The 72,089-nt window shown below is 41.8% G+C and overlaps 2 protein-coding genes across 2 annotated transcripts; one reads left to right on the top strand and one right to left on the bottom strand.

Annotated features, from left to right (window-relative positions):
- Positions 1 to 30,908: 30,908 nt before the first annotated feature.
- COMTD1 (catechol-O-methyltransferase domain containing 1) lies at positions 30,909 to 38,463 on the top strand. The gene is made up of 7 exons (XM_054832680.1): positions 30,909 to 31,062; positions 32,387 to 32,520; positions 34,010 to 34,115; positions 34,974 to 35,092; positions 35,360 to 35,414; positions 36,872 to 37,005; positions 37,750 to 38,463. The coding sequence occupies exons 1-7, from the start codon at positions 30,981 to 30,983 to the stop codon at positions 37,900 to 37,902; spliced, it is 783 nt and encodes a 260-aa protein (XP_054688655.1). The 5' UTR covers positions 30,909 to 30,980; the 3' UTR covers positions 37,903 to 38,463.
- A 14,652-nt stretch (positions 38,464 to 53,115) lies between these two features.
- Positions 53,116 to 65,383, bottom strand: VDAC2 (voltage dependent anion channel 2). Its single transcript, XM_054831576.1, has 9 exons — positions 65,224 to 65,383; positions 60,986 to 61,057; positions 59,896 to 59,945; positions 57,497 to 57,649; positions 57,356 to 57,408; positions 56,674 to 56,901; positions 55,630 to 55,780; positions 55,020 to 55,077; positions 53,116 to 54,190 (listed from the first exon to the last, which is right to left on the bottom strand). Exons 2-9 carry the CDS (start codon positions 61,050 to 61,052, stop codon positions 54,099 to 54,101), a joined length of 852 nt encoding a protein of 283 aa, XP_054687551.1. The 5' UTR covers positions 61,053 to 61,057; positions 65,224 to 65,383; the 3' UTR covers positions 53,116 to 54,098.
- Positions 65,384 to 72,089: the final 6,706 nt, after the last annotated feature.

Below are 72,089 nucleotides of genomic sequence, written 5' to 3'. Positions count from 1 at the left end.
TCAGAGTACCAGGACAAATCTCCTCCTGCACTGGGAATGCTCCTTGAGAAGGGTTTGTATACTGATATTTTTCTTTGGATCTTAAAGGCAACCAGAATCCTGAACTCCACTCACCAGACACAGAACTGGACATGAGAACTGGGAACAGTTTACCCCAAACTACCTGGCAAACCAGAGAAATTACCATGACGGAATGTGGGTCTTCTCTAATCACTCAACCACAGGACACGTCCCAAACCAGAATCCAAGCTATCTTCCCAGCAGAATGACTTCGCCAGCGATAGAGCCAGCCTCATAGGACCCCTGGAAGTAACTGTCCTTTGTTAGAACACAACCTTGCAAAACTATCACTACAATCAGCTTTAAGAAGTTAATAGTGGCTATTCAGAGTCCAAACCTGATTGCTCACTGTCCTGCACATTCCATCTATTCAGACAACTGGTCCCTTCTTTCATTCCAGTGCAGCAGTGCTGAACATCAACAAGGCAATAGATAAAGCTGCTCAAGACATAAGGAACAAAGTAAGGTTCTCCAGGTTTTGCAGACCATTAAAACCACGCTTTCTGAAGAGGTCTTTTAAGCAATGCTGGATGGACAAATACGATTGTATTAAAACCATACCGGGCTCATAGTTTTGCTATGAAACCATGAGAAAATAGAAGATATATTCAGATCAGAAGTCACTGAAAACAAAACTCAAAGTCAAGAGAGTGCAGATATACAAGATTAAAACTAATGGTTGTTTTCTCTTTTAATGAATCAATTTTCACACAGTTAGAAGAAAAAGAAATCACCCTCTATAGTGAGCCATTCATCAAAAAAACTTCAACATGTCCTATGAACTAAAGTCCCAATTAGTAGGTTCCTCCTAAAATTACTCTACTGTTCAGCCTCAGTGCTCAAATTCAGGTACTGCTACTTATGCACCTCAATACAAACTAAGGAGTTAAATAGCAGTATATGATATTCGTTAGCTCCGTACCCTTGCAGAAGCCACCAGGATTTGCAAACTTGAAACCTATATCACACATGAATTCATTTCAAAATCAAGCATGTTACTTTGTGGAAAAGAACAACATACTTGGATATTTTGTGTAACCATAAGTGTCCAGTTCTCTCAGTAGAATTTTGAATAGATATAGGTTTTAGTACATATGTCAGTTTTTTCATGTTTAGCATACTTTAGGGTTTCTTTGCCTTTTTTTCAATCAATTATTTGCTGGTAACAAGTAGTGATGCCTGGTAGAATTCCTAGGAAAGATAATTTTTTTTTTTAAGTGAGCTAAGTAAATCAAGAATCAATACTTCAAAGACATTTTTCACACTTGAAATCTACAAATTCTCTTCAGCAAAAGCCCTGACATATCAGACAACAGTTTCCTGAACACTGCATCAAGACAAAAACACCACACCATTAGACATACCCCCTTACAAGCTACCTCATTCAAACTCATAAACCAACATTTCATTGCGCCAAAGTGAGAAACTGAAAACATTCTCTCTGTATTTGTCTCCAAACCTCTGCTTTCTACCCGAAAAATTATTTTTTTATTTGAGGGTGAACAACAAAGAACAACAGTTCCATGGCAGCACAGTACTTTTCTGAAGTTGTGATCAAACTACACTTTGAATGACAACAACCTGCAACAGAAAGGTACTTAAAAGCAATAGGCCACATAACAAAATTGTAGTAGCTACCCTGGCTATGTACTGCTTACTGATGACATTCACATTGCCTACCAGAGAGAACACAGATCAGCACCTTTATCAAGTCACTGGGCTGAAAGCAAGCTTATCATAGTGTCTTGGTTTCAGCTGGGATAGAGTTAGTTTTCTTCCCAGTAGCAGATATAGTGCTGTATTTTAGATTCCGGGTAAGAATAACGTTGATAACACACTGATGTTTTGGTTGTTGCTGGGCAATGTTTGCACTAAGTCAAGGACTTTTCAGTTTCTCACACTGCCCCGCCAGCGAGGAGGCTGTGGGTGCACAAGAATCTGGGAGGGGATATGGCCAGGACAGCTGACCCCAACTGGCCAAAATGATATTCCATACCATATGACATCATGCTTCATATATAACTTGGGGGAAGCCATCCAGGGGCTGGGACCATTGCTCAGGAACTATCTGGGTATTGGTGGTCTGCAGGTGGAAAGCAATTGTGCTGTGCATCACTTGTTTTGTATATTCTTCTAATGATTATTATTCTTTTCCTTTTCTGTGACATTAAACTGTCTTTATCTCAACCCACAAGTTTTACCTTCCCCGTCCCCCTGCCTTTTCCCCTGATTATCTCCCCCATTCCAATGGCAGGGAGGGCAGGGAGTGAACAGATGTCTGTGTGGTTGTTTCAGCTGCCTGTCGGGTTAAACCACAACACATAGATAGAATTAAGACATGAACATTACTTTCAGATCCAGACTTCCCAAAGTTGAAAGCAATTTCATCCAGGCTTTGCAATCAGTTCACTTCTTCTTTGAAGAAAGAAAATAAATCATTACTTATTTTCTCCACTTTTTTTTTTATTTTCCTGCCAATTTCTCTGTAATCTCACAAGACTTGCTGCATTACATAACTGTCCAAGCCACTCTTCCTTGTCAGTCTTTCCCCAGCAAATCAGATAAACTGGTAGATCAAACTTCAAAGGTCAGATTTATCTTTGGTACTCAATATTACCCAACTTATTTTCAAAGACTGAAGGTTGAAGCATATGCTTACACACATTCTATATCAAAAACTAACTACAGTTGTCAGGAGGACAAGTTCCATTAAATGCTCTCCTAGTAAGACTGAGGAACAGACTTCAATGTTAGACTTGCTCCACACAACACTTCTTTAAATACAGTTAAATAACAATGCAGAGAGTTCAGTCTCTGTATTGAGCTGTACACGTTTAATCTAAAATCAGGGCTTAGTTAAGCAAGAAAAAAATTCAGCCATTTATTCAACTGTTCTGGAGGGAGAAGCATGGGAGCCTCCTGTGAGCCACAGGAGACAGTATTTACATACAACTGTCTTAACTGCAACATTTTTTAAGTTTTGCTAATGGAGAAAACCATGAAGCCAGACACAGTCAAGGATTCAAAGCTATGACTCACTGTTACCTGATTAACTTCCCAATAAAGACCTTGAGAGACAACAGAATATAACCACTTTAATTAGATATTATGCAAGCAACTAAATGACACTGTAGTGCACAATTAGGAATAGATTCCCCACCTACCTCCTTATTTCATGTTCAGTCAGGGGGTCCCCACGTTACAGAAACAGTCTTGATAATGGCAAAAGATGGAACCAAACAGAACACAAAGAATGTACTCCCAGATGACAGTGGGGAAACCAACAGTGAAGAAATTAAAAGGTCTCAATTTCTTTCAGCTGCTAAGAGGTAGGTGTCACTCCAGACTGGAGGCACACAGCTTTCATCAAGAGAAAAGTTATAAAGCCAGAGTTAGAAGTTAAACGTGTTAGGATCCAATCATCTTGTGACCACACTGACTTCAGTATGGTCCTATCAGACGTGTCAGAGGTAGGTATGGCCCAGTTTAACACCCAGCTATTTCAGAATAAGGCTTCATGAAAGCCAAGCAACGAGATACAGCTCCACTTGTGCAAGCGCTGGTAGTATTCCTCCAGTACTACTGTTCACTACTCTATGACTACTCATAAGAGCCTTCTCCTCCACAAATACTTCCCTTTGTCTAGGCTACCACTCAGTTATTTCAGAAACACAGATCCTATCTAGCATCTGATTAAAAAAAAATCACAATGAAGATGCAAACAGCTGGAAAAGTGTTGTACACAATTGCATTTTACTGTGTATCCACAGTATCCATTGGTCTAATGCCATCTATCCTGTTACCTGACCACAGTGCAAAGTGCTGCTAGAGGGGTGAGGGATTTCACGAGGGGCCCAGGCTCCAGAAAGCTCTGAGATACCCAAAAATATGTACTTTACACAAACACTCTCAGTCTGGCCTCCAGGCAGCTCTAGAAGTACCCAGACCCTAAAAGTGTTCATTAGCCAATTACAGGAAGCTCTGTGAGCTGAGAAGTGGAGAGGACAAGTTTCTCAAGTTCTTCTGCTGTGCTATACATAGAGGTCCTCAGAAAAAGCCAAGAAAACCTTCCCTGCCACAAAGTCCTTAAATGTATTAAGGCAAGACAAACAAAAGGATAGGGGAAACGAATAATACTATTCAGGTCACATTCCTGAGTACAGGAAGTTGGGATGCAAAAGTTCATGGTCACACCAGAATCCTTTGGCAACCTGTCAGGTCTCCCAAGTCCTAGAGCAGTGCTTCTCTTCTGAGAGATAAAGTCAAGCAAGCAACTGAACCCCGCTAAGCTCCAAACTACGCAACTAGTACCATAATCAGAACAATAAAATCTGAACTCAAAGACAAACAGTTTCCTCCCTGTGCATTACTATTAAACGAAGCAGGAAGGACTTGCGTGCACATGTGTATCTGTGTATGTTGCGCACACTCAAGTAGGGTGTGGATTCCTTTCTAGTGACTGTTTGTAGAGTTTTTTTCCTGGAGAGGAAGGAATATTAAAAAAAAAAAAAGGGTCAAAGTTCCAGAAGGAAGACTCTCATGCTGTCAGATGCTAGTCTGGAGAAGCAGAGGAGCCTCTGACAGGCCACTTAATCTAAATGATTCCACGTGGCAACTGACAGTCCTTTCAATGAAGCAGCACCCGAGTACTTAATAACAGAGAATTAACAATCTGACAATGTGCAAGGTACTTGCTCAGGCATTAGTAAGGAAACAGAGTGACACCTTACATGAAAAGCTACTTGAATGTCATTTAAACTTGTCAAATTGCAGAAAATAGAGCTGCAAATTGGTAAAATCAAGGTTATTCATTATGTGAACTAATGTCTAATTTTCTTAAATTGCATCCATTTTACACAAGTTAAAACAAGAGAGGTTCTCTGCCAGAAATATTAATGCATGGGAGCAATCCTGGACAGGGCAAACTACCCAGCACTGCCAAGAACTGCTGTAATGCCTGCAGAAATCCTACAGCTAGAAGACACCAAACCAATCACCCTCTCCTACCTCCTATAAAACACAGATCATACCATTCCCTGCTTCATCTAGAGCACACTGTCAAGACAGGGTGAAATTGCCAGCGAAGAAGAATCCATGACAGCCCTTAGTAAAACACTCCAGTAGTTAATTACCCTCATTCTTTTCAAAAACAGGTCTCTTCTAGCCTAAATTTGTCCAGCTGCAACTTCCAGCCAGCAGCAATCACAATACACTTGTCAGCTAGATGGAAGAACATTTCTGGTCCTTATATAGGTACTTATAGACTGGTCAAGCCACCTTTAAACCTCTGCTCAATAAGCTAAAACAGATTGTGCACTCAAAGCATGTCACTAAAGGACATGTTTTTCAGACCTTTTAATCATTCTGACAGATTGCCTCTGATCCTCATCTAATTTATCAGCATCCTTCCAGCACTGTTGAAACGAGACCCAGGCATACAATCACAAAAGCAATTGCACCAGTGACAAAAGCATTACCGCCTGACTCTCATTTAACAGTCCGTCGTGTTCACATCCAAAGACCTCACTAATCCTTGCAGTAACTTGGGAACTGATTATTCTGCAGGTGCCCCAAGTCCCTCTCAGTCCTCTCCTTCCCTAAAGGGTCTCCCACTCTGCAAGCATGACCCCTTTAGCTCCTAGATGCCAAATCTAACTTTCAGGCCTATTAGAAGGCTCCACATTTGCGTGCTTACATTCCTCTGTATGGTACTACTGGCTTGGAAACCTGGTATCACAGAACACCATCTTCCTTGTTGACACAAGACTGGAGGGAGCATATCTACAGACTTTAATCACTAATGATCTGGGATTTTCTTCCCCATTCACCTATTTAAAAAAATATTAAGCAACATAGAACTAGGAACCAAATGCTGAAGGACCTTACTAGAAACACACCTGCTCAGCAATGATTCCTTGTTAATCATCACATTTAGACCTGTCATAGCTGGCCAGTTGGTAGTGTCATTAGTTTGTGCCATGCTAATTCTGTACCACTTTTTTCCAAAGTGTCCTGTGGTAGGAAGTCAACTGCTTTAGAGATGTCAACAGTATTTTCTTTAGTCAACTAAATTTATCAAAAAAAAAAATCAAGTTAGTTTGACAGGATCTATTTTCCATAAACCCATCTTGACTGACGTTAATTATATTACTATTTTTAACTCTTTGCTACTCAAACCCCTTTATCAGCCATTTCATTATTTTTCCCAGGATCAACATCAAGTTGACAGGGCTATAATTACAGAGTTTTTCTTGTTTACCCTTTTTATACATTGGCACAACATTAGGTTTCTTCCAGGCTTCTGGAACCTCCCCACAGATCCAGGAATGAACATCAGTGACTCAGAGAGACAGACATGCCATAATTTTAAAAACTGCTCAGGGATGCACAGGGCAAGTTGATTCCAGCACCTACTTACCGGGCGCAGGATGTGCATCAAGTATCTCACTAAAGCACAACTAAGCCAAGAGCGAACACTGAGAAGGGACAAGTAAAAATGCTAGATGGTATGTGCCTCAATCTAGCACACTTTCAAGGACTTTAATGATTACAACAGCATTTCAAGACTCTATTTAGAGGGGAGCTCTCTGCAGCTGCCCCCTGACCTGTCCATCCAACAGAAGTAGGGAGAGGACCCCTGAATGCTGCTCTGAGTGGTTTGATCAGAGACTGAAAATCAGAGCAAATGTAAGAACTGAGCACAAGTGAGCACATTTGGGAGGGTGGTAACAACAACTCATTACCATGAGAGGAGACACCTGTTTGCTCAAGCCTTTCAGGCATGGACCCTAATTGAAATCAATGCTGAACTCTCAAAGTCTGGAGATAGGGAAGCTTAGAGATGTCAGTAAAATATAACTCTTAATGAAAAAAAGATTAGACAAGTGGAAACCAGGCTAAGAAGAGGCTAGAGGGCCTAGATGGAAGTGATAGTTGATGTAAGAGATGGGGACATGTCAAACAGTAACAGGCATTGCAGAAGGGCAATAAGGCAGCAGAGGAGAAAGAAGCCGTTAACATGGAAGAGATGGAGAAGGAAGAAATTAAATTGACAGTACCACTGCAAAGGCAGATGTAGTTGCATGAAATCATGTTTCAGCAATCCCCTCTTAGCCTGCTTCAGTCAGTTTTCACAGCCTTTGCTGAGTGCTGTCAAGCTCCATACCACTGAACAGAGAGGAACAAATACTATAAGTAGTGAGAAAACAAAATGGGGAGCTTTCGGGACTGAAACCTGGATCTCCTTACCACTCACTGCAGTCACGCAACTGTAGCTGCTCTGCTCTCTGGGGCTGTAATACAGCTGTGGTGACATTGGGCAGAGCCAGGACATTTGGCTCTGACAAAAGTCTTGTTGGCAGAGGTGTTGCAGAGTTTGTTATTTGCCTCCTGAGACAAGCAGCATGGCATTGTGTTGTTCTGAAGAGGGGAAGTCACAAAAGACAAAACCCTAAGAAACTGTAATTTCGAAGAACCACTCTCACCCTTAAAAGCAACCTCAGGCTTTAAGGGCATAGAAGATACATTGGAGATGGGGGCTGTGTGTTTCCAATCTTACCTCACTACATTACCCAACTTAATTTTGGTAGGAAGAGGAGAAAGGGAGGAATGAGTTTGACTCAGAAAAATAGCAGGTTTCTGAGCAATGAGGTAGTATGGTAAAGAACAGAACAGAGGTGTATTTTGAAAGTACAAGGATAACTGTACTTAATGCCAGTAACTTGACAGCACAAGGACTTCAAGTGCAAGAGTGACAACACTGACAAGGGAACACTAGTTGTGCCTCACTTTCACAGTAACAGACCCAGGCCAAAAAAAAAAGTATCATCAATTTACTAGGTTTAGTAAACCTTTATTGCACTATGTTCAAAGCATATTTCTCTGTACATAAAAGAATATCAAACCCATTGCAGAGCTGGCCAAATTGGCTGGCAACTCAGAAGAGATGGCATAGCTGACAGCAACCAAGTTAAAACATTGGGACTAAATCAAACTGACAATGTCCCTTTAAGGGAACAAGCATAACCAAACAGGTCTATTTTTAAACCACTTTTGCAGAAGGCTGCTGCCATTTCTGACACTGTTACCAGCAGCCAAGACAGCATCTGCAGCAGCAATTTCATGGAGTTAGTATAGTGGGAAGGTGCTCCTCTTCCTCCCTTCCCAGCCTTGTCTCAGGAAGAGCAGTGAAAAGATTTTAATGAATTTTGTTCCCAAAAAACCTCAAAGCAAAGCAACCAGCATATGGTGCATTCATCAAATGGAACAACAATAGCCATAGCTGTGCATGCTCAGCGCTCTGATCTTACATGCAGTGTTGCTGTTGTTAGTCAGGCCACTTGTGGCTCCAGAATATCAAAGAGTGAGAGATACAGCAACTCATCAGTATCCATAAGAAATGGGTATGACGAAATCTACAGCCAGAGCCACAAGATAGCAAACTTCTACTCCAGGACAAATTAGTCTCCAGAGGATGTTTCCACATCTCCTCCACCCAAACAAAATTTATTCCTTTTTCAGAAAGTCTGTTAAGTGTTAGAAAAAAATATATCTTTTCATTGTCATGTGAAGAAACAACACTGTTCTTTGCAGAAAGATTTGAAAGACATCATAATTTTTGTATTTCCTTAAACAGAATTTTCTTAGGACTTCTGTGGGCATTCCTACACAATATGAGGAAAGACAAGTCTGAAGAGGAGACTCATTTAAAAATACTTAAGCCCATATTAGACTTCAAGAAAAAAAACTACAAATCATATAGTAGGAATTATTTTTCACCTCCCACTTCTACCAATTCACTAAAGCAACAACTGTGGTGAATTAATTGACATGATTCATTCAGAAGTAAAATCCAAGAAATGCTCCATGCATCAGGAAGGCTGCAGTTTTAGATTAGTAAGCTCATGTTGACACTGCTCTTAAAACAGGACTTGCTGATTTGCAGTCTATATTCTCACAAAACAGGGAAACAGCTGCTAATTAACGGTAGTGCTTCTGAGAGCTGAGTAGTTGCACCCAATATTGGCAACATTTTAGGTTTTCACATTAGGGAATACAGCATTAACTCAGGCCAAGCTATCTCTGTAATTCTTAAGATGTCCTTCACATTGCAGAACACAATTTAATAGAGACGTAACACCCCCACCCCATCTTCCTTTTCTCCCATTAACAAACCTCTAACATCCCCGTGGCACCTTGAGCAATTGCTTGCACAGCAAAGCACTAGTGGAAAGGCATTTAAACTGTTTCGGCCGTCTTTCATGCAGTTTTCAACACCGTGTGATCAGCAAACACTCTATAGACTACAGCAATCCACAAACTGTAACTTCATTATCTACGGCAAAACTGGATGTTTACATGGATTGTAGCAGTGTACCACAGACTTCATAAAGCATCCTCTTCTAACCTTAAAAAGTGTAATTTCCAGAGCAGAAAGTGCTCCCTTCTTCATTAGCATCAAGATGTCACTAATGGTGCCACTAGACATCAAGCAGCATCCTTTTGAGAATCTGGCATATTCTTCACCCTCCCAGCTTTCAGATGAGTACAGCATTCAGCTGAATAGCTTTTTCAACAAATGACATGTCACAGCCTTGACACAAAAATACTTGCACCTTGTCAATCATTCACTCACCATCAAGTTCAAATGCTCATCTTCCCAGAGATGAATTTGATCTGCACTGCAGTTAAGAATGTTAAATATGGACTCTCAGAAGAGAGGATGAGTGCAAGTAAAAGTACAAAGCAGATGTAGCAAATCAGAGAAAATACCATGCCATTTGTACAGTAAATAGGCAACACAACTTCTGTAGCATGTGGAAATTCAGGCACACAGAACAACAAAAGCCGAGTGTTAGATGACAAGGATGGAAATGTAAGCTGATATGGATGGTCTCCAATTTTAAATTGGTGACCTAAACATCCCAGCCCAAAGGTTAGCTACTGTTTTATCTATCAAGGTTGTTATACTGCAACCATCACTATAACATAACACAGCCAGTCAGGTCCTTTATTGCCAGAGAGAAATCCATGTGTCATTTCCAACACCCCAGTTATTTCTTTGATAGATGTGTAAAACAAAGCACTATTGTGCACAGCAAGTTGCCTGTACTAGCCAAGACATCATTCTTCACTCAAACCAATTTGATTTGAACTGAAGCTAAGGTAAAAATTAAACATAGTCACTTTGGAATTATTCAGGCAAAATAATAGTAATTACTAACTTTTGTACTTAACCTCTCCAGGTCCGTGTCACAGAAGTAACTCAAAGATCTTAAAGATGCCTGCAAGGATAGAGCAGAAGCCAACTAAAGGCCTAGTCTGGGATTTCTGAAAGGTCCAAAGGAATTAAATTCAAAAGAGCTGGATGCTTAATACCTGCAGTTCACTTCAGAAATAACAATCTAAGATGCCTGGAATGACAAAGAAAGGGGTCTCTACAGAATCCACGTGCTAGCAGAATTGATAATAATGCAAGATACAAGCTATAAAAAGGTCTTTAGTATTACACTCTTACTGCTTTTCAGAGTCACTTTAGAGAATCATCTTGGCCTCATTCTACCCTCTTCCCCCACCTCTCCCCCAGAGGGCGATCCACTGAATGGTATGGTATTTCACAATTACATTTTTAATGGAGAACTACATTTAATCAAGAAACCCCTTTTCTGGCATAGCACTACTTTGACATGATGTTTTTAACCAACCTGTTTCCAGACTTTTCGCAGTCCTCCCAAATCACCTAGAGAAGCCACTTTAACCATCTGTGCATGCTATCTTCCATGGATACCCTGCTGGGCCACCTCACGTGGCTGGAACACAATCGAGTTTTTGCCAGTTATGTCTCACTTTACAGTTAAGGATTTAGATACATTATTCCTCTCATTTAACATTCTGTTCACTTCCTTTTATCTTGGTGCCAACCATCTTAGACTATGAAAGATTACACAAACTGGTCAGTCAGTGTACATCATCTAAACTGATATATAACATTTCTGAGGTTATTGATTCTTGTAGATTTTAATATCCCATTGAACTGTCTAATCTGATTAACTCAATTTAATTCAAGGCCACTCATTCACTATTTTGAGCTCTTAACTTCTACATGCTAGGTTAGCTGGGTTTCTGTCTCTTCAGGTTTTTTTTCCAACCCTCTTTCAGGGATCAGGTAACTCTATACTGTATTTGCAGTCAAAGACCTCAGGGAATCAACTGAGGAGCAGCAATCTTCAATAAAGCTGAGTTTCTCCATTAAAGCAGGCTCCACATAATGACCCTTTGAATGAAGGTGCTGCAGCTTCAATGAGAACAGCTCCACTTCAGGACATTCCCAGGGCTCTAGGCAATGGATAACCAGCACACCAGGACACAAAGGCTTGCTTAAATGACACATTGGGAGATTGTCTCCATGTTCAGTGGCAGGAGATACAGATAAGAAGCCAGCTCTTGTGCCCTTCTCTTTTTGGATTTTGATGCTTTTCCAAGGTCCTTTCAGAAGCCTGGAGGCACTATGCATGCTCTTCTCACAGCAGTCTGTACACGCAGGGCTTCTTCCCACTTTACTGTGCCAGTGCAATACAACCATATTTCCCGTTCTAAGCCATTTTATCTAAGGAGGTCTCTTGGAAATGAACACTGGCATGCAGGAGAGAAGGAATGTAATAGCAAGTCCTGAAGCTCCTAAAGCAATGTATTTTTCTCCTGGTTCTAAATGATTTTATTATAATCTCAGATTTTCATCACATTACCTCAAATGGCAGGAACTACCCCACCACTTGCTTTCATAGCATTGCCATTACTGCAAAGCAGCATCTCTTTTAATGGTGCCAGGGATAGTGGCTCCAGACAGAAAAAAGGGATTATGGTAGGGTGCCCATTTTCCCACTGCTACCTCATTTCATCAGCCATTTATCAACACATTCTTCATTTGGAGAAATAAAATCAATGGTAGGTGGAGCTCTTTCAGTGCATTTAACTTCCCTGGCATGATACAGGTAGTAACACAGCTGAGATCAAGCACTTTCATCTTTCCTCCAGAGCCAGCTTGGCTGCAGACTAGCTGCTTCTCAATTAGAAATTGCAATATTTCTGGCAAGGGTTAAACATGCTTTCTACAGCTGGGATTTGCCTGGCTGTTGCTTTCTTAAAGAACATTCACTTTTCTCTTACTGGTTCATTCACCTTTTACTCAAGGTCCATAAGAAGAGAAAGGCCTGGCTCAAGTTACATATGAGCAAGACGTAAATCTATGGAAAGCTTTAAGCAGCTAAGGAGTCCAAGATACTAGAACACAGATGCTGCGTTACAGTTTATAAACCCTGTTACGCACTGCAATAAGCATTTCTCTGTTAGTTTCATACAAGAGAATGGTTATAACTGCATTGTGAACAAAGCCTGAGGAAGCTTCAGAAAACCTCCTGGCTTGTTGCCAAATCACTTCTGCTCCCTGAACATCTTTACTCCAAGTTAGGATAGCAACAACTGCCCAATGAAAATTGCCTTGCACAAGGAATTTTACCAAGTTTAATTTCTTGGGACACACATGAGGACAACAGAAAAGTAGTACCATCATTCCAGTGCTTCACATGGAGAAAGAGGTACTGTAATATCTTGTTCCACTACCAGAAATCTTTATCCTCTCTGGGCTTTATATTTAATATGTAAGGTAAATACAAATTAGCTATCCTATGTCTAGGAGGATTAGAGATCCTGGAATCAAAAAGTTCGTGTGGCACCAAAAAAAAAATGAGATCTCAATTACGACTTGCAAAACTCACCAAGAATGGCAGATACGGAATGAAGTCACACCAGCACAAACCTTTTCCTTCTGACAGGACAGTGTTTTAGAATGTAAACTAAGGAAGCACAATTAGATGTTCCTACCTTTGCCATAAATTCCCCATGATATCTTTAAGGACACTTATTAAATCACATGATGTAATATCATAGTAGAATACTTCAGATCTTTACCTGTCTCCCCTCTACATCCCCTGCAGCGTCCTCAGGATGACAGTATGCCACTTTTAGTTCATTTAAGCTTCTATACATTTCTGTCAAAGTGTTAGTATTTGCTTCAGTTGGTCAGTCTTTGCAATTTCTCAACACTTCACAAGTAATGATTCAAAAGTAACTAGGATGCCTAGTTTTCAAGCTTAAAGCCAAATTATTTGTAGTCTCACTCCTCATACAAAGACCAGAAACATTTGGCTGACAGGTAACATACTGATTTACATATACTTGTATACATATATAAGTGTTTAAAACACTACGTACTGGAGACTTTTTTCCCCGTACTCAGGCGAGCTTCTCATCCAGTAACATACGCATTGTGTTTTGCACTTTATGAATTCCTGGTACACACGTAACTCAATAAATCAGCACTTATATATCAGCCACAGACTCTGTGTTGCATCCATCTTCCCACTCCCTGCCCTGAAATGCTTTGTCAGCAAAGGCTCGAGCTATTGGTTCTGCAGGTGCATGTAGATCAATATTAAACACATGGTAGTTTAGTCTGCAGTGACTAATATTAGCTCTGCTTCACCAGTCATTCTGAGAGTGCCGTTACCTAGGTGAGATTTCCAAAGCACTCAACGCTGACTGAAACCAGCAGTATAACTCTTTTTGAGACCCCGCATATAGGTCCTCCCTTAAGCACTGATTATACTGGCTACAGACCACAACGTTCCTTAAAGTTTAGTAAGTAGGACCACATTAAAAGAGATGCCAGATGGTTCACAAGCTGTTGTGTTATGGCTAACAGCTCTTTCACCTGCTGAAACCCAAAAACCTTGGCTGTCTTGAGAACAGGCACATCTTGCCACATCCATACCATCTAAGACTTATCTGTCAGCTTCATTTCTAATCTTTCCCACGAAAACAATGGTGTCCTTGTTTTCAGCTGGGATAGAGTTAATTTTCACAAAAAGCTAGGAGGGGACACAGCCAGGACAGCTGACCCAAACTAGCCAAAGGGATATTCGATACCATATGGCATCATGCTCAGTATATAAGGGGGAGAACTGGCTAGGGAGTCGTCGCTGCTCAGGGACAGGCTGGGCATCAGGTTTTGGGCAGTGAGCAAATTGCATTGTGCATCACCCACTTTAGTATACTGTTTTATTAATATTGTTATCATTTTCTTCTTCTTTTGTTGTCCTAGTAAACTGTCCTTATCTCGAACCATGCGTTTTACCTTTGAAAGCTGTTGAAAAGCAAAGAGCTAGGATATGATAGAAAAGATGGGTTATTAGTCAGCTTGGAAGGGATGTGGAAAAACATCACCAAGGAGGCAGCAGTGTTTCAGCCACAGGTGTCACAGCTTAGTATAGAGTCCCAGAGCAGACATGGGAGGGCAGCAATTTGATCCAGAGGTGCTACACAATTAGAGATCATAACCAATGCTTCAGATCAAGGAAGCTGACAGCATACACACACAAAAAAACCCACACAAAAAAAGAGGAAAAAAGGAACTGACAAAAAACAGTGTCATTGTACATTACCTGCCCAGCCTGGCTGTGTGGGCAGGCAGTAAAAATCATTCACACTGCAAAGTTAGCACCTCTGTCAAGGAAGACAGTATGCCTATCATGGAGCGTCATGACATACCACAAAGCCCTCACAGCTTTGACCTGACAGACAAATTAAGCACAAGAACTATTTCCTTCACTGCTGGAGTGCAGTCTCCTCTGGAGCAAAACACTGAAGAGATTTAACAGCAAAAATTTGACTCCACACTGCAGCTAGTCCAAAGGCAACTGCAAAGATAGGTGAACTTAAGGAAACAGCCTATAGGTGGAAAATAGCCAGGTACTGGAGATAACCCTGGCTGCACACAACAATGAGAAGTAATACCACTTGTTAACAGCTACATCTGACTGAAGTCCTTGCCTTAGAAACTTACTGTGAGCCGCAGAGCAGTGTCAAGGCACCTGGAACACCACCAGTTTTTTAAAAAAAAAAAAAAAAAAAAAACACAAAGCCAAATCACCTACTAAATCATCACCCCATCTCCTGCTGCAGAACCCAAGGTTTCTGCATCCAAGTGCTCAGCCAAGCATCCTCAAGATCTCATCAGTCACAACCTGAGTGCAGCCTTCAGAGGGGAGTTACAGGGAAGCTCCAGACTGCCATGACAGGAGACAAGACTGTTTTATGCAGTCAGTAGGTGCTGTGAATACTCTGTCAGACTGGATCCTTGCTCTGTACCAAGGGCACCTTTTCACAGTCCCCACCAATATGAAATATGCAGGCTATTACATTTACATACTGCCTTCACATTCCAGCTGCTTTAGGAACAAGACAATAGTCCACAGAGAATGCCTCTCTGCTCTTTCCTCTTGTTCTTTTGCATACCCTTGAGCTGCACTGCTTTCAGCCAAATGCCAAAGAAACCAGGCTTTCATCCTCCATGGCAGCACTCTACCCCACAGGGAAACACATCAAAGCTGTCAGTCCCACACACACATCACCATTTACTGAGAAATCACCCTGTCCTCTCACCCACCCATCCCTCAACAGATGAACAACTTCACCACATGCATGTCAGCCTTCAGTAAGAAATGGAAAAGCCTACAGCCAAAGCAACAGCTGCCACAGCTGATTTAGCCATTGGTAAAAAAGGAAGTGAGGAAAAGAGGAGGAGAAGACTGAAACTCCATAGTGTCTACTGGTACTTGTATTACAGAAGGCCTCAATCAGCGCTGTTACTGTACCTATACACACTAAGACTCTGGCTCAGGGTAAAGTTCCAATGCAGGAGTCAGGCACAAGAATTAGTATTTCTGTTTCTACAACCCATTAATTCAGTGACCACATGACTAAGGTCACAAAAGGAAGACCAGGATTTACACCTCCTCTTCTCTGACACTGATCAGAGCCAGACCAGGGAATAAGGGGCCATTCAAGTGAAAGAGCTCCAGCAGCCCAAAAGGAGCTTTTAAGAAGGCAATCCAATGGGCAAGCCTTGAAACTGCAGTTGTCAAAATAGTAATTCAAACTTCCATGCTAATGCTCCTAAGCTGCTCCCAGGCCCTGAGCTGGCTCCATTATCTGTACAGAATGGTGCAGCATAAGAGAAGACATCAAGGCCAGACCCACAGCACACATCTGGACCAGACAATCCAGCAGCTGATGCCCCTCTCCTGAACTTCACTTCTCCTAAGCCTTCAGCAGAGAGTTCTACACAAGATCTCCAGCCCCAAGTTGTAGTGGGGTTTTTTTGGGGGGGTTGTTTGTTTTCCTCCTGACAAATCTTAATTTCCATCGTCATGGATGATCCAAGGTGGGGACAAAGGAAGAACTAAGGGGAACTATAAGCCTTTTGGCTGCTCCATCAGCAGCAGCTATGCATTCCTACATTCCGAGACACTGCTGAAGCCACGTAACCTCACAGCCCTCTCTGCTTTGAGGGATGCATTTGCCCTTCCCTCCAACCATATCTATGTTCTTACTACTATGGTAACTAATGGCTCCAACCAGAGGAGGATTCCATGATGCCAGATGCAGTAGACCTGCATAATAAAAAACAGCTCCTGCCCCCAATAACAGTCCTGATTTAAAACAGAGTGCAACAAGGGGGATGAACCAAATACAGAGGATAAGGTAAAAGGATGGAGAAGCTATTACATGAACAGATGTTTTCATTGACTGTCTCTACTTCCCTCCTGTTTTTCACAGAGCTTAGCTGCCTATAACCAACACACCATAAAGACTGAAACCATGAATTGAAGCTTTTTTTGTTCAGAAGAGGGCAGAAATATAGCATTGAGTTATCAGAATCCAGGGAAGTTCAGCTGTTCCAACACACTTTCAAGCAAGCAATTACAAGTGATAGGGTGATTCTGTAGAGAAGTGTTAGGGGAGGCAGGTATTTAAATGCAGCTCTGAATTTTACAACAGGTGAAGGTACTTATCTACCCTGACCTGGCCTTGCTTTTTATGACTGGCTTATTCCATTCTCAGATGCCTAAAAAGGACAAGAGAGAAAAAGAGAAAGTGTGGGAGTATCCCTCCTCTTATTCCTGCCTGCAGCAAAGACAATGTTTAATTTATAACATGTCCACTACACACACCCCTCCACAGCTTGTATCACTCAGAATCCACACCAGAAGGGCATGACATTTCCTCCAAATTGCAATATGCCCATTCATTTTCAGATACCAGTGCTGCTGCTTAGGATGACTACTGCACACCAGGAAATTACTAGAAGAAAAAAAACACCCACAAAAAACACCCATGTGCCAAGAGAACAGGAGACGCACGTGCCAAGCTCTTTTCCAAGAAGATTACACTAGAAAACTGGGCAGTGATCTGAAAGGATAACTTCAGATGAATAGACTCATATGCAGCCCATGCACTTAACCTGTATGCCAACAAGCAATATAGCACAGCTCTGCTATTCATCCCATCTGATTGTAGAAGAGTGGGAGTTGGAAGCTTTGTGCTGCCAAAATGCCAGCCACTAGCCAAAAGGTACATTTGGTTGCTTGTCAGCACAGCAGATGTGAAATGGGCATCCTTTCCCTTCTCTGACCTCCTCAAGGACAGCAAAAGCAGCTCCAGAGAAGGAAATAACAGAGGTCAGCAAAGTAACTGATTTTCTGAAAGTTCTGGGGGTTTTGGCACTATTCCCACATCATGATTTTTCACCAGAAATTTGTCAAGAAAACACAATCCCCTTAAATATTTATCTCTTACATGAGAAAATCCAGGGAGCTGAGGACATTCAGATTAAACAAAAAGAGAGACAGTTATCAATAACAGCAAGGACAGTTGGTGCTGACAGGATTAAGAGGAGGGCTGACCAGCATGTAGGAACACCAAACACCTAGGACTGGGACACCACAGAACTGTGAGCCTATATGAAATCTTTCAAATTCCTCTTATAAATACCCTGCTTACTCACTGCCTGTTGAAGCACTAAAATGTGTAATGAGTTATGGCAAACCTGGAGGCATATTCTTTAAATTCAATGGTGTTTTAAATACCGGGGTGGGAAGCTGTTCCACCTGGCCATGCAGCATGGAGAAAAAGTACTGCGACCATAAATACTGAACGAGACTGCGGGAAGGAAGGAGTTTCACTTCATGCCTCTACGTGAATCAGTGCTGGGCAGAAATAGGGTGCAAAGTGGCATGGAGAAATCTGTATGTAACAATTCTACCCTTAAATGAGATTCCTCTTAATAAAGACACAACATAAAATTGATCTTGCTGCTTAACACAACAGTAAAATATCTGCCCAATCCTACTATAGTATAAAATGGTAAAAAGAGGGAGTTAATTGCAGCAGCTATCAGACAGATTCCATGCAAAACAGAGACAGCAAGCATGTGAGCAGATGCACAGATAAGAGGATTCACAGAGTTCCCATCCTGCAAGAGGAAAAGACACTTGCATCTTGGTATGCTCACCACCACCTAGAAACTCCATCAAGAACTGCCAAGCCAAAGATATTCATTTCGGGCCGTAACAAATTATAAAACTTTTATATCTGCCTGCTTCCTGCATTACATATAATTTTAAGCAAGCTAATTATTTTAAAAGCTTATCACTGGTGGATTTATTTAATCAGCTATTGTAATTTCAAATCAGGAACCACATTTAAAGCCGCTGGAACACTGAAGTTATTAAAAGTTGGGCTTATTTACAGAGCTGTCCTTAATGGCATATTTAATAAAATTATGTAAATTGTATGCTATTAATAAGCTCATTAGAACAGTTAACCCAAGAGGATTTCTAACTTAATACAGTAATCCATATCCTTCTTGGAGAACACCTTTTCTTCCCCATTCACAGTAATTTACAGAGACCAGCTTCCTATTCTTAAAGTCAGACTCTAAGAGGGATGTTCAGAAAGGTTAATAGGAACAACCAGTGTTTTAACCTGCTCTATCTAATCAGAATAACAACTTTAACATCATGTTCCACTTAGTCACAACTCCCTTCTTAAAACCAGAAAACCAAACCCAGGGTCAAGTTCTTTTGTTATCCTGGTACATCCAGATGACTTTGTTTATTCCTGAAGTGAATTAACAATAGCCTTACTATATTCCATTTCCCTTTCCAGCCTAGGGAACATGCAAGGTGATAATGTGTTGTAGTTGCACACATGCACATGTACACGCCCACACGTAAAGCAAGAGCTAAAAGATGAGTTTTTACACTGATCCTAAAGGCATGTCTTTTTCCCATAACAGCTGAAGATTCATAGCCTTCCATCTCTTCTGCCAGTAGTTCCTCTACCTGTTGTTCCTGTACAGATGTAGGAGAACTCAACAAACATCCCAATTCCTGAAACTCAGTCTCTTATGATGATACTTTAGTAACTATTGCCTATCCTTTCTCCAAGCTTTCAAAATTCATGAATGCTCCAGTCATTCACTCCATGCAATGGGAGACATTTACAACCCTGACACCTACATCTGATCTAGTAATACTAGTAATACAGAGTCAGAGAGAAACAGGCATTTATAGAACACAATTCACTCAGCTTCGGAGATTTTCGGACATCTACCTTGATATGAGCTGTGCCCCTAGAAATACCTGTTTCTCTCCACTGATCACAAACAGAAGTCTGTCTAGACATCCTGCTCAGATGCAGGTACCTGAAGACATTAAATTGAATCCCCTTAAATTCAGGTTTACAGAGCACTTCAGAGACAAATGGTAGTTGGAGCAAAGTTACAACATTAATAATTTGTTAGCTGGTACCAGAAGTACACCTGCAAATAACATTGAGAAGTCCCACACTAATTTCCCAACTCAATTTACTTGGCACAGTTACAGTCTTTGGGCTCAGCTTAGAGCCAAAGACAAGGATATCTCTTTGCTGTCCTGCACACACAAATTTTCTTGCATTTCCTGTGAACAAGTCAAGTCTCCAGACCTCATTTTCAGTCCTTCCTCTGACTGAGTTTGATCTGAGGATCATACACAGTTCACTGTTTCAGTATCTGTTCTCATAGTGCAGGCTTGAAAAACCAATAGCCTTTTCTTTGCATGAGAGTCTCCCATGACTGATTCATTTCCGGTCATTCTGTTTCAGGTCCATGATTTTCCCCCCCCCCCCCACCACCCACTGTGTTGCATTAGTATAGACAAAAAGGGAACAAAGCTCCATAGTCTAAATGGCTTTCACAGTCTCAGAAGGGAGGGGGGTGATGGGGAAATGAGGGAGGGAAAAGCAACCTCTACAGCCAACAGACCATATGCAGACAGTCAACTAATGATGAAAGTTAATATTTTGCTTTTACAAACATCTAGGAGGAACCAAACAATACTGATGCTGTACACTGACTTAACAGACAATTCAATTCCTTTACAATGGCAGAAAGTGGTAAGAGGATGCAAGATTTTTCACTTCAGTCTTCCTACCATTACCATTTGTATTGCTTAGGTTCTGGTTTGTGCTGGGGATACTGACAATACTTCACTCGGAGAAACTACTGTCCCTTAGAAAAGATCCTCAAAGAGTCACTTTGCTAACTCATGGGTTCAAGGCTCTAAAATGCATTGCCCTGAGGAAAACAGAAGTGAAAGATGATTTGCTGTAGTACTACCAAACACTGGAAAGGAGCAGCTTTGCTCAAGTTTGATGTTCTTTATAGAACGATATATGCCATCATCCTGCAACACCAGCAAGCAGTAATCTTTGCCAGGGACTCAGAAACATCCAACACGCATCAAGTCAAATGTTTTGTGTATTAATGTCTAACAGAAGCTCTTGGCATCCTCAAAGTGGAGCCAAAGCTCTCAAGGCTCCAAAGAATCCCCAGGTACTCCTGGATTCCCACACTCCATCAGAGACCACATGGTGACAAGAGTGGTCCTCCAACACCTGCACACCTTATGGCCTTGTAGCTTTCTCCTTCACCTTATATGCATGGCCTCAGAAGAAAAGATAAAGCTTCTTTTAAAGTATCTAGACTGCTCCTCTTTCCCTTACTTTACTTCATCTGTCCATTAAGACCATACCAGTTGTCAACCTTTGGGCTTTAAGACAGGAAATAGGTCTGATCCAACAGACTAGAACCAGGCTTTCAAGTATGGTGAATATTTGGAGCTGCAAGTTTATTTTAGCACCAGAAGACCTACTACCACTGCTAAGGACATGCCAATACAGAAACCCATGGAAAAAGGTATAGAATTGGGAAGGAGTGGTCAGCCCCATGTTTTCTAGGATTGTTATGGGACATACAACACTCAGTCCATTATGTTGCTTGCCCTTCTCAAGTCCAAGCTGACTGCACAATAAACACCAAGTCCACATTTCATGCCTTATTTTAGGTATACAACAACTCTGCGGGTGCATAAACATCAAGAAGCTAAACAGTCCATGAAAGACACTGCAGCTAGGCTGGAAGAGTTACTGAACCCCATTTGGTCAGAGAAACTGTCTCTGCCTTGGAACCAGACAAACAGCTTTGATTTTCCAAAAGGCATTTCATCAGGAAGGTGTATGGCACACAGTAATTACCTACATTCTCAAAAGCAGCGAGACAGACGACCAGCTGCATACCTATCGTCCTCCTGGCCTAGCTCCCAAGCACTCTGGCATTTTCCACTGTTGCTGACATGAATTAGAAGACAAAGGCAAACTGCATTAAGGTTTCTGCCAGTTGGGTGGCACTTCAGGTTTTAGGGACCACAGCCTAGGATTCAGTTACAACAGTTACTGTTTACAACATGCTACAAATACCCTGTTAGGAAACATAACAGCTCTCTAACTGCAGAGCTGCTCTGTACTGTGAAATATGTCAGCAGGGCTTTGCCAGGGTACAGCAATGTTAAGTATTCTGCATGTCCTTGAAATCCAAATGTTCATGCCACCAAGTCCAACTAGCCTCTCACATACACTCCCTGGATGAGAAATTTAAGGTGATCAGATTAATTTCTAACTTTCTATATTTTTTTCTTTTAAGTTTCATATCAAAATACCATGCTTGCTGTTCTGCATCATTACCTTCTGTCCTTATAACACAGGACATGTGAAAACCCAGATGCAAATAAGGGCAGCTTCTCTTCAGTGCTATGATGGGACCAAAACCTCAGTTTGCCTTCCCCAAGTTACCTGTTACCTCTGAAGCCTCATTCAGAAAAACACTTGCTTCTTTTTGAGGGAAGAACACTTACAACAGCAAGCAGCTGCTGGCTCAATTGCCCCATTACAGCTGCTCCCATTTTCACAAGAGACTGTACTATTTCAAGTATTCCTTTGCCTAGCAGAGTCTTCACTGGCATCATGCAGGTACAGTGTAATTTATTTCAGATCAAGGAGATCAAAAGAGAACAAAAGTAAAGCTCCCAGGAAAGAGCACAGCATAATTGAGTTTCCTCTCTGTGGCAAAATGCAGTAACTTAAGAACAAAATGGTGCCAGAAACCATCTTAAAAAACACAAAGGTATAGAGCAGGAGGGGAAAAAAAAAAAAAGAAAAAAAGACTAAAAGACTAGCAGTTCTACAGCTGTACCTGTTACCCAAACAGGTACAAAGAATAAGGGGCTACCTGCAAAAGAGAAGTACAACAGGGAATGTAAGGTGCAAAGGACTATGGGAAGCATGAGGTGCAAAGGAAAGATTGCAAAGTAAATTTCTCCCAGACATTTCTTCAAAGAGCATGGCAAATTCAGGAACAGATTCCATAGCGATTGCGCAACGTAACCTGAAAGAGCCAACTGTTGTTCAGGGATATTTATGATGCTTTATACAGGGAGGCTATTATCCCTTGGAATGGACTAGAGAAGAATCATTTTGCTACTTCACAGGTCCAAGGCTCTAAAAATCTGTGTTACACTTAGGAGAGTAAAAGTGAAGTATGCAGAAGTGATCAAAGGAGAACAGGCTGGTTTTATAGCCTGCAGGGGAAACAACTGATCATATATTCTTCCTATGACAAACAACTGAGAAAGTAATTGAGAGCCTAGCAGAAACCAATGTTGTTACCTCAGCATTATTGATTTTAGGCAGACATCTTAATCTAACACATGACAAAACTTTGGTCATTGCAGTAAGATATAGCTTTCAAGGAAAAATGATATTTATAAAGGTAGTTTATGGTTCAGTTAGAGATTCTTATGAAGTCAAGCCCAGGCTATAAAGGAATAGAAAGAAAGGGACTTAAAAACAAAATAGATAGAAAGGTTGATTAAAAAGTGAAAATATGATTCAAGTATACTAAAGCAGAAGGATCTTCTGATCTTCAAAAAACAGTAAAAACATAACTTTAAAATACTAAGAAAGCCTTATTCTTATTAAAGAGATGATTGGCACTGAAAAATTCAAAGTTCATTTGTTAAGGGTTCTTTAAAAAAATTCTTACCAAATTTAACAGAAATATTCCAATTGCTTATAATAAAAAGAACTGAGGTTATTTAAAATACAGATATATAACAAAATGAAGCCAGAACACAATAAGAAGTCTATATAGCCTTTTGTTAACATTCAAGCTCAAAGAAAAACAACAGCAAAAAAAATAAAAAACATTAATACTAAACAGCAAAATTATATAAAATCATAACAATCATCTTAAGAACATACATAGAGAGAAAAAAGTGGCAATTATTAAGAGTACATCTTCAATTAAAAAAAAAATTAAGTGTGGAAATAGAGGGAGCATTGCACACAATTAAAAAGTTCTTTCCTACCTTCCCTCTGTTTCCTCCTACAAGCAATTTACCCTTTAAAATGTCAGGCACTGCTCTCTGCAACTCTCACTCTCTGTTTCCTGGAGCTATCTGAGCCCCCCCACCCTGCACCTTTTCAGCCTGAGGGGGGTAATGCACCACACATGGAATTTCAGGTGATGATGCTAATTGGGCTCTCTCTCCAGCAGATGTATTTTACCTGCTAAATCCAGCACCGCCTTCTTCACAACTGCATCATATTAGCAAACCACAGTTGGCTAATGTAGACAGTCCTTTCTCTATTCTTCCCAACTGATGAACAGTCTACTAGGAATTCTTGATTTTAAGTCCCAAAATGAATAGCCTGGCATGGTTTTCACATGCTTGTGACAAATTCTTACTCGTGAAATGGCAATCTGACCTAGAGCTCTCTAGGAACCAGATCTAATGAGATGATCATTCAATGTTCTTTAATATGCTTGGGGAAGACTATCTAAGAACACTCCAGTCCTGCACCTCTCCTGCTATCACACTGCTGTTGTTGCTTTTTGTGCACTGGAAACTCTAGGGCAAATGCTGTTAAGGGAAGGGAAAAACCACTGGATTTCCAAAACTAGCCTTCATTTTTTGTATCCGTTCACACAGCTGGTATGAAACAAATCCAGTCTGCTAGCCTTTGACAGATTTTTCAGATGTCAAAAAAAAAAAAAAAAGAGGCAAAAGATAATAGCATGGAAGAGCCTGGTTAATGAAGTGTCACGACTACGGTTGATTTGTTCACTGCTTCTTTCATTTTATTATATGTATCAGAGTGATAAGAAGCAAAATTTCTCACATTTTGTTTATGCACTACACAGTTTAAGGCTTAAGTGGAACAGCAGCTTGAGACTTACAGCAGGCTTTGTAAGTAAAGGAGAATGCTCCACTCAAGTTGTGCCTGTTTCCATGAGATGGGGACCATTTGCAGGAGCAAATTAATACCAAGCTTTATCCCTCACTAGCAAGTACCCATTGCAGTTGTTCCAAGTGTGAGGCTGGGCCACAACCTGGAAGGAGATCATTTGTAACAGTCTGTCACCTGTTTTGAGAAATTCAACATGCCCCCAAACCACATCCTTCAATGACAAACTCTCTTTGTCAGGAGAAATGCTTCTGTCATTGGATCTGTCAAGCTGAGCCACTAAATGAGCTATTTCACTGGGTCTCACCCAGTCAAGCTCAATTTGAGTTTTACAGTCCTTGATACTTGTGGGATATTTTCATAGAAGCCATTAACTTACTTTGCACTGGGAATTATGCTGCTTGGCAGGGGCTATCTCTCCTCGCGATACCTGCATGTCCAAAGTTGAACCTAGTCTTGTAATGAGATGGCAAAAAGTAGTCATATATATTCAAAATGTTGGCCTGTAAGCCAGTAAGGCCTGAAAATATTTACCAATATGTCAAAATGCTTCTAGCTGAAAACCGTTTCTAAACCATTTGCTGTTTGCAAGTTTAATGGCTTAAGGCTTATGGGCTCATGAATCACCAGCTTTCTTAGCAGCAGCATTTGAAATGTTGATACCTTAGCCTTGAAATAGATGTGAAGGTACCACAGCCTTTACAAGCTGTTATCGAAAGACATACTTTAAAAGCTCCCACAGAAGACTGAATGCAATAGAAGTAGCTGAGCAGGATGAAAGTAACCGAACCAACTTAGTTAAAGTCATTGTTCATGTCTGTGTTCCATTTTAGTGATTACCCTCCAGCTGGACAATGAATCATATTAAAGGAAGCTTTGATACTTACAGTTTGTCTGATAAAAAATCCAGATTACTTTAGAAGCAATGATGAGTATTTGGGAAACTATTAGTCTTATTTCAAATTACTGAATTCAACTATCAGAAGAAAATTTAGAGAGCAATTCCATTTATCACAGATAAGAATCTTTTTTTTTTTTTTTTACAATTCCAAGATTTTCAGTTGGGAAGACATATGAACATTCATGGCCAAAAAATTGCTACAACAGATACATGTGGAATGAGCATCTCTAAGGTCAAGGAGGTTACGCCAGTAAATGGCAAACACTGCATTACAGAACCACAAAATGAAATGTTAAGTGTACACTATACTAGAGAGATAACAGGGATGGAACAAACAAATACAATAGCAAAACCAATTGGAAGGAAAAAAAAATCTCAATTGTGAATAAAAAAAATAATAATTCCATATACAGTCCTCTAAAATATACCACCATCAATTGATTTATCTAGGTCTTGCAAGGAGATATACACTGTGGAGTGTAAAATTATAAAATATATTGTCTACAAGACCTAAGATAGACAGATGAATAAACATATAAACATGGTAAATAAGTTCTGTTTCAGTTTTAACCAAAGAGATTATGAAAATAAATAAATAAATACAATATATAATGCTTACAGGTTTGTTTATCTATGAATAGCTTAAAAGGTACAGGAATTCATGGCTTCCTGGTTTTTTCTGAGTAAATGGCCCCATCTATACATGCATTCATCCACAACGTTGATGTGGCAACTTGCAGATCTGCCTTTTCACTCCTATCGCCTTGCAGCCATATTAAAATCCCAATCTGTTTCAAACACTTCTCTGAGGATGGCTAAGATCAGGTCAGCCTCAGCTCTCCAACCTTTCTCCTCCATCAATACAGATAAAAATTACCATTTTGCCTGTCACTCAATTCATAACTCTTCATTTTTAATTCTAATTTCTCTCCAGGCCCTCACATTCAACCATACAAAAATAATCAGAAAGATTTTGACATATTTCCAAGATTATTTCTGTATGTTCATCTTCACAGCTAAAAACTTTTGTCTAACCTTTCATCACCTTGATTACCGCAACTTTTTCCCCCAGCTCTAACTTCATTCAAGTCTTATCCATTCAGAATACAACCTCAATCAGTATTTTCAGCAATTAGTCTGACCATGTGAATGCATGAATGCGTTCTTCTTTGGTTCCTCCTTGTATTTGGGCTTTTACTCACTCATTTACTCACTCATATTTGAGGTATACTCCTTATAAACAGCTCCAAACCTCATTTTCCTTCCTCCTGAATTCTCCTTAAAACTTACCTGCTCTGATTTCTCCTGAGAAACTCGACAGTTACGCTACTGGCAAACACACCAATCAATAGAATCCTATTGCTGAATAGAATTCATATTGTAAGCTTTTGGGGGCAAAGACCACTGTCTTCTCTTCTTTCAGCTGTACATAAGCTCCAAACACATTTCTACTTTACACACGGAGCTAAATGTATATAGTATTTACACTTGCTTCTCAACATTTTATGCAAATGCTGCCATGTTTTAGAGGACCGCGTGACTGCTATCCTCATTATAAGCAGAGGAGAACAATGCGTGGGTAACCAAGGTTTGAACTAAGCACCACATAAATTACACTTGAAGCCACACCAGCAGCATTGCAGCCCGAATGAAGCGGACACAATATGCAACTCCACTGAATTCTTTCCAATGTCATAGGCCAATATAGCTTGAGCAAACGCATAGGAGTTACTTCCAGTGAGTTCTGGTGTTAAAACATGCCTACACACAGTTCCTTCAGGGTATCTGTGGTGTACAGTGATTTTCCACCGCAGAGCGAATGACTCTCTTTTCAAGAGAGTCATCTATACGCACCCTGGTCTAATAAAAACATTCTAGGTGCCACTAGAGTTTAGTACGCATATTGTCAATAGGTCTAGTAAAACCACGTCAGCAGCAACTATGGTTTAGAGCATAAGTTGCAGGTAGGCTTTCAATCACAGTGTGAACAGCCCTTGGCTGTCCACACTGGACAGTGGCTGAGCCACCCACAGATTTTACTTCCTTATAGTGCAGCACTAAGACAATCAAGGTGGTTATATATTACTCTTTACTACCACCTCGGAGCAGACCATAGAACATCACCAACATTCTGGAAGGCATAGCCTGATAGAACACACGGCTGAGCTCGGGTGGCTGACACGTGGAAGAGTGAAGAGGGGAAGAAAAACAAGAATAAAAACAACAAAGAAAAAAACTTAAAGTATGACGATATGGAAGGGAACAGCTTATTAAACTCACAGCAAGTCATTTAGCATTTTACATTGGTGCCTCAGTTACTAGACACCACTGGTCTATCTAAAAATAGCTGCAAACGAAAGGTGGAAACCCAGAATTGAGATGACAGCCTTATCAGTAGGCTAATGCTTTGCTAGTTCCATTTCTACAATAAGTCTACACAGCTAGATGGCACCAAGGTGGATGGTGTGCAACATTCCCACATACAAAAACACTCCTGGAAGGAAGGTTTCAGTAGAAGAACAGACTATTGCAGATATCAATTGCCCAGTGTCTGTGAAGCCATGGATAGATTATCAACATGAATAAAGTGAGGATTCACACACCCTGAGGTCAACCACTGACTAGCCAGTCTGAATCCTCTCTGCCCTACTCCTTATGTTTCACAAAAGCGATCATGTTCTGGCTCCAGTTTGAAGATGCTGCCAAAACCCTCCTACCCTTTCAGGAATGCAGTTCCGGGGAGAAGGCACTTTCAGCTACAGCAAATATGCCTGCTGACTACAGCACTGGGAACAGTCCTGATCTCCTGCGAAATCTGTGCAACTGCATTGACCTTACAGATATAGGGAGCAGTGGGGTTTGTATCCAAGCCCACTTCACACACAGTTTTTATCTCTTGGTAGCCTTCACCTTACTCAGCACAAGCAGTAGGCAGAAATCTACCAAAATGTTTAAATGCTCAAGTAACCACAGCACACTGCAAGCATGTGTCTGATTAATCAGGTTAATCAAAATTTCCTGTTCAGTAATATATCACAGAGTTATGTAAAATGAAAACTGCAATGGCTCAGAGAAAAGCAACTGGCTCCTTTCTATTTAGTTGGAAGACTTTAACTCTTTTGCAACTCTAAGTAAGTGGTTTATCTTGACTTAGATACTTGTAAATCAACTTTCTTATCTAAAGGAAACAATACATTGTCCAATACACTGACATAGTAAAACATCTTCTGACACTGGCACCACAGGTAAGTTATTACTGCATAAGAACTTTGTGGGGGGGAGAGTTTCAGACACATATTTAAGTACGTTAGCAATTATGTTCACCAATTCTCTTGGAGATTTCAGAAACTTGAAGTTTCCAGAGAGCTTCAAGTGAGGCAGCTCGTCAAGAGTTGAGGGGCCAACACAATATTTGAAGCTTACAAATTCAGAGTGTTTCATAGAATCACAGAATGGTTTGGGTTGGAAGGGACCTTAAAGATCATCTAGTTCCAACCACCCTGCCATGGGCAGAGACACCCTCCACTAGACCAGGTTGCCCAAAGCCCCATCCAGCCTGGCCTTGAACACTTCCAGGGATGGGGCCTCCACAACCTCTCTGGGCAACCTGTTCCAGTGCCTCACCACCCTCACGGTAAAGAATTTCTTCCAAATATCTAATATAAATCTAGTCTCTTTCAGTTTAAAGCCATTACCCCTTGTCCTATCACTACGTGTCCTTGTAAAAAGTTTCATAAAAAGCGTATTCCACACTTACTCTCTCTACTGCTGCAGTTGTAGAGAATAATCACTAGATGGAGCTGCACAGTCACAAATCTGATTTATGGCCAGAGTTTGTTTCCTACAGTTCTGTTTGGCCTAAAACTGACACATTGTAGTGCTGCCTGATAAGTCATCTTCTGAAAGATGGGATGAAATGCTTTCATTTACAAAAACAAAATATACACAGAAAAAGTGATGAGATATTGACAAAAAAAACCACACACAAAACCAAACAAGAAACCAACAACACTCACAGCTTTAAAAATCAAATAAATTTTAAAAGTGAACTGGAAGATAATTTACCTGCTAAGTCAGATCAGATGTCTTGCTTTGTTCTGCATGTCAGAAAGCACAGCAGACTCCTTAGTGCTTGACAAGACTAGCTACTGCAAAAGCAATACAAGAGCTCTGAGTTCACCTCTTTGTAAATAAGGTCTAGCACACGCTAAAAACGCAGTGATAGGCAAACCCATTTCCCATAAATGCCCTAGTGATATACTTGATCCTGTGCTTACGATGTACTTACAAAAGAATCTTTTTCTGCTAACTGCATTGGCACTAGACAGTTTTGCTAGCATAGGAACATAGTTGAAAAGTTATCATCCCGACTTACCGGCACACAATTCATCTGGCTTTCTAGAGATTAACTATATTCCAAAAGGGAATTTGTACCTTCTTTCATCCTATATCTGTTGAGGCCAAGTTGCAACCCACTCCATGCCTGAGTATTCCTGGTTTGTGTGCAACATTGTTAATTTTATCTCCTGTAGAGTGACAAAACAATAGATCTTCACATCTTGCTTGGGTTTTGCAAAATCCAAATATTGCCAGATATTCACAAAATGAAAACCAAATCCCCATCCCATCTACAAAAGGCACTGCAGCGTCTTTTCGGCACGTATCTGTGTAACAAAACAAAAGCACAGAAAAGTTTTTTTAGCCTGATTTATAAGAAGATGGCACAGTCACTGTTGGTTTATATATTAATTCCCTCAGTGACAGATTGGGCCAGAGAGGAGATCCCTAAACAACCAGGCTGTCAAACAGTGACAAGAGCACTGTTGCACCTCGCCTGGAAGGTGCTGCAGAAGGGGGCTGAAACAGTGGCAGAGGAAAACAGGCCCTATTCTCCCTCTCGTGGAGGATCTTCCTTGATCCCTTTCACCTAGAAACTCACAGTTCTTTTGGTCACAGGACTGAAGTCCCACAATCTTACATGCTTTTTGATAAGGAATCTGCTCGCACCTCAGCTGCAAAAAACACCCGTGCTAGGGGAAGGAGAGAGCACGTTTCCTGGGCTGGTTGGAAGATCGAGCCTCTCACCAGGACATTTCTGTGAAAAGCTTCTCCATCAGAGCCCATTGCCAGCTCATGCAACACTTGGCTGTGTTTTAAAAAGACGACTGCAGCGAAGGCATACCAGAACCAGCCTCTGAGGAGGTGGCGGCATAAACCCCAGGTGCTGCTTTTGTCACTTTATGCATCGCTTCGGAGTACGTCGCTCGAGCGATGCCCCCCCGCCCACCATCGACCACCTCGGGGCGCGGGTAGCGCCAAAGCCACCAAAAGCAACCAAAACGCCGGCCCCCAGAGGGCACCGCCCACCGCCCTCCCGGGAGGAGGAGGCGGACCGGGGCCGCCCCGCCCCACCGTCCCACCCCGCGCCCGCGTGTGACCGGCCCGAGCCGCGCCGCTCTCAGCCGCCGCGCCGCTCCCCTCCCCTCCCGGCCCCGAAATGCCCCTTTTCAACGTGCCCAAAGAAGTGGCCGTCGGGACGGCGATGCTGGGAGTCGCCTTTGCCACGGGGATGCTCGCAGGTAAGCGGCCCCCCTTCCCGCCCTCCCCCGCACGTTCTCACGGAGGTGGGGGCTGTACCCTCCCTTGTCCCCACCGGGGAGGGCACGGGGACCGCGGCAGTTTCCCCCTGAGGCCAGGCAGGACCCCCGGGTTGCGGGCGGCCGTCAGGGGGGTATCCCTCTCGGCGCTCCCCTGAGCGGGGCTGCCATGCGGGCCGGGATTTCGCTGAGCAGCGGCGGTAAATACACTGATGCTCTTAGAGCCCAAGCCGCTCCCTGTAATCCAGCAACTGCAGCGTGGGGCCGGGGAGCCGGCGGGGTCGGGGCCAAGGTCCCAGCAAAGGCGAGGCCACACGGTCCCAGCCCGGCCCCCTGCCTGCATTTATTTGGGCAGCCAGAAAGCGCCGTGGTGGTATCCTGGTCACAGCTTTCTCTTCTGATAATAGTTTCACTTCCATTCCCCGGGGAGAGGAAGTGCGAGCCCACGGTCAGGCTGGAGAAGGAGGCTGGTGGTGTGTTTGTAACGCAGCTGCTCGCTGACTTACTTACCCTTTGACGTCAGGCAAGTTGCTGAAGTAATCTACACCTCAGTGTAATCATCTGTAAAATAGAGCCATTAAGAGAAAATAAATAAAAACCCTAAAATAAAAGTGTTCTTTAATAGCAAACAACTATCAGATGTGAATCTGAAGTTTTTTGTTATTTCTTTAAAATATTTGCCCCATTTGGTAAAAGAATCATTGAGCATCAAAGCTGAGATCAGTTCTGTATTTAAGTAGACAAACAATAGTCCTTAAACTTCAGCTTTCAGCAGCACCTACTTTTTTTGCACGCTGATTTCATGCCAAACAAGCCATTGAGCAATGTCAGATTTCCCCTGGCTAGAAGGGAGGACACTGTCATTAGGAGAGCACGGGGCTTCAGAAGATGCATCAGCTGACAGCCCTTAATACCAGCAACCTCTATCCATCTGCAAAACAAGGAGGTCCCCAGATGAAAAAAACAGTGTGCCTCATTCATGCTTCTCTCCTTACACTTGCACTTTGAGTTCTGATGTGGTTACTTATCCTGTAAGAGTATGACAGCTTGTAACCTTCACATAGGCCACTGTCCAACACTTTCAGCCTTTGCAAACTTGGGGCTGGACATCTTAAGGGTTAAAGAGAAGGGGGGAGGGAAATTATAGTCCACTGAGCTGTCCAGCTACATTGCATTTTCCTTTATCACTGGATTTTTTGAGAGCAAAAAACTCTTTAAACTTTAGTAATACTTAAATACTTGCTTTGTTTAAGCAGGCAATAACTGACAAAGATAGAAGTTCTTATTACTCCTTATTTTTTTGTAGGTAAAAGATACCCTTCTTTAGGTTTTGGGACATCCAAATCATCCAAGAGTATTATTGGGAAAAGCGGTCCTCTCTGGCAATACATACTGGATCACTCTTTGCGGGAACACCCAATTCTAAAGAAGCTGCGACTGGTCAGTATTTTATCCCTCAACACGGATTTTCTGTTCAGTGTTCCACTAGGCCCTTTTGGTATTGCCCACGCCTCGTCCTGAACTGATGGACTCTGATATTCCTTCTTATTTGCACACTCCTGGATTTATAGGCAGTAGTACACAATATTACTAGATCATTCAGGAAGGACAACAGGCAGCCTCAATTGTACAGCTGTCTGTTCCTTATGGAGATACATAATAGCCCAGCCCCTTAAGGTTTGTTTGCTAGTTTTATAATCCATAACCTTGAGAAGGAGACCAAAATCCTACTTACTGCTGAAGACCATTATTCGATGTACATGGAAAGACAGCTTACATCTTTTTCCTTTCCCTACTCGTGCTTTCTGAGATTTCCAGTCCTTAGAGACCACTCTGTATACATATTTGTAGCTGTTGATGATATCTGGTCCAGAAGAAATCCTGGTCAAATCCACTTCCCTTGGATACACTTCCTACACAAGAGAAGCAATGCAAAGTTGTCCAATCTATTAAATCCTAAAACATACACATGAGAATTTGTTTTAAACTGGTAGTACACAGACTTCAATGTTCATGGCTACCCAAATGAGTATTTAATAATACTGACATGTGTTTTAGAAATATCTTCTTATCCATGGCTCCCAAGGCCATGTGTTTGGGCTGCACTTGATTTTAATTTGATCAGATAACTTCTGTTTGTTTTAGTTGGCATATAAGGAAACTGTAGCTCAGAGAGGTGATGTCCTCCAGCAGGCTCCAGTGTCAGAGCTCAGAACACACCTCCTGACTCACGATTGAGTCATTTCAAGTGCAACAAACTACTCCTATATAAAAGCAGTTAAATGTTGAGTATTGGAGCTGGTTGGTCAGAACGAGCCCTAGAGGAGGAAAGGAAATGGGAGGACTGTCCACTGAACGGCCCCTCGTACAGCCCTGCTTCTCCTGCTGCCCCCTGCTCAGTGCCAGGGGCCCTTCCACCCTGGCATGGGCACAGCTTCTCCAGCTCTGTGCTGCGTAGCCAGAACAATGTGGTCTGACCTTTGGCAACAGACTTTAACCTAGCAGTTCATAAAAACATCCTACATGTCTTGGAGGAACAATGGCATAAGTACAGAGGTTACAATTAAAAAAAAAAAGTGCATCTGTTTATGTAAATATAGAGAAATAAAGGGCTTTCACAGTCAAGGTTCCTCTGTGGTTCTCCAGCAGTTACAACTATTGCTAGCTTGCCACAGCCATGGTAACTTCAGGGCATATTACCTGCTTTGAATGATTAGCCACTGCTTATGACACACACACCAGCCTCCTTAGTTACTGTTAACTTCAAACCAATTTCTTGCTCATAGATGCAGCACAAAGCCATCTAAAATGAGAAAGGTAGGAGTATCTGTTTTTCCTGGGGTTTCTCTGGGTTTTTTCCCCTAAGGATATTGTTTTGAAAGCTTTGGGGTTGGTTTGTTGTGATGTGTTATTTTTTTCCCCTTTCTAGCTCACTGTTGATCATCCCTGGGGTAAAATGATGGTGTCCTGTGACCAGGCTCAGCTTATGGCAAATTTGGTCAAACTCATTAAAGCCAAGAAAGTTATCGAAATAGGTAAGAGTGTCACCTCGTCCTCTCTGTAGTAGAATAAAGCTCCTGGCTGTGCTTCTCCAAATACAGCCATGTTTACGTAAGATAATATATCTAAACATGGTAAGGCACTGCATCCCTGTCTCGGCAAACAGGTAGGCAAACTAGAGTGTGAAAAGTAGCATCTGATTTGCACGCACTTACCACTTTGTCTATCTGTGCATTCAGTAATTCTGGCATCAGCGTGGATGTCTCATCAACTCAGAGGCAATCTGAAAAAATAAGATCAACAGATCACTTGATTGTCCAATGTCAGGCAGTAATTGCAGGGCAGGGTGTATTCTTTCCTTCCTGTATCAGTTTCTTGCCCAAATGAAATGTTTTGCTCCACAGGACCTGCACCCGATCCACTTTGCTTCATGTTAGCAGGATGTCCCAAAGCCAGACTGATGCTGAGCAGTTCAATATGGGCTCCCACCATCTTCATTCTTAGCCTGGCTGTTATGATGCCCTTGTTGCTATGTATTTTGCTGCTGGTCTAGTCCCTTTAGTTTGGGATTTAGCTCCACTTGTAAATAAGGATGTTTCTCAGAGACACAGGATGAGACTCTGCCCTGTGTGTCCAGGAGACTTTTGGAAAAAGCCAACATTAAGTTTTGCTAAAAGATTGATTTAAAAAAGAGAGGGAAAAAAAAATTAAAATTCCTCCCAACCCACCATTACATTAAAATGGAGGGGAAAAGTTTTTGTGTCCATTACCAAATTACTATTCTTGATTCCTTTGGGGTTTTTATTCCTGAAGGGAGCCCTGTAGTTCACTATTTATCTTTTATTTTTCCCCCACGATATGGTAAGTGTTAATGACTCTTATGATTTTCCTAGGTGTTTTCACAGGTTATAATACCTTGAATATGGCACTTGTTCTGCCAGATAATGGCAGAGTTATTGCCTGTGATATAAATGAGGACTATGTCAAAATTGGAAAGCCACTGTGGAAAGAGGTAAGTAGCATCTCTTCTGTTATATGTTTGGGACAGCTGCATTTGCATGTCAAGGGATTTTGGTATCTTAGACTTGCACCTTCATACAGAAGTATTCCTGTCATTAAAGGAAGCTGAGGCTGTTCAATTTGGAAAGATAAGTAAGTGCTGTCTGGAACCTAGAAATAATAGGAAAAATATCTGAACACCAGTCACTACCTGAGTGCAACCTACTAACAGGTTATTTCTTGACCACTTTCATCAATTCTTTGTTCTTTTTCATTCTAGGCAGGAGTAGAGCATAAAATTGACCTGCGGATTAAGCCAGCAATTCAAACACTTGGTAAGTAACCTAAAATACTTCTTTTCTATTCCCTAGAAATAGAAGATGGATATAATGCTGATCTAAGACCAAATATGCTTGTGGATGTGATCCCTTTGCTAACAGTGAGACAGCTTCTCTTAGATTTGGGAAAAAAAAAAATCCAAAAACTTCACAGCTTCATGAGTTCAGAGTTTTCCTACATGCTAGTAGAGTGGAAGAAAATGCTTGTCCTGTGTGGTGGGCTGTACTGGTCACTCACTTGTTCTGTTCATCGCCTTGTTTAATCTATGAAGTACTATTGTCAGCTGCTTCTGGGAAAGCTGATTAGAACAGATTAATTAGACAAAGCCCAATTTCTTTTATCCTTTGTACATTCTAAGCAAGTATTTCTTTCTTATACACAGGAAGAGTTTTCTGAAAGGGCTGAAGTGCAGGAAAAATACAGAAGCCAATATAAAACTTAGGGTATAACTGTTGAATTGTGTCCAGAGCAGTTCAAATTTAGGATGTACCAAAAGCATGCAAAGCCATTAGAAAGGTAATTACTTTTCTCATTTAGGAAAAGACAAGATGTGGGGCAGAGGGGATATTAATAAATATTCTGAAAATGCAAGACATTTACTAGGAATGGAGAGGGCAGAAGATTTTCAGCAAAGGTGTTTGATGGATCCACAGATCCATCCATCACCTTGTATTACTCCCAAATTCATCCATCCTTTCTAAAGAGGCAAATATTAGCAGTCTCCTGGGATGCACTGTCCTTGAAGTCTGATGGACAGCTTTGTCTAGGCAATGGTTTGGACCAAAAAAAAAAAAATCCTCTGTTGACAGAGGATAAGGGCAGGTGAGAGGGGTGGCCGAGAACCTTAGGAAGATAGCAGTCAGCCCCTCTGCAACTGGCAATTTGGAGTTCTCAGTCAAGAGGTCCATTTAGGAGAACTCAAATCTGAATTCCACTTGCCTTGGCCCAGAGAGGGAATACTTACAGCAATCTTTTGCTATGATCAAGATCTCTGGCAGGATTTGTTCATGACCTGTATCATGGCACTTGATCATCAATGAGAGATTAGCATTTAGGAACTGTTCATAAATGTGAGAAAAATCCTGATCCATTTAAGAAAACAGTTCTTCACAGTCAGCTCAAAAAATTGCTGAAGGTGTAGAGTTCGTCCAGTTTCAAACCGCTTGACTTGTTTTTACTGCACCTTTCAGCAGCCCCAGCTGTATCCTGCAGGTTTAGAACTACTCCATGAACTTCCAAGTAGGCAGAACTCGGTAACTGAGTGTTTTATGGCATACATCATGCCTAGATTGGTTTCTGTGGGATAAGCTTTTCTAGTAATTAGCTGTAGAGGAATAGGCTGCCTGGTCAAGGCACCAAAAACATTATTTAATGAGAACTTTGACACAAATGGACGACTTCCTCCTACACAGCATTAACCAAGGTGTAACGGCTCACTCTGTTGCTCGTCTAGATGAACTGTTGGCCAGTGGAGAAGCGGAAACCTTTGACTTTGCTTTCATTGATGCGGATAAAGAAAGCTGCAATGAGTACTATGAAAAATGTTTGCGCCTCATAAAGAAAGGAGGAATAATAGCTATTGATAATGTAAGTACTGCAGTTGTGGTAGTAGCACAGGGAGCTACTGCTTTTGCCTCTGGGGAAAAAAAAAATCACAGTGGGATTATAATAATGTGATTTCTGACTTGCAACTCAGTTGCCAAATTGCAACGTGTTTGTTCTATGTTATACAAAGGAGGCTTTTAAAATCCAGCATAAATTCCTAAAGTAAGCTGTATGGAACACTAATATAAGGAAGGAGTAAAACCCCACAGAAGTAATAACTAATATGTTAAGTTAGTACATAAACAGCCTGTGATAACATAAACTTGTAATTCATCACAGAGAATGCTCTGTATTATTCTGACTCATCTTGCAGTGCATTTTCTACTGTGTACAGTATTTACGCAAGATCAGAGATAGCACTTGTAATCAGTAACTACTACTAAGTTATCAATTAATAACTTTTACTAGAAACAAAGTACAATGTTAAATTTAAGGCACCTTCAGGTTTATGGTGGTGGCAGCTGAATTGGGGCTTTTAAAAATACATATGTTTAATCACATCTCTTTTTATTTTGGCTTCTAATTTGCAACAGAAGCACAGTTAGCCAATTCTGTGGACTTCCAATCCCACTTGCTTATGAGAGCTCCAGGTCAGAGACCACTAGAAATCTGAAATACAATAAATAATATTTCTAGAAAATATGCAGGACCTTTTCCAAAACTTCATTTGTGGTCCAACAAACATATTGGAAAAAATGAGGTGCATGACATTTCTTTTTTCAATAGGTCCTTTGGAGTGGAAGGGTGCTAAAACCAAGAAAGGATGACTTGGCAACCCAGAGCATCCACCACCTCAATGAGAAGCTTCTCAGAGATGCACGAGTCAATATCAGCATGCTTCCAATGGGGGATGGAGTCACATTAGCATTCAAGTTGTAACTGGAGAAAGCCCAGCAGATGGGAAACAACAAGCAGCATTAAATCATCAGGAAAAATGCAGGTGGAGCAGTATTAAAAATGGTTATTTAACCTATATTTCCACTGCATAGCATAGCCTGGGAAAGTAGACTTTAGGAGCAGCAGGATCCTAAGGGCAGCTAAGTTGAGAAAAGAGATTTATTTTGAGATGTACTATGGTTTCTTATTTTAATTGTAATAAAGCAAGTAAACTTATGTGAAGTTATCCTTGTAAGACAGCGGTTGAAAAAGATCTCCCTCTGTAGAATGGCTGAGTTCCAAGTGAGTCAATACAACAAAGTTATTTTCTGTCCTAAAAGAGGCTACTGAGTATCAGAATAATTGGTCCTACTGTCAAAAGGAAAGCAGTGAAGTTTACGAATGTAAAAAGCCATAATAGAAAAGTGGATTTTTAATGCAACGTACATCACATCAAGGAGATTGCTGGCCTTCTCAAACTAATGATATTGAAAGTCACCGGTAATCTTTGAAGGGTACTACATAAGAAACCTCAAATATACACCATCTGAAAAAAAAAACCCCCCCAAAAAAAGAAAAAACAGTTGTCTTTAAAAGCATGTCAAAGGACAAACAGGATTTCCAATACAGAGCACTCCCTAAAACCTTTGCGTACAAGGACTGGGTTCCTTTAACCTAGGTAACAGTGCAGATAGATTTTTCTGAAGTCAGAATGAGGAAGAGCAAACGGGCAAGAAGAAAACCAAAACAATTCTTCCTCCTTTCTCTCTCTCTCCCACTTGCACATCAAAGCAGCAACTTGCTAGGTGCTTGTTTCCTACAAAGTTGCAAGCACAGAGAATTGATAGCAAGTCTACAGAAGGAAAATTATGATTGTATGAGGATGCAGCTGTTAACTGGCTATTCAAATAATTACTGCCAGCAGAGATTCCCTTCCTGAGGCAGCATGTAACAAAATGATGCTTCTTCCATACCCTAGTAAAGTATTTTACCTACAGCATTCTTAACTCCTAGTTAACTTCATTTGCTGTTGTCATCCATTACTCTTGTTTCATCCTGATGCATTCTATAAATTTTTTTATAAAGAAACAGTAGTTGAAAAAGCTCATCTTACCTGGGACCAACAAAAGAGACTTAAGCAGGTGGGAGGCATATTCTGTTCGAGTTAGAGAACAAGAATCCAGCTAATAACTTTTTTCCATGGTGATTTACAAATAACAATAACTAATTTTTAGGGCTTTCTATTTTAGCCTGAAATTTGTGTTAGAGAGAAAATCTAGTTAAACAAGAAACTAGCATTTTAGAGACGAAAGCTCCACTGGCTACTGTTTCGGGGGACTAATACACTGGGAGGGTATGAGATATATATATTTAGGAAAAAGGTCACTTAGATTCATTGGCCTCCTGTAGGGAAGCTGTATCAAAGGTAAGAGAATCCTTCTTCCATTTGCTTAAATAATACACTTGAATGACTGAAGGTACTGAGGGACAAAGATTTCAAGTCTCAAAATTGTTAGAACTGACTACTCAGCCCATATTTTTGAAATTTCAACTGGGTGGCTTGGGGTCTGATAAGGGGCAGACGTTCAGGGCACAGGTCTTGCCCATCTCAGACACTTGCGGTAGTAGACTGCAGTAGGAGAGTGAAGAAAGGAAGCGTTGCCTGATGGTTTCAGAGTAGGGCTATGAGCGAGGAGATCTCAATTCTATTTTTATCACTTCCACTTAAAACCCTGATTCAGCAGAGCATGTAAGGTTGTACTTAAGTACTTTGCTGAATTGAGGAAAGGCTGCTGTAAAATAAAATCTGTGCCTGGGAGAAGGCCAGGACAAGGTGCATATGGCCCTTAAATGAGATTTTAAATAGGGTAAAGCTTGCCCAATTTCTTTTTCTGGGTACAGTTTTACCCTCAGAGCTTCAAACCTCTGTATGCATCAATTTTCTTATATGTGTAAAAGAAATAACACCTTACCAAAGTCTTAATGACTATAATAGCTCTCAGATGGAGTGGCTAAAGAAATATACAAGATAATTATACATTTGCATGCAAATCTTCTGGGCATGTTCTATATTACAATTTTACTTCTTAAGTAGATGACAAAAAATTGTAAAGGTCACAAACACAAAATGGGACACTTTAACAGCTGGGGCATCCTCTCAAATATTCCTGCTTTCAGAGGCTGTAGGCTGATAATCACAAGCAAGCTACGAGATGTTAAGAATACATACCCTGGCCTAAAAGTACCTCCCAGTGACATGCAGAAGTCACTGAAAGATTGATCACAGACTCTGTAACTGTTTTGCTGCTAATTTCCAAGTTGCAAGAATCCTCTAAGTAAAGCCAAGCCAGAAATGGGCAAGCACTGTGATTATTTTTGCAAGATATTGTCAAATAACAGTTTAGCAGCATGCAAAACCAGATACAAAGAATCATAGTTCATGAATTCAGAAACTCCTGTTCCTTGTATGGTGGGAACTGGCAAAGTCCCCATCACCTATGCTAGAGGAAGACCTATCGAATGCCTGAGGCTGAAGCCATGTGCAGCAGGCTATCATTTTGCCTCTGCTTTGGACTCTGTTCTATTTTAAATATGCAGAGCATAGTGTGAGCATTTAATCAAAACTGCCTCCATCCTGATCACGTAATTACCATTAGAAAGAATAGCAATGTGTCCCTAAACTATAGATTGATGAGCCATCTGTAAGCTGAAACAAAGAGCAGAAGGAAGCTTAATTGAATCAAATATTTAGAATACATCACACTATCTTGCAGTTACTCAGAGGCTGGCCTTCTCTTCAGGCTTCTGTCCTGCACGTCTGGAATTCATCACAGCTAACTGCATTTAATCCTTCAACCTTACTATAAAGTGACTGCTGATAATATATAATTATGGTTTAATTCAAGTGGTGAATCAGCTTTGGGGAATTTGTAAGGACAATGGGAATTTAGGCTTTCATTAGGTGGTGAGAGTGGACCACATGATAATGCAGTGCAAGTCTTTGTCTCTCTCTAATGGTGAGATCATGTATGGGAGCTTATGGGTCTGCTCACCCCTCCAAGTGACACACCTGCCTGAGCTACTGCTCACACTGTACAGGCTCAGGATTTTCCACCCCTAAAGGGGAGCTGACCTGGGGGCACAGCTGTTGCCCGAACCCTACCACCAAGCCATTCCTGCAACACCAGCACCTCTTCTAGTTGCAAGGGTTGACCCCAGAGAGGCCAACATAGATGGCAAATGTAGAGTTGGGACTTGTGCAGAAACAAAGGGGGCTGAAGGATAGTGCATTAAAAAAAAAAAAAAAAAATTCCCCCAAGTGCAATAACTCCCAGAAGCCACCATGAGAATGAAAGCATGTAATCCTAGCTGCTGGTCAGGTATCTCAGTCCCTGCTCCAAAGATGTCACATTCAAAACAGTGTGGTGTGATATTTGGATGGGTGACAGAAAAAGGAACAGAAGACTCTTTCAGAGCAGACTTTGCATCTCTATCAGCTAATTAACTAAGCAGACAACACTCGCTCGCAGTGCTGCCATGCTCCCCCTTTGTGCTGGCCCTCAAAAGATGGTAAGAGCATGGAGTTATCTATAGTGTGGAAAACACTCAGGACTCAGACTGGGTGGTCAGAAATCTGGAGAGGGCTGCCCTCCAAAAAGAAGCAACTCACTGTCCAAAGGGAGACACAGGGATTCCTGAATGCCCAAGGCTCACTTCTGCATTTTCAGTGCTGCAGCTTTTGATCCCGCTGGAACATGCAGGGGACAAAGCAGGGAGCATCATTGGTCTCTCACATTGCTGCAGGCCTAAAAGAAAACTGGGCTGTGGGCGTAGCATAACTTGGAGGCATTTGTTTGAAACTCTGGCACTGCCATCCCTCCTTTTAACAAACTCATGAAGTGTTTTAAACCTGTTTGAATTTAGCCACGTTACCCATGGACAGTGTTTTCCATTAATTGCTGTTCATGGAAGACAATTAGCAAGCTTTTTGTGATACAGCCCTTAGGATACAGGGAAAGGAAGGAGAATATAAACCTCATCTAAACTGCCTCCCTTTGAAGCGTGAGCAGCTCCCCATATCCCCCAGAACCTGGGAGCTCAGACCTGAGGCACACGCTATGTCTCAGGCACTGCGATCTTGATGATACTCAGGTGGCAACAGGAGCAAGTGCCATAACTTGCAGCTGGCTCCTTTTTGATGACATAGTAAGACAGTTATCTGCATCCCTGCTTGTGTTCTCTTTATCCCTTGAAGAAATCCATCCTAAATGGCCACAAAAGGGGTAAATAAGCTAAGAGGTCAGTGTTGTTTTAAGAGACTGTTCTCCCTACTAGTAGAGATGAATACAGCTTGGTTTTATCGAACCCATCTACTGAAACTGCACAGACCTTCTCCATCCCTGGCACCACCCTTGCACTGCCACAAGGAATGTGACCATGCTGAATGGCTCCATCCGTTCTTCCAAACAACAGGTACACCAATACATTTGGATAACCTATGAGCTCCCCACGCAAAAGAGATCTGGACCCATCTCTGGGTGGTTTGCAGCATGTTTGATCTTACTGGTCATTTCATTTTCACAAGAGTGGCAGCACTATCATGTCCTTCCCTGAATGAAAATGTGGAAAGCTGTAAATAAAATGAGAAGGGTCTTTAGAGGAGGAATTTCTGATGAGATCCCAAACAAGAAGAACTGAGCAGGGAACACAAAGCCAATTCTTCCCTCTTTGCACACCAAAGAGCTGCATTTCCTGCCCCAGTGAGGACTGAAGTTTCTTCAGAGAAACTTAAAGTAATAAGATTTTTTTGTTTCCTCACCCATCACTTGCTCTCCTCTCTGGTCTGCCAAGCCCTGCCCCAGGGTAGTGGCATTTCACTGCTGCTGCATGTTGTGCCCAGTGATTTGCACTGGGCTGAAAAGCTCTGCGCAAGTATAAAGCATTACCTCTGCATAATTCTAATCACACACAAATTGGTCTCATGCATTTGCAGCTACTCGTGGTTTCTAAGTCACCTGTTTTATAATAATAATTTTAAAAGCAATGTTTTGAAAAAGGAAATGAACAAACATAAAACCTGTAAAAGAGGGAAATTAATGTGGGATTTCAGACAAGTTATTTATCTTCCTTTTTGGCTCAGTGCAATACTGTAGGGATAAGCACATAACTAGCTGCTTTAATATTTATTCCTATTATAGGAAAAGTAAACATTGCTGATAAGTCACTGCTTTCCAGGATTAGATTTCATGTTTTAGAGACTGCTTTAAATTAATGCAGAAGCAAACATTATCTTTTCTTCTTATTCATATATTTCCCTAATGAGTTCCAAGCAAATTGTGCCTACTTATATTTTATGATTTTAAATAATTAAAACATTTTATGGAGGCAACTAAAATTCTCCCCAGAGTTAGCAGAAAGATTATTGATTGAACAGATCTCAAGCTACAAGGAAAAAAATTATTATTTAGTTTAAAGGCTCATAATTTTATTCCTGTTCACCTACTGAAAAACCAAGAGACTGCGTGCATTTTTACAACAACCTTTTGAGTTATGCTGGGGTAGGGACTTGGGTTATGTTAGCGAGCTGAAAGTAGTAACTTTTTGACATCATGAAATTAGATTTGCAGAAGACAGTTAATGAGAGAGTGTTATTACTGCTGTCACAAGTAAATGCAATGTCTAACTACTGCATACATACCTGACAACACAGTGTTCATTACCCAGGATAAAGCCTGGCTGTACATTCACAACATCAATAATTTGAATCCATAAATGCAAACCACCAACAGAAGAAGTCCGCTCTCAGGGAAGGACTGGTTGGTAGGACACCCAGGCTCTACGTGTCTTGTCACATGGCACAGCCACAGGAGTCCATAGGTTTATGGCCCAGATGTTACTGGCCTGTAGCACAACCCCCAGCAACAGAAAGGGGGTTTCTACCTGCATGAGAAGAAAAAACAAACCAACCAACCAAATCACAACAACAAAAAAGAAACAACACCAAGAGAAACATGCATTTTAAAACAGGTACCAAAAACCTGTAGAAGGGAAATGGATGCTTGCAAGTCTAAATGAAAATAAAAACAGTAACAGCTGGAGATAAAATTTAGGCTTATTTGTAAGGAACCTCATGCTTGTCCATGATGTCACTTGTATCTTTTAACATGTGTTTTGTTACGAAGCAAACATTAGGAGTTTACATTTAAAAGTAAGCAAAACATGTAGATCCTTGGACTAGCTTTAAAAAAAAAAAAAAAAGAAAGAAAAGAAAGAAAGAAAAGAAAAGAAAAAAGGAGAAATTACAAAACTTAGGTGAATATATATAAAGATCCAAAATGTTGACTTCTAGGCATTATGGTTTACCCTGCAGGTCCTACCCTTTTCCCTGTAACAGCTAAATTGACACAGGCTGTGATTCACAACACTCAATGCTTACTTCATTTCTTTATAAGGTATATATTTTAACATTTGCCTACTGCAAGTCAACATTGCTGATGTCTGCTACAGGTCAAAACATGGAAGGCAGGAGGAGCAGTAACAGCTGCAACCAGCAGAAGCAGAAAGTCTCATCAGATGGCTATGGACACCTTTGAATCCAGGCAGAGCTGCAAGGGCTATGCAGGGACAGGGAGGGAGCAGCCAGACCTCCACACTGCTCTGTGTAGAGGGACCCACATCTGCCTCTGACTCTGGTGAGGGCCAACTCCACGGGCAGAGGTGAGAAAGGGTCCCTCAGGTACCTTCACCCACAGGCAGAGGTGAGAAAGGGTCCCTCAGGTACCTTCACCCACAGCTTCCACCCAGCTACTGATGTCTCCTCAGCCTCCTGGGCACATCAGCAGGGTATTGGTGTGACATTTCCACAGTGTCACCTTCAACGTCCTCTAGCCATCTAAATGTCAGCTGCTATAAAATGCTCTCCCAAGACACTTAATCCATCTCTTCAATGTAATTAGTGGGGTCATTCCAAAGCAGAAAGCCACAGTTAATTGTGCAACTACCGTGCCGTCATTTATTATATCAAAGAGATTAATACAACCTGAAAGAAATTGCATGGTCTTCCTTGGTTTCTTTTGAACAGCAGTGCTAGATTATACTCCAGTGAGCCTCAGAGACATCACCAGTGCAGAGGAGCATTAACTCACTATCAAAGTGCAATTACAGAATGATACCCACTGGGTCAAACTCCTGACAAAATGGTTCCTATACAAAAAGCTGCAGTTTCTCCACGGATGTGTAGAGCTAGCTTCTACATCATCTCTCGGTCTTCCCACGGCTGTTGTGGATTTTAGGCACAGTCATTTCCTGGGAACTATTCCCACCAACAGGCAGCTTTCCCTCTCCTCGGGCTGAGAGGACCATCAAGATGGAACCAGTAAGGTGTCCTGCTGAGGGCCTGGGCCACAGTACCAAAGCCAAGCGCCCTTGGCCCCCATCAAGGATTGCTGCGTGGATCGGACCTATCCTCACAATTCGAGACTGATCCAAGTTACCACTGAAGACTAACTTGAAAGAGGCAAAAGCACAGACACATTTAATCAACACCTAGAGATGTGGGGCCCCAAAATTCCTCCTGGTGTTACAGACGGTGTCCCAGGTGCCACTGAGCCAGTCACGCATCCCGTCTCTCACGCAGCTTTGGTTACTTTGATGGGTGCTGCCAAGTTTTCCTTTCTTGATTTTCAACATAGTCACTCACATACCAGATATTGAATGATGCTCTTTAGCTCAAGCTTAACTTCAAGCATATGTTTAAACTTCCAGACATGGACTATGGTAAAATCTTAATGAAAACTTCAGACCTGCAGCAAAGGTCTACCTGTTGACCTAGAAAGCATTTATGGTCACCTCCACTAACTGCATTAAAGGCACATAATTAAGGCTGCAAAGCTAAGCACTCAGAAGGTTACAAAAGACTAATTAAATTTTCACAAGCAATCTTAATTTTGACCATCTCTATTACATACAGACATTATAATATAGATTTTAATTTTATGATCAAGCATTTCTGCATTTGACCTCTTATGTGCTCCTTCCTGACCTTATTAGGTCTCATTTTACTTCTTTTGCCTCCAGGCTAATAAACTGAGAACCTATAAACAGGAAAATAGCTGGCTTTAGGCAGCCTGTGCCAGTAGAGGATTCCTAAGTCTCAGAAGGGCCAAGCAGCCTTGTGCCATAGTCACTTTTCTCCAGCAGAGAGGTGGAGGAAATTAGGGAATCACCAGCAGAAGTTATAACCGCCTTTTCTATGTTTAATTATCTTTTCTTTCCACTTTGTGTTTATCTTACTTCATCTCCATAAAAGAAAATTGGACTGTAACAGCAACACCAAATCATTTCAGCTAACTCCCTGGACTTTTCCTCCAAGGGATCAAAGACTATCAAGTAGAAGGGAAGAAAAACAGAGGAGAGGTAAGAATGGGTTTTCCTGTGCAACAGGAAAGTTATCCTGTGAAGGAAAGTATTAAAGTCTTCTTTTTCCTGGAAAGCATACATTTTGAATGCTTCTCTGCTTCCCTTCCCTTCTCTCCCTTGCTGCTAACCAGGCTGAGGTCTTTGTGCCTGAAACCCTGCCCCTCAGGTACCCATTTGCTGCTGGGCAGGCAGCTCAGCTCATGCACCCAAGGCAGACACATACCCACTTGCAAGGAAAGGTGGAATCACCGTCCCTGGAGATGTTCAAAAAGTGTGTAGACATGGCACTTCGGGACATGGTCTAGTAGACACGGTGGTGTTGGGTTGATGGTTGGACTTGATGATCTGAGAGGTCTTTTCCAACCTTAAAGATTCTATGATTCTATGAACACCAACGCAGCCACACTGCGTTGCGGCCAGCACGCAGGGGCCAGGGGTGCCCCAGCCCCACCAAATTAAGCACATGTCTTACAGTGACACACCGTATTTTTAATTCAGGAAATCCCAGACAGAAATATGACAGCAGTCTCTTTTCAGGAAGATGAAACTGGATTAGTCTAACACAAAAGCCTTGCAAGGCCATGGGCTCCTGCTTCCCACAGAGCACTGCTCTGTGTGCTCGGTAGTGAGCGATGCTTTGCCAAGCACAGGGGAAACAAGAGCAACCACCTAACTCCCTGGTACACCTCTCAGGATGGGGGTGTGCTGTGAGTTAGGAGGAACTGTGCCTCTGGGAGATGCTGCTACAAATGACTGCAGTGAGACTGCATAGTACACCTCTCCGCTACAGCTTCCCGCAAAAGAAAAGGAAATAGTAGGAAATGGGACTTTGAGCCAGACTGTTTAGCCCATGAGAGGGTGAAATTTTGAAGCAGAGGGTGGATTAGTTGGGTTGTGCTGGCTTGGCAGGGAGACCTACCATGACTCCAACATTTATGCATGGTCATGAACTTGCCTTATGAAAGTTAAACCAGGTGAGCTTCAGGCTATATGAATGGGCTGTAAACAATTTCAATGGCATACTGACGTACCCTAAACGTGGAGAGGACTGCTGTTACAAAGCATTAGGACTCACGTGAAAGCCTACCAGTCTTGCACCAGATTTCCCAAGGAACTTCAAAAAAGTAAAACAAAAGTTTTCCTAAAACACAGTGGAAGCAGATCAGCCTTCTGTTACAGAGGCTGCAATAGAAGCCTGCAGCCACGCTAAATTACAGTACTCTAAAGAAGATTTGTGAATTGCAGTTTACTTAAAAACATTTCCTAAAAGATTGATTCCTGAAACACCAGAGATGCCCATTCACACTCACCTGATGCCATCTCTGCCAGTGAAGACTCCACAGCTGGCAGCGTGGAGGGCCACCACCTCTGCTTGCCATGTCCATGGGGATGTCCATCAGAGCTTGTCATGTACAGCCCAACCAATGAACCTCCCAGGTATGACAGCGAGCAGCCCACATCCAAACACTACTGCACCCTCCTCTGCTATGGGCAGGCTTTTGTGTAGACTAAAGGACGCATGTGGAGCATCACAAGGGAAGGCAGAAGCACTCCCTGCCCTGCTCCCCAAAGCACATGCTACGAATTAGAGAGGTGAAAATGGTACCAGGTGACTCTCACAATCATTTGTAACCCACCCAATCCACTCAATAAGGTAGCAAAGAAAAAATTCACTATAAATGTAAATTGGGCCTGGGCCTGCACCAAGCAGTGCACCCTCTCCTTCCGCCACCCCCAGCAGCAGAGGGGCTCAACATGCCTGGCAAAGAGGTGTTTGCATGCTCTGTTTGGGCAGGGAAACAAGGCCCCAAAGACCAATAAGGATTCCCAAAGAGAGGAGCAGGACAAGGTACCTGAGGTACCCCCCAGGAGCAGACCATGGGGAGCCCCGGGGCAACAGCGCTGGCTGCACAGTTCACTGCCCGGCCCCATGGACGCACTGGTCTTCAGGTTCAGTCAAGGAAAAACAAATTTTGTACGTTCCTGAACAAAAGTTGTCTTCATTCCCCATCCTCAACAAAAATATCCAAAAAATCCAGCTTTTTAACAGCCTCTCTGTGTGAAAGGGATGGTGGTGCAGTCACTCCTCGCAGCAGTGCTGACCACCCTGCAACTGCTTCTGGTGGGAGGCTGCTGCCCTGCAGCACCAGCGACTCAAGCAAGCAAAATGGTACGGCATCCCCATGAGACAGACCCTGAGCAGACTTGCTAGATTCTTCCCATGCTCTAATTGCTTGATACCAACTTAAATTAATTGCAAAGATGGAGGAAAAGTTTGTGAGCTACCTACATTGTGGCAGCGCAAGGTCCCGGGGCTGCAGCAACAGCACACCCACACTGCTGGCATGGCACGTGGTCACCACAGGGTCAGTCCAGCCCTGCCACGGCACCCGGCACCACCAGGTGGGGGACGATCACGTCAAGCAACATTTTGAATCCTTCCCTTTTGCCTTCTGGTATTTGGCAGCTGGCATGCCCTGTCCTCATGTCAGCAAGCGCTTCTCAAAGCCGAGAGTGGCCAGAACAATAGTTTGGAAATCAGGGGATCTCGAGCTATTTGGAAGTTTCTAGAAAGGTATTGTCAAGTCAAGAGCAGAGCAGCAGTCAAGACAACAACCTGCTTCATTAATTAATTTTGTTTAGATAGGAGCAGGGATGCACGCAGGAATCAACTGCTCCTTCAGAAGTCAACGTGCGCTGCCGGGTTCTCTCAGACACGGGGCTGGAGGACATCCGAGTGCCAGCACACGCAGGGTTTTCCTCTTTTGATTCTCTTTGCTCAACTCAGAATCAGGCTTAGGCTTACTGCAATCCTGTTTCCCGCCGGTTTCTCCCAGCCGGCGGGCTAGGGACAGGGCACCCGACAAACTCCCAGGCGGCAGCCGCTGCCTCAGAGGCCCTTGGCGCCGCTGCCTCAGAGGCCCTTAGCGCCGCTCCCCTGGGAGGACTCAGAGGACACCAGCGGCCACCAGATGGCGCCGTTGGCCCGCGACCGGGCCGCGCGAGGCTGGCGGCGGCGCGCGGAGCAGCAGCCCCCGGTCGGGCCTGTCTGCAGGGACGAGCACACCCCTTCCAGCTCCTGCCGTGGGTCACTAGAAATAGTAAATTACAATAATGCTCTTTCAGCAGCTGCAGGGGAAAACGTCTCGGTCGTATCTCTGCAGAAATAATGCCCCTCCCCACACCCCTTAGCCACACAACCTCCAAGCCCTAAACACAGCACAGCAAAACTTCTGATTTCTTAAGTTGTGCGCTTAATAAAAATTCAGTTAAGGTGTGTTTTTAACAATGCCACCGTGGACCAATAAAATAGTCAAGGACAAAGCTCGTTAGTTCCTTGTGAGGTACTCCCTCCGCTCTCCCACCTGTGCGAGGCTGCAGACAGAGCACTTCAACTGTGACTCACGCTAGCACACCCAAACTGACTCCATGAAGCGCACCAAGTAAGATTAGTGATTTCTGTAATAGCCATTTAATGTTTCAATGTTCATTAGAGAACAGGAAAAGTAAACAAAAAAAGGTACTGAGTTGCTAACAACGCAAAATCATTAAACAGTCATTACTTTAGCATGAGGATCTTCCCCGAGGGATCCAGGGCAAAGAACATTCCATGAAAACACACACACAAACCCTTGAAAGAGCTCCAGTGTACATTGCTGTCAACCAGCAGTAATTGTACTGCAAGTATTTCCACGGCGTCGGTTTCAGCAGAAAATTCTCATTTAAAAAACACACGCTGTAGTAAAGGTCAAGTGTTTGGACCTGAAACAAAGTCTGACTGCTTGCCATCTTTAAAGGTCTGTCAGAGCTTTTCCCAACACCAGTAGATAAATACGAGTGTAGACAGGAACCAAATCTCAGTGTGTAACACCCTATATTTTATTTTAATTGCATATTATTTTTCAGAAATTGCTGTGGAAAAAAAAAGCCTCTTTTTATGCAAGCATCAGTATCAAGCTTGCAACTAAGCAGAAGATGCTGCACATTAGGGTGACAAAAATGAATTCAGTTGTTCATTGCTTTCCATTTGGCCCAGCAGTATGTGGAAAGACGGACACAACGAGCAACTAAAAGGCAGGCCCAGGAACAATCATGAGACGGGAAACATCACTAAAATACAATGCATACTACAATAATTTATATAATCTATATTTTTATTCCTATTCCACATCAGGAACAAAAAATATTCCATGGCAAAGGAAGGTTGACAAACATGATAAAACCACTTGCAACAAATGTAGCCCTTTCATGCCACACAACCACCAGCCAGCTTTTTATTTGGGTTTTCCTTTCCGCCCATTCCCAGGAAGCATTTGTACGTGCCATTAAGACACTGCTGCCACAGGTGTGACCCAGTCTTTGTCATCATTAGCAGCTTACCTTCCATAGAATTGCTTCTGTCTTTGCCAACTGGTATGATAAGGAAACAAGGACCTTTGACATAAGCAGTGCTGAGTCATCTGTGTGTGAGCTGTCTTCTGTTTGCTCGGTTCTACTTCCTACAGAAGTCCGGTCACCATAGATTTAAATGCATCTCTGTACCCGGTAGATGACCGATTGCAGTACTAAGCCAAACACCAGACAGGACATTAGAGGGCAGTAAGCACGCTCTATTACTACCTGGCTTTATCCCAGCAATAGCCAAGGGAAAAGTAAAAACCTGAGCCCGGATGCTTGGAGGTGAAAGGTTTCCATGCCCACTCCGAAATAGTTCCAAACAGATTTCCTGGTTTTGAATGGCTGCCATGTGCAAGCGGCAGATTTAAGAACATACCCCCACCAAGCTGAACCACGTGAAGAGTGCAAGGTTAATTGAAACAACCTAGAGAATTTCTACGGCACAGTGAGAACACAAATGTTCGAGTCACTTGGACAGTAACTTGCAAAACCCAGGGCATCATAATCTCATGTGAAAGCATTTTTAGTTATGAAAGTGTGATTAGGTCTCCCTGCAATACGCAGACAATTCTACTCCAGCCGTACCAGGTGGGAATGCAACGCTACAGTTCACACAAACAAGATGCACAGCCATGCTCAGGTCACTGGTTATCTCGAGTGGTTTTACTTTATTCAGAATGACACCTGAGGAAAGGCTGGCTAGCACTGAAAGTTATCACTAAGGCTTTTTACATGTTCTAACAAAATGGAGCTATTTAAACTACCAATATTCCTTAGCACAAAACTCCAATTACACCACCAGTTTCTGTAGCACACTTGAAAAGAAAGTTTGAAAGCCATTTTTATAAGCCTCACTTGAGACATGTCAAGAGATAGACAGTGAACTTCCTTTTTTATGCTCAAAGTAGTGATTTATGAGAGAATATTTTAGGAAAACTCATATCTTCGCACTTGTATTAACTACTGCAGAGCCTTTTTATTTCTCCAGTTGCCTATCAGCATTAAAACAAATTACTTAAGGTTTAACGGCTAAGGACTAGTGAAGTGATGCACAAGAAAACAAAGTAAAACGAATAGGTTCAAGCTTTCCATTACTGATTTGTATGTAGAGTTGAAGAGAAACTCTAAAATACCTGCTTTCATTTCACTTGTCCATTTTGTGACCTGAGGAAAGACACCTAGAATTGAGCAGGTAGCGAAGAAAAGGGTTAGAGTAGTTGTTTATAAAAAAAAAACAAACCAAACACCAAAAAAAAGAAGTGTCAGACCACTACGGCCCTATCAAAAGATTAAAAAAACCTGAGACACATCACTGTTGCAGCCATGCTGGTTTAAGGATGCAAACGAGGCATCGTTCATATGCAAAAGACAGAGTTCTTTATTTGCCCAGGTGCTACAGCTGGACGATGCATACAGGCGCACAGCATTCTTCCCCCCCCGTCCCCGAAGAAGCCTGGACACCCTTTGTGAGGCACCAGAGATAGTTACACTAAAAAGAAAATCCATACTAAAATTCAAATGTCTGGCTGCACGGTCTCTAGCTTTAAGTGGTCTAACACATAAAAGCACTTCAAACTAAAAAACATAATTTACAAATGTTAACATGCAATAAGAGCAACAAATTGCACCTTACATGCTTCTTCCATCACCAAGTGCTGGCAGTGCTCCTCAGAAGAGGGCATTTAGTGACAACAGCAGTAAAGGTACTCCAAAGCACAAATACCGCCAAACCTTCTCTTTGTCACGTAACAAAACTAGTCATAGACTGGCAAGCCTACTTAAGAGCCTGAGCTGGAAGCTTAAGCTCTGCTCTGTCTTCTGTGAAGAAGGTGGCTCAGCTATTCCACAGCTAAAGCCTAAACACAAGCAGTTTACAACAAGAGTACTTAACTTGAGAATTTGAGTACGAGGGCAACAATGCAGGATGGAACAAGACCTCGAGCGTATCACTTTTATGAGGGTTAAGTCTAATCCAGCATGAACCGCGCACAGCTTGCAAACCAGAGATGAAAGCTTCCTGAACTTAAGCTACCCACCTGCCCTGTAAAGGAAACTGTTATGAACTATAGACTGCAAGACTAAGTATCAAGATACCCTTCTCAACTATGAGACTGTAAGAAGTAGGCTCCAGGCACTCCCCTGAACTCAGTAAATCCTCATTTTTAAACGTAAGCACTGTAACTACATGTATTTAATATATTCCACATTAAAAGCAGTCACAACTAGTTATGTTTGACCTTAAGGGATGTTACATTCACAGACCAAATATCCCTCATATTTCTAATCTCTCAATTCTATCCTGGAAAAACATGAGGTTTTTCCATTGTTCTGCATGTTTCTGGACTTAAAATGGGTATCTGCTAAGATTTATTAGTCAAAGGGAAAGCAAAACTGGATGCATTTTCTTCCGTCTCCATTTAAAATTAAGCCTTTATTTCAGTCATTTTAAGCAGAAACCTCTCACAACAGTTGGGATAAGCAGGCTGTTACACCATTACACTGTTACATTCAGTTGCAGAGATACGTCTCACTTCATACAAATATAAGCAAAAGGTGTGTTTGTGGTGAGGTTTTTCACCCCTTGGGCAAAAGCATCAAGAAGCAGTTCTTAAACATCTCAGTGTGCCAAGTACATCATTCTGCACTCTTTGCATCAGGAGGCCAACTAGTAATGCAGTAAATCTTGCCCATGAAACACAGGGGGAATTAAACCGTTGTGTCATGACAAATCTTACCTGACAGTAAAGTACATTCAACTTGCTTGAGGAATCCAACTGTTCAGTGAAAACCATCTATATTCAGTGATGTCATGGGTGGGGGTCCTTAATTGCACAAAGGTATAGAGCGCTACTTCTTGGATTATTTTAAGTTAAAACTTAACTGAGCACTACCCTCGTATCTTAACTCTTAAAATATCTGAGGCACAAATATGTGTGTGTACTTGTTTTATTCATAATTTGTCTTGGGATACCAAATGTATTTCTACTTCAGGTGATTTAACAAAATTGTTGACCTCATTTCAAAACATCCACTGATCCATTTTTCATTCAATGGCAGTATCGAATGTCAAAAGGAACGTAAAAACAAACATGCACACAATTGTACAGTTTTCATAAATGTCTATTTCATTATTTGTGGGTAGCGCATTAAACAGTTAAATACATTTAAATAATGTTTAAGTGACTGCACTAATGCAGAATTTTAACTAGATGGGTAACCAATTTAACTAGAAACCAGCTAACAAGTAACTGTCTAATACTTCAAATACAGCTCTTGTGCTAGGTCATCCTTCTTGGGAAAAAAAGCCTGCTGGTCACATTGGAAATACATTTTAAGGCCAAATTCTTCTGATATCCCTTCTCTGCAGCAGTTTCTTCACCTTTTTAAGCCTCCAATTCCAGGCCAAGACCAAGTTTATGGCCACCAGCATTGATGCTCTTTCCATCTATCAGGGCAGACAGCGTAAGCTTCACACCTGTAAGATTTTTAAACAGCATGTTTACAACATACAATCAGAGTAGCTTTCATGCAACTCAACCTCCGTCATTACAAGTCCCAGTTGTAGCTCTCTATTACTTTCCTCTAAAGATTTCTACAGAAGAATCCATTTACTCATGAAATCTCCTGAAAGCAAGTCATGTGACTCAAGCTGGATGCTTTTTATAAATACTGTGTTATAAAGTGGCTATACAAAGTCACCAACTGGCAAGTACACTGGAGCTCTCCTTTTCTACATTAAGGTGTGCAAACAAGGAAAAAATTATGCATAGAAAGAGACACACTCGTATCAAGGAAGGTATGGAATGAAACTACAATTTTTATTGGTTTTCAAATAAGGAACTAACCAATGGTAATATAGCATTAATAGGCGTTATCATATTTAAGCAGAACAAGTTAAGTTCTGCAAGTATTTTACTAAATATTAAGAGCAGGAAGTGTGTTCTTTTGACAATTAATCACTATTTCAAGACCTGCTATCAACTGATATAATATGACTGGAGAAAGCAATGCTAAAAAAAAGACTGCTTTGCACAGCCTAAAGCTAAGCTATCAAACACAATACCATTCACTCCTACACAAATCAATGAGGAATGTGATGCAAAAATACCATTAGATACAAAAAAAACTTGTTTAGATAAAGGTTTGATGTGCAACATAAGCTACTGTAAAACATCTACTTTACCTTCAAGACAAAACTATTCTGAAGAAGGGAAGTAGTTGCACATAAATGCATAGAGCTCAAAGATTATATTTGTAATGCATGAGAGACATGTATATGATGTAATTAATGTGATAACCCTTACCTGGCCTCAGTGTCTGGGTGTAACCCACTCCAACTAGACTAGAATTGTTCACTTTTGCCTGAAGAAAAAAAAAAAAAAAAAAACAAAAGCAATTGAAGTGCTGTAACTGATAATCACATGCAATACGTGCAAAATTATTTATCTCACTTCACACCACTTCCTCTATAGTGGATATGAACAATCCAGGTTCAATTCTAACTTTATAACATACAGAAAACTTTTCTGCATATTACCTTTTTAACCAATGTCACCAGAGTTCTTACCACGAGAACATGACAGAGCTTCCCAAAAACTGACTTTAAAAAAATTGTGTAAATTTACAAAACTAGACATGAAGGGGTTTGGGTTTTTTCGGGTGTTTTTTTTTTTAATAAATATATTAAGTACTCTAGATTAGCACAACATTTGACAGTCAGATTCTAAGACAGACTTTGCTGTATACAACATTACAGAATTTAAATACTGCTGGTTTAATTATAACTGCCTGGATTGTCAGAGTAATTCCTACAAGACTCCCTGACCTATTACCTTCTTTTGTACTAATAACACACAGATTCGCAGAAACGGAAAATACACTTAGCATAACCCTGTTGGTTAGAGCCATACTTACAGAGATAGAAGCAGTGGAATCCAACTTGTATTTAGCCGCAATGCCAAAGCGAGTGCTGTTGCTGCCTGCTGTCCAAGCCAGGTTTACAGCAGTTTCAAGGTTGTCACTCACTTTCTGGTAAATTGACCCTCCAAATTCTGAACCATCATTGCTGTGCAAATTAAGAAAAAAGTTAGTTTCCTATATTTACATAATCTCAGTATTATTTTTAAAAACTGTCACAATGTTTAACATTAGTAAACTGAAATGGCATTCTTAAAGACCAGACTATAAAGTATTTCGTAGCTTCCTCCCATACATTCCTCCTCAACTTTCATAAACCTAGACAGACACAGTCCTCATCCTCCCCCTCCAAAAGGGGAAATTCTGCCTCAAAAATCAATTATTTCCTAACTAAATGCACTAGAATACCACCAATTTTCATTAACTTAGATTGAAAACACCATGTTATTCAGTAGGTTTTGATCAGCTTAGATCTTAAATGTTCTTCAGAGCAAAGGCAGCAAGCCTGAAGAAAGTTCAGAAATGAGATGTCTTATTCAAGTTATGCTCTAAGAGTTTCATGCATTCTTCTTCCCAGACAGGCAAGAAGATGAACCTACTCAAAAAAGTTCAAAAGCAAAGCTCTAATATTGCTCCAGAAACTATTACTGGCCTACTTAAACAGTGCAATGCTGATTACTACCTCTAACAAATCTACTGCCCTTAAATTAGTCAGATACAATTCAACGTAATGGGAAAGCTGGAAAAAGCATTACGATCAACTCTGAACTACTGCACTTCCAGTTTGGATGTACTTCAGTATTTGTTAAGCTGTAGCATACATTATGCTTTAAGTGCTAACAAGCCATGGGTATTTACTGTTTTGAAAGAGAAAGCTACAAAGTAACATTTATTATTTATTTAGAGTTTCCTACTGAAAAATGCACTCCACTTAATGGCCTTGCAAGCACCTCTTGGTATTTCAAGCATTTATATTCTGACTAGAAGGCAAGGTAGAGAAAGCCTGCTTCTATAAATCTGGACACAATTTTCAGTACTTACACGTTAGTGTGCAGTTGGAAGTCTCCAGTCTTGTAACCCACAGAGAAGTTATTTCTTGTCAATTTTGATTTGGCGCTATCAAATGTCATCTGATAACCAGCAAGCCAGCCTTCATAACCAAAGACAGCTGAACCATGGATTGCAGGTCCAGCAAAATCAAAGTCAACATCACAACCTAGGTTTAGGCATTCACGTTTATAAGCTGACTTAATTTTACCACTTTTCTTTCTGAAACAGAGAAACAGTTATCTTAAGACAAGGCTTGATCTTCCGCAATGAACTGCCAAATTTGAGCCATGTGACTCTACACAATGTCTCTAAATGCCATGCACATACATCCTCTAGACTGGGCCAAAGCACAGCTAGCCCATCAAGAAAGCACAAGGGTACCACACACAGGCATTTTCTGATTAATGTAGAGGCATTTTCATGCCTCCTGCATCTTCCAAGTATTTCTACCCTAGAAAATAAGCAAAATGGGCTGTTGTGAACTGTCCAATACTAACCCCGTAGAATAAGAAGTGATGCTAAAGAGCAGAAGCCTTTAGCATTGGGATTTGCTAATTTGGATCAATAGCAAACCATACAAACATCCCTGTCAACAGAGCAGACCAGACGAACATTTACTGACTGTGAGTGTTGTTACTGCCTTAAATAAGGTAAAAAGGTTAACAATTCTTACCCTGTATTTGGTGAGAAAGTTGTATCAAATGTCAACTTCAAGCCTTTGGCAATCTAATTGAAGGGGGAGAAGATAAGATAAAGCTACAAATTCAGTTCTGCTAGTTAGGTAAAACAAATAAACACTCTCCTAATCTATTACCTGATCTTCAATTGCAATTTCTGTTCCCAGAGTGTTATCTGTGTTCCATTTCTCTGTGAAAGTCAGCCCATACTCAGCCCACTTGTATTTGGTCTCCAAGCTCCCATTCACTTTTCCAGTGTCTGTGTTCGATGAACCAGATGTTGTGAATTCCTAAAAAAAGACAGCATCCATGTTATACAGAAGATACATGTGATCCTGAAAGCATTACACAGTGCAAAAAGAGAAAAGACTTTTCTTCAGCAAACATTAAGATCTTGTTATTCTATGCAACAAGTTTAACAACATTAGACAACTTGCCGGTGGGAGAAGGGGGAACAACACAGACAAGAAGAACTAGATGATTCATGCCAACATGGAGGCCTCCCCCCCACTCCCCATCTCAACTGCAGCGTTTCGGCCACTATTACAAAATATACAGGTTTGCAACATAACTCAGAAGCAAGACAATAGTTACCGGAAGTACTCTCCTCAAAAGCTGAAACAGGTTCTTGAAATATAAGGTTAAGTTTGAGGCTCCTAACGAGCAAATTAAAAATCAAACCAAGAGCAAAGAATGCTGTAAGGCACACAATGCAACTCCAGTAAAATTTTTTAAGGATCACATATGTATTTTCATTATTCTAGTCAACCACCTCCAATAATAAGTTACATACATGTGTTTTCAGACATCTATAAAATTTGTTTTCCTCTGACGCTTTGGTTTAATGACACACAGGAGGAACATAAACGTTTGATTTGTGAGCTAAGGCAACAGTCTTGATTTCATGCTTCTGGTAGAGTCTTCCCTGGAATTAATCACAGAATGGTTTGGGTTGGAGGGGACCTTAAAGATCATCTAGTTCCAACCCCCCTGCCATGGGCAGGGACACCTTCCACTAGACCAATTCTAGACTAGATTCTTGAAAGTATTTAAGAGTTAGCAATATCACTCACATCTCCTTATTAAACTAAATAGTCCCTGATGTCTCTTGCTATTTGGACTCTCATCAAGAAGAGAATTAATAATTTCTGTGTACCACTATTCAGAAACTAAAGGCAATACCTAGCAGAAGTGGAAGTCTGGTTTGCAAATGTACATTAAGGAGCTCTCTCCACTGAAATACTATTACCCTTATGGTTTAAAAAGTTTATTATTTAAACTTTTTAAAACATAAATCAAAATTTTGATCTCTGACTTTCTCCATGCACAGTATTATTTTCAAATCGACTCCTCACACTCACCTCCCCCAGAAGGAAATACAGATTTGAAATCAAGTCCTTAAGTATCTGTATTCTCACAGCCCAAGACCTAGCACACATCACAAGCGCACATGAGACTGCTCTTTAATAGTGGCTGATCAAATTTAACCATGGCCAAGACATTTACTTGAATTATGTTAGTGAATCACTAAACCATCCACACAGTTGCATAATTTTAGTAAGTTCTATTTCTTGGCAAGCAACAGGAACTACACAACTTCAAGTCCAAATACCTTCAGCTTTAACTTTGTACTTTGTGCTATTCCTACTGCACAGGCTGTATGTGACTGCAACCATTGTGGTAATAGCTTCAGGAGCAGCAAATTATTACATTATGTCTTATCTCTGCTTTAAAATATCTACAGTACATACATGCCAGCACTTTCTCCTCCTGGGAAGGATGGCTTATAACTGATATGGGATTCACATGAGGGCTTGGATTTTTCAGAGTTTTACCAGTATTCCTGGCAGTCCTCGAAAGAAACAAGGTAAAATAAGAACAACTACATCTGTAATAGGGCTCTTGCAAACTGTGCTTCAGTTGGGATACAGACTTCTATTAAAAACACAGCATATAGCCCACACACCTTGTTTCTAACAGCTATTTACACTGTTAAAGCTTCCAGTTATGGGGAAAAAAAAAATCTACCTTTATATCTTGCAAAGTTTGCTCTAGAAATATATAAAAATTACAGGAGGCACTGCTTGCACGGAATATTACTGCAAAACTTTAATACCTTTAAAGAGGAGCCAAAGATTTGATGCACTAAATCACTGCCAACTACTTCACACAAGCATTAAGATGCCAGAAATTTCCACCAAATAAAAATAGTAACACAAAGTACTTCAGAAATAAATTGTGTACTATGATTGATATATTAAAATACTTCAAAAATGCGTCAGCTATTTGTTCACCTTCACACAGAAGACAACTAATAAACCTTTTTATTCTACAAATATTACTAAACAGTGTGATACCTCTGTTACATTCAAAATAAAGTCAGATCTTTAGGGGCTTCTGAAATTATTTCACACTAGAAGTTTATCATTCATATAACCTATAAACTACTTAAAAGCATCTGGAAGGTGTCCTTTCTAATTAAACATCAGAACGTATTCAGAAAAAAATAAAATTAGTAAGAGATATTTAAACTCACCACTCCGCTTGCAGATTTTGTTTTCACATCCAGTTTCACCAACCCAAAACCTTAAGAAACAGAAGTCAAGGTTACACCAGTAGGCTTTAACTAAGACCATGCATGTTTTCCAAGAAGCTGGTTTTCCAAGCAGTCTCAGTGTGCCACATATATACATATATAAAAACAACCATAGACTGAATTTTAGAGGCCACAGTAAGTAGAAGAGGCCACTCTAGAACAAGCCAGGAATTCTGTTCTATCATCACCATACAGGAAGTGGTGAGTAGCCTCTCAGTTGAACACTGTGTATTTAACTACCAAACCATGACTTTCAATTTAGTGACAGACAAAATGCATTTTCTTTTCTGTCATTGGGATGGCATTGGCCTTGTAGTCAATTATTCCAAATGCATAAAAGTCGTGTCTCAGTACCAAGAAGAAATATCTCAAAGTAAAAAAAAAAAAAAAAACCACAAAAAAAACCAACAACAAACAAAAAACTGTAAAAGTGAAGTTACTGGGAAATACACAGTCATTGGAACTGTAATATAAGTAGGCTTTATGGGAGTGTCAACTCACATTGTCACCCTTCAAACTGAGTAACAGCCTTGGTGAAAAAGCCCTCACATGCATTCCCAAAGACCGGAAAGAAAAAGCACTGTAACAAAGCAGAATTTAACCACCCAGTATTGAAGCATTTTTAAGCGTTGAAGGATTCTTTACCCCAATAGCTATTCCTCTTTCTATTCCAAAAAAGGTTATAATGTTACAGCAGTATATATCCCTTTCTGTATCAACAAATGTGGCACAGATTGGTAAACAAAATGTACTCCTAAGTTAAATTACACTTGACACTTACATTCTTGCATACTTGTACACCTCTGACATTTGTGTGGCTAAAGCACTAAGATTTAACAGACTTCACATCAAAACAGCCCACAAAAAACCTCCAATGATCTGTTACTGGACAGTAATGATATAAAAACAACACACCTTCCCCCTCCCCAGAAACACAGGCAACTGAGCATTCAATTTTGCATACAGGCTTAAAAAGGCAATTCATTGCTGCACCACAAACACCAGGTTTCATGAAAGGTACTAATCTTACCATATCCTTTATTGAAGATATCTCTGGCAGATTTGCCCAGGTCTACATACGACGGAGGAATCGCCATTGGAGCTGAAAGGTAACGGGCTAATTAACAGTGAACCTTTTACCACTGCACGCACATAAAAAATGCTACAACTCTAAAAATACTCTAAGGCAGATTCATATATGAAGGCAGTTAATAGACAGTTGGCTCAATCACAGTATTCTGTGAAACACCTATGGATTTTCAGTGATGGTCACCGTGAACACTGAATGTTTTTAGTTCAGGTAATCTGCTTGTAGACACAAGGCATTTATTTCAAGTACATTTCTCCATACGTCTTTAATTACCAGAAATAAATAGCTCACATTTCCAGAGTTGGCAGTTATCACCAAAAACCAGGAAATTGGAAATTTGAAAAACTATAATGCAGTTATTTCCTGAAGTTCTGCAAAGTCAAACTTGACAGATGCTTATGAAAATGACCTGAAAGGTTTTATTTTAAAATTATAAAAAGAGTGCATATGTTTTGCAACATCATTTGTCCCATATTTTAAATGGTAGACATATGATTTAAAAAGGAACATCTAATACCATTAACTGGCAATCAATCTGATGAAGTTTTTCCCCTATACGGCACAAGAGTTTTAGTTTGGGGGAATTGTGTTGTTAGCTTAAAACAAACAAACGGCAGGAGTGCTGGTCAGTGAGAAGAGGTCTCTTTGAAAGCCCTTTTCTCAGGCGGAGCCTCTGGCAATCCCACTGTTAAAGAACCTGTCATTCAAGACCAGCTATGACCCAGCCCCACGGGTAGATACCAGCCTATGGTCTCACACAGGCCGGTATGGTTCTCTCCCTATGAAGATACACTCTATCTATGATAAACTGCCTTCGGTGACTGTTTTCCCATGATGTCAATAGCAAAAGGCCACTGTTACAGAGGCACCGTATTTTAAAGTAAAACAGAGCATATTTCAAAGAGTTAATAATTCTCCTCATGCTGTGAAAGGGGGGGGGGGAAGGGGAGGAGGGAGCAAACAATGAAACTAACTAGGTAGGCACCATAAAAAGGCTAAACACAAGCAAAGAAAAGTCTTCTTTTATCTTTTCAAACTGATTGGTCACATTTGTTTTTACAGAGAAAGTCAGATTAACATAACTGACTGTTAACCTGGCTCCTGTGTGGGGTTTGTTAAGTAAATGGAAAAATATCTTCAAGACCTCAAAAATAACAAGGGCAGTACTCTCACATGTTAACTTTCAACTGAAAGCAGAAAAGATTACTTTCATTTTTATATAATACTTTTAACCAATATTTAAATTTTCAACACCTGGCTATAGAATTGCTTATCTTATGCAGATCTTTGCAAGATCTTCAGTGTATTCAGTAACACAGGATAAAGCCAAGCCTTTTTTTTTTCTTCCCCTCTCAAAAAAGTTTCTTTCCATCTTTTCATGGCCTTATCTACATAAAAGGAAAACTTTCCTGGGACACCTGATTCAGAATAATTTCCTTTAGGGCACCATTCCACTAAACAGACTGGATTTTTTATGCGGATGCTATTCTGAAACAACTGATTACACTTGCCATATGTAGCCTAATTGTATGAACTGCTACTACTTAAATAAATTAAAAAAACCCACACCTATTTCAGCAAGCAATAGTAAGGCACAAGACTGTTTCTTATCTTTCTACAATTTTTAATGCAGTTTTCAAGAGTACCTTATTCCACCTCCCTAAACCTTAAGAGGATAATTTCAATCTCCTCTAAGCAAAAATATTTACATTCACAATTTAAGTAAGAAAAAAAAAAGCCACAACAACAAACAAACAACTAAAACTAAAATAAAAATGGGAAAAAAAAACCCAACTTATTTAGTAAGGAGTTTTAAACTCTACAACCAGGTAGCAAGACATCCATCGCTTGCTCAAGAATATAAAACAAGTCTGGTTTTCCATAGAGTTAATATAAACAGCCTCTTAACAAAAAAACAAACAAAAAAGGACATGAAATGAACATCTGAAGCTTTAAAAGGCTTAGCCCAAGTTCAAGTCAACTAAACAACTAAGTCTTGAGAAAATTCTATAGCAGAACAGATACTAATCCTAGTGTAAGACATTAAGTAGTTCCTATTATTTATTCAATAAAAAGAACCAGTTGTTAGACCAAATTACAACAAAGTGCGGGAACTGCTCTTTCCCCTATAAATTTCTGCTGTACAGCAACTGTACAATTCATTAGCAGTTTAAAATAATTTAGAGAAGGTTTAGCTATGTATTTTTCCTCTAATGAATAGGTCTCACTTCTAACTAGCATCTTCAGAAGAATAATTACTCCTGCTTTTGAAGTTTTACACTAGCCTTTAGCGCTGACATGCTTTTACAGCGTAAATAAACGAGCTTTTCACTTTTGTTTTAAATGTTTCCAATCTGACGAGACAACCATTACAGACGAGATTTATGCTAAGCAGTAATGTCCTGAGAAGTTAACAAACTAGTATCTGTGTCTAAATTCAAACGTAAAAGGATGTTGCCATTTTATCTGGCCTAGTTAAGCATCCTTCCCATCGCAATGAAACCAACCAGTATTTGTCAGACATTCCTTCCTACAAATGCGAGTTTTGTGATAAAAAGTTAAAACAGAGTACAACTGTCACGCTGCTGTTCTGAACCTATACTAACAAGGATGGACAAGGACAAAAGTGGAAACCAAGAGTTAATTTTGGGTATACTAAACACCTGGTAAGCCAGTGCCATCATCAGAATGCTCATTAAATGAGGGCCAAAAAAAAAATCATTCCTGTGTCTTCCAAAGTTGCCAAGTTAGCTAGGTTTGCAAAATTCTTGTAATCAGAAGTAATTTTCTTCAACTCTACTTTGAAGTGTCTTTCACTTTAAAACTATGAATTAGAAGTATCTAAAATATAAGTACCATTTAATAACAAGAAGCTTGTTGTGAAAGCAACTATCAGATAATCTTATTCCTCATTTAAAAAACACAGAATCTACTTGAATCAAGAGGGAGCTCCACCCTGATCTTTGTTTCATGCCACCCTAAAAAAAAAAGTTTAATTAATCTGTTACTCAAGAGCCACAAACATGCTTTCTTCTTCTGTAAAAAGAAAAGAAATAATCCCAAGAACAGAGAAATGTATTAATGTTATCAGAATTATTACATCGCAGTTTTTCTTTGAGGTAATATTTCAAAACTCTCACACCCTATAATTAAAGGAATGCCAAGGACTTCTATAAAGATCTCTAACAATTTTAAGATCTCAGGATATTGAAGGTCAGTTTAGAGGCTAGATCAGACTATAATAAAAAAAAAACCCTAAGTACTTCTGCAGTTTAGAAAAAAATGGCAATGCCTACACTGACACTCTATTCCAGTAGTATAAATAGTAACAGAGAAATTGATATAATTAAAAAAAATAATTTTGTTAAAATACATTGGAAACACCACTGACCTTTGGACTTATGCTGCTACTAGAGCTTTGAAAAATAAAAAATCTGAAACACCTCAACACCCTTGCTTCAGCTCTCTCCCTACTTACATCTTGCAGGTGGCCACGCTAGTCTAGCAGCCATAACTAGGCCAATTTAGAGACTCTACGGAGACGGGAAAGAACATTAAACATCTGAAAACGAACTACGTGTTCAGAAACCGAAAGCAGGGGTAAGGCAGAGCTTCCCAAAAGAGAAGGACACCGAAAGGGAAAACGGGGATGCGAAGAGCCAGGCCGGGGCGCACGGGGAGGCGGCACACCCTTCCTTCCAGGGCAGGGCCCGGGCCGCGGCGCCCAGCGCCAGGACCTTCCCCGCGCCCAGGCCCGCCGCCAGGGCGAGCAGCGCCCGCTGCTGCTGCAAGGTGAACTCCTCCACGCGGCCATCTTGGGCATCCCGGTCTGACCCTCTCTCTCTCTCTCCCTCCCGCCGCGCCCTCCCCGCCGCCCCTTATGTAACCCGGCCCGGGCCCGCACGCCGAGGAGGGCGCGGCGCCTGCGGAGGCCACGGGGGAGGCGGCGGGGGGCAACACGTGCGGAGACACACCCCCCCCCCCCCCCAACACACACACACACTCCCGCCCGCCCCCGCCGTTAGCCTAGGCCCCTGGGGAAGGCGCCCCTCGGCCCCACCGCCCCCGACCCCGCGCGGCCGCCAGCCCCGCTCACCACCCCTCCGCCCGCTCGCACACGGGCGAGCCCCGCCCGCCTCCCCTGCTCCCGCGGGGCCCGTCGCGGCCCGGGCCGGCACCTGGCTAGCGCGGGAGAGCGGCGAGGCCGGGCGGAGCGGGGCCGGGGGCGCGGGCGGGTCTCGCCGTGAGCAGGCCGCGCTGCTGCAGCCGCTGGCACTGGAGGGCGAAGTGAAGGAGACACCGATCCGCCCGCCCGCTGCCGCCGCGCAGGACCCCAACGAGCCGGGGCCGCCCCGCCCGCCGCCTGTCCCGCCCGCCGCACCGCGCCGCCGCCCGGCCGGCGAGAGGCGCCGCCTCCCGGTGGCAAGAGCCGGGGAAAGGCGAGAGACGTAGCGCGCCCGAGCGAGGAGCCGGGCGGGTGCGTCGCGGGCCGGCAGGCGCTCGGAGGGGCAGCCCCGGCGGCGGAGAGGGGCCCTGCGGGCGGGCGGGGCCGCCCGGCGGGGGAGGGCGGTAACGGCCGCGCCAGGCGCCCGGGGGGCGGGAGAACGAAGCTTCCTGAGGCGCAGCGGCGGGGACCGGCTGCTCGGGCTGCGGTGGCCTTCGGGTGCCGTCCTTCCCGGGGAGCGGAGCTGGGGAGAGACAGAAAGGGCCGGGGGAGCTCAGCGGGGCGGAGGGTGCCGCAGGTACTGGCTGCTCAGCGGGCCTGCGGCAGCCACACCCAAGGAGCATCGCTCCTTAGGACAGTTTAAGTAAATAGACGCGCTCCCCGGCCTGGGGACGGGAGGCTGAGTGCGGCTCTCGGCGGTTCGTACAGGAGGGTCCATGCACGGGGACGCAGCCCTTCCCAAGAAACTGCTCGCCTTCCTTTCGGGGCCCACCTGCCTCCAGTCTTGGAGCACCGGCTTGTGAAGTACTTCACCTAGGAACAGCCAGGGAGACCGGCTCTGCAGCCGGCCCAGGTGGCTCCGGTGGTGTTTGCCCAGAGAGCGTGTGTCAGAGGCTGTCCTTGTGCCCCCAAGGCCCCTTCCCCACAACGGCCAGCCCTTGCGGGGCACTGGGGTGGTGGATGGCACGCTGCCCTGCATCCCTCCGCAGGGATGCTCGCCTTCGCTCCCCCGCTTCCCGCAACTCTTTGAAACTCAAACACATTAGACCTAACACACGTGCTCCTGTTGCTACCCCAAAACCCACAGATGCGCAGCAACACCCAGTAACACGGCTGTCCCATAGCTGATGTGACAGCTCCTACTCTGTGTAGCGAGGTTTGCTGCCTCTTCCAGACAAGTGCTGCAGTCTCTCTAATTGCCTGGGCTCCATTTTGACCCTCCGGTCCCCTCCCACTAGAAGACCCCACACACACCCCGCAACAGCAGACAATATATCTCAGGTCAAGAGAAGCAATAACCCTCAGAAAGCAGCCTTGGATAGTGCTGTCCTGATCATAAATAAGACCTCTTGGAAGAACCAGATGACTGTTCTGCAGCAGGCACTGCACAACTGGAGCAGGAATTACTGAGTCACCAATGCAGAGCATTGCTAGGCCAAGGAACTGCAGGATAGTTGTTTCTGGAATTCATAGTTCTCCCCTACTTACTTGGATTATGACACAATCAAAATTCCTCAAAAAATAAAAATTATGTACAAATACAAATTGTATTTGCATAGTATGAAAAGTATATGTTATCATCCAACACTACCAATTGACCAGAACACATGGTACAGCAGTAATTTTCCATGTTATTAAAGAGAACAGATTAGCAACAAGGCCCAACACAATGCCAGTCAGCACCTGCTAGTTATAGCAAAACATAAGCAACTGTTGGTTTTTTGTTTGTTTGTTTGTTGTCCAATACTTTCACATCAGAATACCCAGCAGGTTAGTACATTTCATTTAGATATTTTTAAATAGGACAGCTTTGCATTCCACAGAAGGATATATATTGATGAATTAGGAAGGAAAACCATACACTGAGAGAATAAATTGCAGTAGGAAAACTGGTGTATCTTATTGTGCATGGGAACGTACATTAGAAATAAATAGAGGCCTGATTAAGTAAAAATAGATTGTGGCATAAGTTGTTCATTACTTAAAGACATGCACTTATTATTCATACCCGTAGTATAAATCCATTCTGAATAAAAGTTCAGTTACTTCCATGAGACATCAGCTTTTTGCCTTTTTTTTTTTTTTAAAGGTTAATATTTTAGTCATGGTTCAGCTTTATTTTTATCAGCCCAGGAACGTAGTTACTGCCCCACCCTGAGCAAAAAAAAGCAATGAATCACTTGCTTTGTGAGACAAAGCAGAGACATAATCCGAGACAGACAACAGCACACAAACTCCTCTGCATTAACGTTCCAGGCTTCTGTAGCAACAGCCTCTGCCAACCAGCGTTTTTCACCCTTGCTCCCCTCATTCTTCGCTCGTACAACCACACCTTGTTTCTCATCAAACAGGTAAGTTTATGTCCACTTCTAACACAAGCCTCAAGTCATTGTCTGCTCTCCCCTTCAGATGCAGACCTTCAAGTTGAAGGTTCAGTGGAGAAAAAAACCTTAGTGAAAGTCTAGCAATGAACAACTAAGTAAATTAGGACTCCTCATTTTGAAACAAGTTGACCTAAGGGGATATAGCAGAGATTATGAAAGTATGACCAGCAAGGAAAAGGTGGAAAATAGTTGAAGCTAGCAGCAAACAAGTTCAGAACAAGCAAAGCAAAGGGGTTTTTTTCCACCAAAGGAGTGCCATTCAGTGGAATTACCTGCCACAAGAAGCTAAATGTTTATATGGATTCCAGGGGAAACTAGACAGGTTAGTGAAAGAGGTATCATTTAGGCTTACTCTGTTCTTACACAATTTTTTGGGGGGCACACATTTTACCTAAATCATTGCTTAATTCATCATCTCAGAGGCAAGAACATTAGGCTAGCTACACCTTTTGTTCGATACCATACAACTGCCCTTATGCAAACCAGGCATCTGAAAATACCTAAGAGGGTAACTGGACAAGGCCCATACTGCCAGGATCCTTTAGACTGACAGTCTTCATGTCTTTTAAGTTTTTTTCCCAAGCAGTTTTGAGTAGCCTTCTCTCAGTTTAGTTTAAACAATTAGGAGGAAGTTTAACTTAAACCGGATTCTAAGATACACTTAAAAAACCAGGTCCACACAGAAGCCAACACATTTAAATCATCTGGTACAGACACATATGCAGACAATCCCTTAGCTCAGAGAAGCACCAACAAATATTAGCCTGGGATTTTAGAGCTGAGGAGGCAAACAGAAAGCAAATTTGAGAAAACCAACAAGGGAATGAACTTGTTTGCAGGCCCTGCAAAGGCTAACGGAGACACAGGCACCTTACAGCTACATAGCTAACAAGAGCTGATTGCCCTTAGCTCTGCAGCCAAAGCAAACTAAAAATCCAATCCTTCTTTTTATGGCCTGTGGAGACACTCTTCCAGTACATGTTCAGTGCTAAAGCACCCTATTCCCAAATAAACAGTAAGAGAGATATGGCAATGGTTCTGTTAAAGAGCAAGGAGAAACTGAAATGAAAACCAACCCACGCAGAAAAGCCTGTACTTACTCCTTCTTCTTGATTTATCTTTGGTTAATCCTAAATTATTTTCCTTTATTTTTCTTTCTTTTTCAGTTTCTGTTGCCTCAGGATTATTTTTTATTATTATTATTCTCAGTAGCTCAAGGAATAAGCAAAGCTAACTACTACCTGATAGATCTACAAACCATCAGGTTTCCTGACACTCTGAAATAAGTAAATCAATAGGCTTCATTCCTTGGAGGAGTTCTCTTCTGGAAAGGGAGGGGCAATCAAGTAATCAAATGCCGATTTGTAAGAAAAACACAACCATTGATGCAAAACTCACTGAGAAGCTCGAAGAGATATGCCCAGTGTTCCTAAATCACTTATGTGAAGCAATAGGTTTGATTGGTGCAACAACTCTCACCTCAAGTAAATATGAGAACAACTACTCATCTCTGCTGTATTGTTGACATTTCTGGTCATGGTGCAGACTGTAGCAGTTACTGTGTCAGATAGATGCCTGGCACTTAGTTTTAGAGGTTACAAATTTTCGAATTATCTCAAGTTTTTCATAAGAAGTTCAATGAGGATTACATGCCTCAGAAAACACAGTGCATTTTACACCAAAGAAATTACATCGCAGAGCAACAGACCTCCAAGACTTTTCTCACCTAGCTGAAAACAATTTGGTTGCCTCCATGAAACTGATTGCTTCTCTCCATGAAAAGCTTGATCCAGTCAGGGACACAGGTGCACAAGATGCTGAGTGGTGGTTTTATGGCCTTGTCTCTCACTGAAGCCACTCCACGGTTAAGCCTAAATTCTGTAAATAATACCGACAAGGTAGGGGGAGCAAAGCAAAGCTGAGCCATGGAAGAGGAGGAACAACACCCCGAGGGCTGTGCCCAAGCCATTGCAAGTTATGTACTGTGTTCAGAAGTGCTAACAGGGGGCTTGGACAACTGTTTGCTTCCCAAGAAAAACCTGCCCTGAGGAAAAAAAAAAAAAAGTGTTTCTCTGGCAGCACAACCTTTTACATTACTTATAGGGTGTCCTCATGATGCTGAGTTTTCTGATGATGGTCTTTACTGTAAACTGCTCTGGATTCACAGCTTCAGACTTGAACGCATCTGTACAGTAACAGCACGCGTCTGGCATTTGATTTTTGAGGGACTGAGTTTTATTCTTCAACAAATAAACAATGTAAAAATCTTAATAATATTTGCTGTCATTCTAACCTGCACTTCAATTTCTCCCTGAAAATAAGTCTTTCCTGAGGTCACCTCTCTTTCTAGGGTGCCTGTTTGTAGCAGGCTTTACAAACCTAGCAAGTGATTTGCAATAGTCAAGCTGCAGGGATTTCAGGCTGCTGTAACCTGAGCTCCTGCCCCAAATGGCCTCGGACTTCGAGGAAGCTGCAGCCAGGAGAGGCTGGCTGAGGTCTGACACGGGTGCGTGCCTTGGCTCCCGGAGGCCATCCCCGCTGGGTAGGTAAGGGAGGTTGACTCAGGGTAGGGGCACACTGCGGGACACGAGTCTTTAAACAAGTGGAAACCAGCAGATTCTGGAAGCAGACGTGTTAGGGGTAGTGTGATGGTGCTGAGCGACAGGATGAGGCTGAGCTAGTCAGCAGGACCCCATGCCGTGCTGCAGCGGTCACTTTTTGGTTCTGGGTGCACCATTCAGCTGTGGTGGGTGGATGCGATGCCAGTGACGCCTGAGTGAGCTCGGGACCAGCCATCGCCCACCCTTAAAGAGTGCGGGGTGGCCTCAGTTTTACCCTATAGGCACACAGGAATAAAGTGGCTGCTCTGTTCTTCAACCCCAGCTGTCAAGACACTTTGCTGAGCAATTAATTTCCTAGCTGCTGCCTTTCAGGAGCGCAGGCAGTGGAGGGCAGGCTTTCCCGGCCAGTTGAGCACGGCCAGGTCGGGCTGTAGGAGGGAAACTGAGCTATAGATGCTGAGACAGAGCCCAGAGCTTCACAGAAGGAGAGGTGGGGAAAAAAAGGGGTGGGGTGCTGTGTTTCTACCACCATTTGTAAAAGCACACGGACATCCTGTATTACACCGAGTGCTCGACAATAGCTCGCACACCACCCAGCAGCACATCCCATGGGGAAACAGGCAACGTTGATGGAGTTGACCTAAAACCGATTGATATGTGAACAGCTAGAGTTTCACCAGAGCAATCTGACTCAGCTGGTTATCTGGGAGGAGAAACTTACCTTGATAAGACAAACCTGTTATAAAACCTACAAGAAGTGATTTATCTACAGATCTATTTGGACAGCTCTCATGCTGACAAATACAAAAGTAGTGAACTAATTACCTTTTCCACCTGCATGATTTCCTTGGAAAACTGTGGACCAACACCCTCATGTGGCATGGACATGTGTGAAGTGAGCAACCTGTGCCAACGTGTGTGAATTCTTCATTTCTTCAAGGGTTTGCATTTTCATCTGAATAGAAGATATTAGAACATACACAAAAAACACCCACGGAGTAATCTACTCTGTGGCAGATTTTTCCTCTTTCACAGAAATTTGACTATATGTATGTACAATCATGTTCTAGTTAGTTGCCAGGTGCTCAGTGCAGGGCTCAGTGCAGCAGAGCTTATGATAGTGATTGTTATAATTAGGTTTGCCTAACTACCCCAGAAAAATGTTGTATTTTAGTAATACATTATTTCATTTACTCCTTTTTATTTACTCAGAGTCCAGAAATTTGTGTCAGCCTGAATGTTTTGTCAAAAGTTTTGATTAAAACGTTCAGTGCTTTATAAGGGGAAAATGCTGTTTACCCAATTGAAATAGCCCTTATTATTGAAATACTTTAATTGAGAAGGCTCTGTGCTTTTCTTGTTGAAACAGGTATTTTAGACATCACATGGAAGGACTGGCGTTTTGCTGTCTAGTAAAACTCACCCATTCAATCTATAAACTTCAGAAGGATCTCCCATGGTACGACCTGGCAATTGATTTCTCCAAAGGGTTTATTGATGGAACATGCTTAATCTCTGCACTTAATGTAATTGGTCTAAGCCATCTCCCAGGAGCAACCGTGCATACTTCATCCCACAGCTGAAGAAGTGGGACGAGATTTCTTACATGATTTTAACTCTGTATTGTAAATCTGACTGTGATTCAGAGCAGAACGGAAAGTCCCTACAGGCAAACATTTGCGAGCGTAAGAACCCCAAATGCCTCCTGTGCTGAGGAGTAAAGTACAGAAAAGGATATAGAAACCAAAGGCAAGACAGACAGAAGCACGAGTAAGTGCTAACAAAGGGGGATAATGAACTCTGACAGGAACAAGGGCGAAGGTGTCTCTTGACAAGAATGAAGAAATTGGGGCTTTACTGCAGATTTACCTGCACCAATAAATTTCACTTCTCTAAGACTCTTTGCCCTTCTGCAAAAAGGCAGTAATGATATT

This window comes from Grus americana, chromosome 7 (genome assembly GCF_028858705.1).
Source record: "Grus americana isolate bGruAme1 chromosome 7, bGruAme1.mat, whole genome shotgun sequence".
Lineage (NCBI taxonomy): Eukaryota > Metazoa > Chordata > Aves > Gruiformes > Gruidae > Grus > Grus americana.
This window is presented reverse-complemented; position numbering and strand designations above follow the sequence as displayed.

Bases quoted from the DNA above. Each gene is read 5' to 3' on its own strand.
- COMTD1 (XM_054832680.1), top strand. From the start codon at position 30,981: ATGCCCCTTTTCAACGTGCCCAAAGAAGTGGCCGTCGGGACGGCGATG. The intron at 35,415-36,871 runs GTAAGTAACCTA...TTGCTCGTCTAG, and splicing joins GCCAGCAATTCAAACACTTG to ATGAACTGTTGGCCAGTGGA. The intron at 37,006-37,749 runs GTAAGTACTGCA...TTTTTTCAATAG, and splicing joins GAATAATAGCTATTGATAAT to GTCCTTTGGAGTGGAAGGGT.
- VDAC2 (XM_054831576.1), bottom strand. From the start codon at position 61,052: ATGGCGATTCCTCCGTCGTATGTAGACCTGGGCAAATCTGCCAGAGAT. The intron at 57,650-59,895 runs GTGAGTTTAAAT...GTCTTTTTTTAG, and splicing joins CAAAATCTGCAAGCGGAGTG to GAATTCACAACATCTGGTTC. The intron at 57,409-57,496 runs GTAATAGATTAG...CCCTTCAATTAG, and splicing joins AAATTGCAATTGAAGATCAG to ATTGCCAAAGGCTTGAAGTT.